The sequence below is a fragment of the Nicotiana tabacum genome, chromosome 10 (genome assembly GCF_000715075.1).
Source record: "Nicotiana tabacum cultivar K326 chromosome 10, ASM71507v2, whole genome shotgun sequence".
Taxonomy (NCBI): Eukaryota; Viridiplantae; Streptophyta; class Magnoliopsida; order Solanales; family Solanaceae; genus Nicotiana; species Nicotiana tabacum.
The window spans coordinates 68,326,084-68,398,172 of NC_134089.1; the positions used below are offsets into that span (position 1 = coordinate 68,326,084).

Consider the following 72,089-nt stretch of genomic DNA (forward strand, 5'->3'; position numbering starts at 1 on the left):
TCCTTCGAATCAGGCCCCAACCCTTCGAATCTTAAATCGAAGGTTGGCCTGAAAACCTGATCTAAACCAATCAGCACCTAGTTAACACCATAGCTTCCCCTAGTCATCCTGAGTATGGATTTGTTGTTTGTTTGGCTCGAATCAGTTCCGAGCTTCTCGAATCTTCTTTTGAAGATTCGGACCAAACAAGAACAAGCTCAGATTTGTTTTAAGCTGACACCAAATGACCCCTAGGCTACCCTCACCCTTGTGTCATGTTTGGTTCTTCTCGAATCTGACCAGAAATGGTTAAATCCCAAATCGAATTTTTAAGAACCCTAAAAATACCAAACTTTCGGATTCTGTTCAGATTAAGTAAAGATTGAGGTTCAATCGACCTTAGTCGAAGTATTTTCAGTGGAAAATACTTCGACTAAGATCTGTTTGATTTCAAACAAAAATCCAAATCCAAGCTGAGTTCGAGTCGAATTAAAATTGAAGATTCAAAGGTATTTTTTCTATTATTTTGTGTATTCTACGTGTGTTGTTGTTTGTCTTAATAGCTTGTTAATTTTTCATGATTTTATTTGATTAATTCTGTCACTTTTGTCTCATGCCCGTCTATATGGTCAAATATGAAACTGTTTCAATTGGTTATGATTATTCATAATGTAAGTAATCGACTCGATTAAGTTCGTCGATTAGTTATATTATGAATTCTCACTTATGATAATGCTAATAAAAAAAACAGTCTGCTTCTATTGTTTTAGACTAATTATTGACAGATGTTGTAAATAGTCAACTGATTAATACTCGTCAATTAAATCATGTTTGTTTGTGAATCAGTGAATTCAAATGTATGCTGTATATGTTGTTTTCTGAACAGGGCATTGTCAGTATATTGACAATGCTCCTGTGTATGTTTGATCTTAGTTCAATTATAAGTTCAGTTTGCATTATTATGCTGAACCCAGTGTAATATTGTCAAGTTTGAGTTCAAGTTTACAAATGATGATTAGATGTAATTGTGATAGAATGTTTACATTCTTAGGATTCAGTCCAGAACCTAAGAGAATTGGTATTAGCTGTGTTAAATCAGGTTGATAATTAAGTTTGAACAGATTTTTAAATCTGTTTTGTAAATTCTGTTATGATTTTTACATTTAAGACAGTAATAATAGTGATCACAGTAGGTATTTCTGGGTTAGAAACAGTAGGGTAATGTGATAATAGTAGTGGGCTGAAAGTGGAATGTAATGGCTATAATTTAAGTAATAAAGGGGAACAAGGGATAATGGGGCTGCTGAAAATCATGTTAGGATCACATAAAGTATTAAAAAGTAGTTTTTAATGGAAACTTTTTAATTTTTAAAGGGAAAAAGGGTCCAGCCACCATGACAAAGGTGCAACCAGCCCTGTATAAATACATGAGCTGGACAGCTTAAAAGGGGCAGACTTGAAGAGACCTTAGGGGATTCTCAAAAAAGGGAGTTTTAAGAGAAAAAGAGAGTGTGAAATTGGGGAAGCAAACAGATTTTTAGGGGCAGTTTTTAGACAGAGAGATAGAGCTTAAGGCAGATTTTAGGAAACTGAAAGAAAACTGAAATCTGATATTATTTCTTTTCAGTAAGTCTGTTCGGATTTGTTCAATAACATTGTTCAGTTAAAAATTCTGAAATTTCCTAAAGAGTGCTATCACTGTGCATCTGGGTTCTTTGGGTCTTATTATTGTTTAAATCTGTGGGAATACTGGTATTTTGCTGATTTAGTTACTGCTGCAACTGCTGAAACTTACTTCTTCTACCTCCATTTTCAGGTACATATCCTTTTAAATTCTATGTTGGAAAGAGATTCAGTATGACGGATAAAATGAAGATTGAATTGTAATACTATCTTTATTCATATGAGTTCTTTAATTAAAAACTCAGTTTTATTTTTTGGATCAAATAAGTAGTATATGTTAATAGAATGATTGTAAATTAAATATCTTTTATTGAAGACTGTATAAGTGTTGTAACAAGGTTAATTTTTCTAAATTTTCATTAAAGTATGGTTGTGATTAAGATTGTCAAGATAGGAAACAATGGCATAAAGTGGGCCATTATTTAAATTTTATGGTGTTGTTAGTTAAGTAAAGAGTAATGTAGAAATATCAAGAAAACTACACTACTAATTCTTATTGTTAAATAAGGTTTAGATGGTCTTGATGGTATATGTTTATAAAGATAATAGATGTGTGTATAAGCGTTGGTGAAAGGTGATATGATATATCTTGTTACGATATTAAAACATTATGAATGTTTACGAAATACAGTTAGGTTGTATGTAAGGTAATTTTATTGAAGCAACTTGTATAATAACTCCTTTCCTATAAACTCGATGCCTATTTGCCTTCATAAAACAAAGTGACCAAATAATTAGGCCTATTAGATTAAAAGCGAGTATATGAGAATGAGAAGAGATGAACAAGCATAAATTGCCACACTTTACATCAATGATAATTAGAAATAGAATTTGCATTAAGTAAATAATAAAAATTCTCGGAAAATATTTCCTTCCTTTATGAATCATTTATTTTCAGTTTCATATGCAATTTATTCTTTGGCATATATATATATGACATATTTGTTAAAAAAAATCATATTTTTACTATGTTCTCTGAATTTGAATAGTTGGAATGAATATAACTTATATTCGGAAATCATAATCGACGAACAACCTTTAATAGATTGCGAATTCTTTTCAAAGAATTTATAGGCCTCTAAATAGGAGTTTCTCATGATTTTCACATAAAAGAAATACATAAATATAAACAATTTGTGGAAAATCCCTTTAGGGATACGTTCGCGTACCCTGATTATATTTTTAAAAGTAAAAATTCGGATTATGCGTACGCGCAATTTCGAACAAATATTTAATAAAGGGATTTTTCCAAAGGCGTTAAATCAATTTCATAAAAAACCCAAGATGTACGGTTCACTATTCAAGAAAAACAAATATTCTTGACTCGACACAATTTTGAAAAATGATTGCTTAATAAATATATTATCAAAAGTTATTGTGTACACGTACGCGTGACACAAGTCCGCCATTTTTTTAAAAACACGAATATACGTACGCGTAATTCGATTCAAAGAAGGATCCTCAAACACAGTAAGTATAAGCGGTAGCAAAAATCATGTAACATCAATATGTTTAATAAAAATCAAGATAATTAAGCCAATAATAAAAACAGTTAAGCGACCGTGCTAGAACCACGGAATTCGGAAATGCCTAACACCTTCTTCCGGATTAACAGAATTCCTTACTCAGGATTTCTGGTTCGCAGAATAATAAACAGAGTCATATTCTCCTCGATTCAGGGATTGAAATTGGTGACTTGGGACGCCTTAAAATTCCCAGGTGGCGACTCTGAAATAACTAAATAAATCCCGTTTCGACTGTCCTTCAATTGGAGAAAACTCCCCACGCGCCCCGCGGGCGCGGCAAAAAGGAGGTGCGACAGTGGCCGTAAGGTCACACGACAGCGTTCTCGCCAGTTAAGTCATGGCTCTTTCTCAGAGCTTTCCCCCACTGAGTGGGATCACACTGGTTTGTTGTTGTTATTGGCCCAAAATAATAAGAGAGGGGCTTCAAACTATTCATGTATTAGAGGATATGTGGACTATGAACTTCTGCTCATCTCTCTTAACTTCAACCTGGTGTGGTGTTTTACTCCTTTTGCTTTACATGGAGTAAGGTGGTACTATCTTCTAACTTTTGCATCCCACACCGGTGTAATATCTCAAGAAGTGGCTTCCCAATAGTAGTGCTGGCGAGACCCATACTTGCCAAATTTTTCACCGAGCCACAATTTTCCCGGCCTGTTAGGAACTTTTGCTCTTTTACGGGCTACGACCTCTTCTTCATCTTTTTCTGCTTCGGAGGAGGTTCTCGAAGACTTTGTTTGGAAGATCGAAATAGGGTCCCCGAAGGAATAGTTCTCGCAGATATTACTTCCGAGGATGTACCTCCGAGAGTAGATTAGACTTTAGCTGTTATTTTTTGCTTCTTTGTTTCTGTGTAAGGACCCTTCGTGGGCTTTTGTAATCATCGTTTATTAATACAAAAATGCTTCTTCAATTTGTCTTTGATTTGTGCTGGATTTCCCTTTGTCTGCGTTTGTAAAAAATCTGAGCATGTGACTTTACCGATCGGTCCGAATACCGGGCCTGGGCATAGGAGTTTCCTTGGTTCTTGATTGGCTAATATGATATTCTCTGGAACCCTTTGCCGTTCCTCGGACCAAGTTCAGATTGGCTTGATAAATCTTAGGCCGCTGGAACTAGCGACTTCGAATTGAGTGAGAGTGAGGTCTCGAATTTTAGAACAAAACTTAGCCCTTTTAGGCCCCGTTGATAGTCCTCGAGGGACGGAGTTGCTTGATCACCTAAAAATAAAGACAGCCCTCGAGTTTTATCAAATAGTCTCCGAGTGAGAGTTTATCTGAACTCGGGCGAACTCAAAAACTTTCTTTGAAAAATGAAGACAGCCCTAAGGCGTCATAGATAGACACCAGATGAGGATACGCTTGGACTCAGATGGCCCTTGGCTAAAGTAGCCGAGAGAGCGTTTAAATTATTCTGAAGGTGAAAATAGCCCTGAGGCCTTTTTAACAATTCTCGAGAGAGAATCGGCTTGGGCTCAGGTAGCCCGAGAGCCAAGGGATCGGGTGAATGACCCGCGCTTGTAATAGCAAAGGTCCTCGAGATTGGGTACCATCTCAAGGCTTAGGCTTATATGGATAACTCCGTATAGCTCATATGTATAGTAATGGGGATCCTCGGGATCGGGCACCATCTCGGGGCCAGGTTGACCCCCCCTTCTAGAGCCTGTTCTGTAGTGTAGACATGTAATTTTTGATCCTACCCGAAATTTTACACATTTTAGTGTTTAAATATTTAGTTTAGGTCTAATATTGCTATTTAAATTAGTTTTGACTCTTTTGCTTTATTTTATCTAAAAGAGTGAAAACTACAAAAATATTTTCTTTTATTCTAGTTAATTAGTATTTTATCTAGTTACTTTTAATTTATCATACTTTCTATAAAACTAAAAATACTAAAATAGTCTTGATATTTTGTTCTTCAAAAGATAAAAAAAGCAAGGCTTCAAAAAAAAAATTCTTTACATAGTTTAGTTATTAGTAGTAGTTATTTAATAGTATTTTGATTTTTTAGTATAGCTAATTTGTTTTTTTTCTTTCTTTAATAATTTTTTTTAGATAATTAACATTTTTTGTCTAGCAAATTTTAAGTTTATCTTACTAGTGAAATTGAAAATTACCAAAAAATAGTCACATGTTTTTAAGTTTTATTATATTAGTAGTAGTTTTGTTGTAGTGCTATTTTAGCTTCTTTGAAATAAAAGTAGTTGGTTTAATCTTATTTCAACATTTTGGGGTAAGGAGGAACTAACGAAAATTCTTTTAAAATTGCTAAGATTCCATCATATCGTGGATAACAAACTTTCTTTCTATAATATTTTCATAGGACCACTCATGCCAATTTCGTGTGCACCACATTAGTAATGCATTTCATTTTTTATTCACATACAAATTAATTTTCTCTAGGCAGTAAGGAATTCACTGCACCACTATATTGAGATTTTATTTTTTATATTATGGAGACCACATATTTTCTAGACAGATCTTTACTTCTTTTTCAAGCACAACAGTCTATGGTCAGATATTATATAAATGGCTTATATACATCACTTAGAGAGAGGGGAGAGACGGAAAAAAATCCTTAGCGCCGCACGCCTTCAAGAGCTAGCAACGACCAACCTTTCTTCTTCATCTCCAAGACCATTTAGCTTCAGAATTCCTCTCTCTTCACCACAAAATCAACCCTAACTCCTCCATCCCAAGAGACAACCGCATACCCCATCTCCAACCGTCCACCTCCGGCCATCTCGCCGGAATTCGACACCAAAAAAAGACACACGCACACACAGGCACAGATAGAGCAAAGTGACGGAAGAACTCAGAGATGGCGGTACCACTACTGTTTTAGCCAAAAGTCCCTTCACCGACTCAATTTCGAGCTTGAGTTCCGTCGAAGTCGCCGGTGTAGTTTCACTATTGATAGGTGGTCCGTTCGTTGGTTCCGTTCTTAGTTCGAAGGTCCGATAGTTGTTCCTTGCTCATCTTCAGATTTGTTTAAGAATACACATTGTTCGACTTTCGGTCCAGTTATCGAAGGTGACCATTTGCTAATTTGAGGTCCGCTCTTATCCTTTTCCTATCTATTAACTCTTCTTTAGTTTCATGTACGTGATTACTTGGTGATACTATTTTGTTGATTAATTTAGTGAGTGTCCTGTCTGTTTGTTAGTGTCTATTATTGAAATATTCTGCTCAAACAAATCTTTTGGGTTCAGTTCCTTTATTTGATTGATTGTTCTACTTTTTTTGTTTTTGTTTTTTTGGTAATTACTTCTTAAGTAAATAAGATAAACAGGCAGTGGAGGTTTGAACTTAATTAAGGAGAGTTGAACATCTATTTGAGATTCAAATGATTACTTGGTTGGAGAAAAGAACTCAATTAAAGATATTAAAAGGGATATTAAAAAAATATACAAATGTTGGGCCTGAGATGAAATTGGGGAATTGGACTTAATTTTGCTTTTATTTGTATTTTTGCCTACATGGGTTTGGTAGTAATATGTTATAGACCAACCACGCTTGGATAGACAAACTTTAGGATTTTGTTTGTTTAATTTTAAGGTGAGAGGTCACCCCATTTAGTTAAATTTATCCGTGGTATGCCCCGTAGACTTTGTATAGATTTATCTGGGGTATGCCCCGTAGTATTTGTATTCGGAGATCAAAAATAGAATTTGTAGTATCTTTATTTTCATTTTTCTCTTTCTTTTATTTAGGTGGGGACGACCTCGGGCCTCTTTTGTGTTTATTTTTCTTTTTGTGATTTTACCTCAATTTGAATATTTTAGAAGCCAACTAGACTGAGTACGCAACCGTGACCTTCACGGGACTTTGGGAGTGCCTAACACCTTCTCCCCGAGTCAATTGAACCCCCTTTACCCAAATCTCTGATGCGGACTTAGTTTTGGAATCCAAAGTGTTTTAACATAAAAATTATTTTTAAAAAACGGTGACTTGGCACACCGAAATCAATGTCAGGTGGTGACTCTGAAATATCTTTTGAAACACAATTCTTTATCACTTTCATAATTGAAAACCCTTTTGAGCTTTACAAATCCTGTTTATTTATTTAAGAGGGTTAGTGAGGTTGTAAAAAAGGTCCCAATAATTTTGGTGACATGCTGACTGAAGTTAATGATACTGAAATTGGTGAAGGTCCCAGTAATTTTGATGTGCAACCCAGTGGCTAAGATGTCGAGCTTGGTAATTGGAAAGACACTCCTTTCTTGGCTAGCCAGGGAGGAGTTTTGGTAGTTTATTTTGTTGTCCAGGTTATTTTAGGGTTCTAATCCAGATATTGTCTTGTGGCTCAAACCCTTCTTCTTCTTATTTTGCCTAGTTCGTTTAGTTGTAGCAACTCGTCTAGTGCTATCTAGGTTTGTTCCAGGATTGTAACCCATGTCTATTTTGTTTGTTTTGTTCAAACATTTTTCACCATCTGTCTAATACAATCACTTGTTTTCTATGAGTTCTAGTTAGTTTTTGTTTAGGTGACTTTTTCTTTTATAGTTCTTTTCATCCAGATTCTAGTGACATGACATTCACACATAATTCTTAGCCTGGTCTTGAAAGTTAGTTTAATCATGAAGCAATGACACAGTTTTGAACATGATAAAAGAGGCATTTGAGGAAACAAGTAGAGATTCACGCATTGTGAGATGACCTGAAGCTTGAATTGAGTGAAACTGAGGCAGTAAGTCTGGAAAATCAAGAGATTGATAAGAGCATACAACAAGAAAATGCCTCTTAAGCAGTTTGAGGTAAATCAGTCAGTGCTCAAATGCATTCTTTCACATCAAGATAAGGTTGAGTCAAATCTGCTTCGAACTGGCAAGGGTCATTCACTGGGACAAAAGTATTGCCTATTGGCACTTTTTGTTTGCGTTGATGCCGTCAATAGATACTGTGTATGATTTCTTTGCTTATCTTCAATTGCATGTTTGTACTTGGCGTTTTTAAAGTTTGGTATGACGAAGGCATTTTATTCTGTTACCCAAACACTTTTATCTTTTGCTACCCCTTTTTGAGCCTTAATTTGCTTTGTTCCATACCCCTATTTTGGAATTAACCGTAGAGTTGGAAACTAGAAAAGAAAAAAGAAAAGAGAAAAAGAAGAAAAAAAAAGAGAAAAAAAAAGAAAAAGAAAAAAAACCAACTTTGTATTTGAACTATGTTCGACCTGATTCTTGACACCACAAGATACGTAGGTAACCTTACGGTTCGGTCACACCAAATAAAATATTTCATAATCCCCAAAGTCAAGATTGGGGCAGATTTTCTTAGAAATCCCATCAAAGCAAAAATCCAAAAGAAAAGCAAAAAAAAAAATTCACCAAACTCCAAGAAACTGGGGCAGAGGTTTTAATTTTGCCAAAAGACCTGATTCCAAAAGTTGTAATTTTGAACCCTTTCATCTTAAATTATTTTGAGCCTTCATGCCACCCTTTCTTTCTAACCTTGTCCAAAAGCCTACATTATGATCCAAAGAAAGACCTTCCGACCGATCTTTGAGGATGTCAAATCAAGTGTGTGGCGAAAGTATGATCTTCATACATCATGGGTAATACCTTTGTTCTCAGCACAAAGAGAGAAAATGATAAAATGAGAGAGTCTTATCGGTGAAAACCCTCAGGGGCACCGAAAGGCGATGGTGAGTTGAGAAAAGAGCAAAATGAGAGAGGCTTGATGGTGAAAACCCTTCGGGGCACTACAGGTCGACTGAGGATTGTGGATCAGATGGGACAATTGAAGCGCTGAAGCCCAGTTCCACAGCGAAGAGGTACAACAAGAGTTGAATATTAGACTTGCTTGAGAGATTAGGTCACTTAATCCAAAGGTGCATGTCATGGTCATTAGAGTTGGTATCCACATTTGATAAGTTTCTACTTTGTAATTTTCTTGTTAGGTATCATCTCTTTACCTTGTCATTTATTTTGTTCCTCTTATTTTGTTTGAGTCCTTCTTGAGTCTGTTTGGTCAGAACAAGTGAGAAATGACTTCAAAATTTGCTACCATCTTTCCAATTGCACAAAACAGATTTGGCTAGCACATCAAAGTGGCATAAGTCAGGAAAGAACAGTATGCGCACTGAGTTGGTAATGATCAACATGCTTTGGGATTCATGTGAAATGCAAAGGTTCGGTAAATGTCAATTCATGAGCAAAATGCAACAGATAGAGGATATTGGGATCGAATGGAGCGGAGGTGTTTTTTGTGATAAGGGTTGAAAGAAAATGGGTAGTCGATAACAGGCAAGGTCTTCCAAGTTGAAATCAAAGTTATCTTGGCAAGTGCAGAAGCAGCCGCCTTCAAGGTCAAGGCCACAAACTAACCACCGTGTTTTAAACTCACAAGTTTTCTTTGTCTGAAACAGGGATGAAGGCTATATTCATAACAAAGCTTGAATTTTACAGGTGCAATGCCCCAATTCTGCTTACGCATAGGCTATTGAGAAGATCACACATCACCCCTAGGAGAAGCACTTCCTAGTCTGGGCCTTTCAAGTTATGTTTTGTTTTAGGAGACGCACTTCCTAAATTGAGATTTTACCCTTAGGAGATGCACTTCCTAGTCTGGGTATTTCAAGTTATATTTTTATTTTAGGAGACACACTTCCTAATGCTGGTCATTTAAATTCATCCCTAGGAGACACACGTCCTAGTTGGAGTCATTGAAGTTTTACCCATTAGGAGACGCACTTCCTAGTAGGGGTCTTTCAGATTATACTTGTTAGGAGACGCACTTCCTAGCTTTGGTCATTTAAATTCATCCCTCGGAGACGCACTTCCTAGTTTGAGTTATTGAAGTTTCGCCCCTAGGAGACGCACTTCCTAGTTTGGGTCTTTTAGGTTATATTTTTGTTTTAGGAGACACACTTCCTCAATTGAGATTTTACCCCTAGGAGACATACTTCCTAGTTTTGGTTCATTTAAGTTCATTCCTAGGAGGCACACTTCCTAGTTTGAGTCATTGAAGTTCCACTCCTAGGAGACTCACTTTCTAGTCTGGGTCTTTTAAGTTATATTTTTATTTTAGGAGACACACTTCCTAAATTGAGATTTTACCCCTAGGAGACGCACTTCCTAAATTGAGATTTTACCCCTAGGAGACGAATTTCCAAGTTTTGGGTAATTTAATTTCATTCCTAGGAGACGCACTTCCTAGTTTGAGTCATTGAAGTTTTACCCCTAAGAGACGCACTTCCTAGTCCGGGTCTTTGGGGTTATATTTTTGTTTTAGGAAGCGCACTTCCAAAATTGAAGTTTAACCCCTAGGAGACGCACTTCCTAGTCTAGGTCTTTCAGTTTATATTTTGTTTTAGGAGACGCACTTCCTAAATTGAGATTTTACCCCTAGGAGACGCACTTCCTAGTTTTGGGTCATTTAAGTTCATTCCTAGGAGACGCACTTCCTAGTTTGAGTCATTCATGTTTTACCCCGAGGAGACGCACTTCCTAGTTTTGGTTCATTCAAGTTTCATCCCTAGGAGACGCACTTCTTAGATTTGGGTCATTTAAGTTCATTCCTAGGAGACGCACTTCCTAGTTTGATTCATTGAAGTTTCACCCCTAGGAGACGCACTTCCTAGTTTTGGGTCATTTAAGTTCATTCCTATGAGACACACTTCCTAATTTGAATCATTGAAGTTTTACCTCTAGGAGATGCACTTCCTAGTCTAGGGTTTTCAAGTTATATTTGTTTTAGGAGAAGGAGAATAGGGTCAGTTTTTACTTTAGTAAAGTTTAGTTTATATTTTTCCCCAAGCTCAATCTTAAATCTAGGAGACGCACTTCCTAGTCTGGGTCATTTAGAGTTTTTTAGCAGACGCATTTGCTAGTCGAAATTTTCTTGGTTTTACTTACAGGAGACGCACATCCTAGTCGAGTCTTCAGCTTACTCTCATCATTGCATCAATAGCATAAGTGGTTTACGATTTTGCTAACAACTCACAGATCTTCCTAGTGCAAACTAAGGCAGAAAATTTTGTTTATTTTGTTGTTTTGATCGCATGCGCCCACCTGGAGAACGAGAGAATTCATTTCAAGTTTCAAGAAAGTCGTAGGCGCCCACCTGGAGAACGAGGGAATCCATTTCAAGTTCTTTTCAGAGTCACTTCAAATTTCAAGTCAATAGCAGGCGCCCACCTCAAAAACAAGGGAAGTCATTTCAGAATTTAATTCAAGTTAGAAGTAGCAGAAGCTCGCGGCAAAAATGCGAATCAACAGTCCGAGATGACCAACAGAAGTAGTCTCAATCCAGAATAAAAGAAAGAAAAAAAGAGAGAAGTGAATCCAAAATGCAGAAACAGGTGAAAGATGTGAACTGCTCAAGACATGGTTGAAGTTATGAGCACTGCATGCCCGGTCTTGATCCAAAGAAGTCGTGGAGGAATGAATCAATACCTGTAGCTAGCAAGCATCAAGCTTCAAATCAAAAAGTCTACATGAAGAACCATTCAAGACTCAAGATCAAGCTTCAGTAGACTTGTAGATGGGGATCTTGTAACTCATAGCTGATAGGCTTGCTTAGTTCTTTTAGATTTTGATTTGATGTAATAACCGGACCGTAGATCGGAACTTCGACGGCACCTCAATCGGGTCTCTACCTCGGTACACTCCATCACTATTCCTACCTCTGGACTACACATGGCCTAATTCCTTTATAGCCAAGGATATGTAGGCAGCTCAGATACTAGGGCTCGGTCACATTTTCCCCTCTTTTAGTTTTTGGTCCCTCTAAATAAGGGTCGAGTCAAAAAACCTGTCTCGTCGTTCTTTGTCTAAAAACTCTTCGTGTTTCTAGTCAAAGAGGGGCAGCTGTAGACATGTAATTTTGACCCTCCTCGAAATTTTACACATTTTAGTGTTTAGATATTTAGTTTAGGTCTAATATTGCTATTTAAACTAGTTTTGACTCTTTTGCTTTACTTTATCTAAAAGAATGAAAATCACAAAAATATTTTCCTTTATTCTAGTTAATTAGTATTTTATCTAGTTACTTTTAATTTATCATACTTTCAATAAAACTAAAAATACTAAAATAGTTTTGACATTTTGTTCTTCAAAAGATAAAAAAGCAAGGCTTCAAAAAAAATATTCTTTACATAATTTAGTTATTAATAGTAGTTATTTAATAGTATTCTGATTTCTTTAGTATAGCTAATTTGTTTTTTTTCTTTCTTTAATACTTTTTTTAGATAATTATTATTTTTTGTCTAGCAAATTTTAAGTTTATCTTACTAGTGAAATTGAAAATTACCAAAAAATAGTCACATGTTTTTAAGTTTTATTATATTAGTAGTAGTTTTGTTGTAGTGCTATTTTAGCTTCTTTGAAATAAAAGTAGTTGGTTTAATCTTATTTCAACATTTTGGGGTAAGGAGGAACTAACAAAATTTCTTTTAAAATTGCTAAGATTCCATCTTATCATGGATAACAAACTTTCTTTCTAAAAATTTTTTATAAGATCACTCACGCCAATTTCCTGTACACCACATTAGTAATGCATTTCATTTTTTATTTACATACAAATTACTTTTCTCTAGGCAGTAAGGAATTCACTGCACCACCATATTGAGATTTCATTTTTTATATTGTGGGGACCACATATTTTCTAGACAGATCTTTACTTCTTTTCCAAGCACACACAGTCCATGGTAAGATATTATATAAATGGCCCATACACATCACTTAGAGAGAGGGGAGAGACGGAAAAAAAATCCCTAGCGCCGCACGCCTTCAAGAGCTAGCAACGACCAACCTTTCTTCTTCATCTCCAAGACCATTTAGCTGCAGAATTCCTCTCTCTTCACCACAAAATCAACCCTAACTCCTCTACCCCAAGAGACAACCGCATACCCCATCTCCAACCGCCCACCTTTGGCCATCTCGTCGGAATTCGACACCAAAAAAAGACACACGCACACACAGGCACGGATAGAGCAAAGTGACGGAAGAACTCAGAGATGGCGGTACCACTACTGTTTTAGCCAAAAGTCCCTTCACCGACTCAATTTCGAGCTTGAGTTCCGTCGAAGTCGCCGGTGTAGTTTCACTATTGATAGGTGGTCTGTTCGTTGGTTCCGTTCTTAGTTCGAAGGTCTGATAGCTGTTCCTTGCTCATTTTTAGATTTGTTTAATAATACACATTGTTCGACTTTCAGTCCAGTTATCGAAGGTGACCATTTGCTAATTTGAGGTCCACTCTTATCTTTTTCTTATCTATTTACTCTTCTTTAGTTTCATGTACGCGATTACTTGGTGATATTATTTTGTTGATTAATTTCGTGAGTGTCATGTTTGTTTGTTAGTGTCTATTATTGAAATATTCTGCTCAAACAAATCTTTGGGTTCAGTTCCTTTATTTGATTGATCGTTCTACTTTTTTTGTTTTTGTTTTTTTGGTAATTACTTCTTAAGTAAATAAGATAAACGGGCAGTGGAGGTTTGAACTTAATTAAGGAGAGTTGAACAACTGTTTGAGATTCAAATGATTGTTTGGCTGGAGAAAAGAACTCAATTAAAGATATTAAAAAGGATATTAAAAAGATACAAATGTTGGGCCTGAGACGAAATTGGGGAATGGACTTAATTTTGTTTTTATTTGTATTTTTGCCTACATGGGTTTGGTAGTAATATGTTATAGACCAACCACGCTTGGATAGACAAACTTTAGGATTTTGTTTGTTTAATTTTGAGAGGTCACCCCATTTAGTTAAATTTATCCGGGGTATGCCCTGTAGACTTTGTATAAATTTATCCGGGGTATGCCCCATAGTATTTGTATTCGGAGACCGAAAATAGAACTTGTAGTATCTTTATTTTCATTTTTCTATTTCTTTTATTTAGGTGGGGACGACCTCGGGCCTCTTTTGTGTTTATTTTTCTTTTTGTGATTTTACCTCAATTTGAATATTTTAAAAGCCAACTAGATTGAGTACGCAACCGTGAGCTTCACGGGACTTGGGGAGTGCCTAACACCTTCTCCCCGAGTCAAATGAACCCCCTTTACCCAAATCTCTAGTGCGAACTTAGTTTTGGAGTCCAAAGTATTTTAACAGAAAACTTATTTTTAAAAAATAGTGACCTGGCACACCGAAACCAATGTTAGGTGGCGACTCGGAAATATCTTTTGAAATACAATCCTTTGTCACTTTCATAATTGAAAACCTTTTGAGCTTTACAAATCCCTTTTATTTATTTAAGAGGGTAGTGAGGTTGTAAAACAGGGGGTGTGACATGTAATACCAAGGTCCTCGAGATCGGGCACCATCTCGAGGCTAAATTGGTGTCGAAAACTCCTTAGAGCTTTTATCCACTTTGACAAAGATCCTCGAGGTCGGACACCACCTCGAAACTTAGATTGATATTAATGGCTCCTTAGACCCTATAGTTATGGTAGCAGAGATCATCGAGATTGGGCATCATCTCGATGCTGGATCGATACGGGAATCTCTGACCCCTCGAACGTTGTTCGACAACTTTACTTGTATGGCATGACCATGAAGCTCCCGGGATGGCCCATTGGTACATTTTTCCGAAAGTGATAATGGCCTAGTCAGAAGTAATTAGCCTTTAGAGTAGGCGGACAGTCGCCGATTGATATATATATGAGTTTGCTTCCTCCCTTTTTGGAGATTCCGCTATTTTGAGTCGCTATCCCTTTTCATAGAGTTCTTCTTCCTTGCGTTAGCCTTTCCATCATTTTAATTCAAAGCTTTCACCTGAGTTTTCATCTTCCTTCTATTGTTTTATAATAGCCATGGTTGCTATGCCCGAATCCGTTCACCAAGAAGAGGAGGGTCCTGCCTCTTCTTCCCGCTCAATCGGTGGTACACCACCGACGTTTGGCGAGCCAACCTCAAGATGCTTTGTCTCTATGAGGGACTTTTCATTAGAGAGATATCCCAATGTCGGGGGTCATTGGGATCATGCATCAAGGTTCACTTCATCAATAGGAGAGGAACACCTCGAGGCAGTGAGAAGAGACTGTGGATGGGGAGAAAAGGTGGTACTGCAGGTACCTTCCCCAGAAGAGAACATCTTTCACGGCTCATACAGAGAGGTGTTTACACATATACACTTACCCCTTCATGTTGGGCCCTCTCGATAGAGTCGTGTTTGACTTCTGTCGACGATATTGGCCTACCCTGGCACAGGTTCACCCATTGTTCTGGAGGATAGTACTGATGATGAGGTTATTTGCGAAAGAAGCTAGGCTCGAGTTCACCTTTAGCCATCTCATCAGATTGTACTGACCCTTTCATTGTTGAGGCCTGATAGCTTTGCGATATTGATCCACCAGGCCCTTTGTTGTCGATGATGAAGAAGATGGGGACCGAGGGTGGATGGATCGATTTGTCTAAGTAAGGACTGTCGATGTTATCCTCGTGGAGTTCCTGCCGTTTCCTAAGAAATGGAATGTCACACGTAAGTGGTACACTTGTGTTTTTATAGTTTTTTCTCATAGTGGAGACGGATTCTGTAAATACACTTTCTTTTTCTTTTTTGCAGCAACCCCGTGGATGCCATACGAGGTCCCCGACCTGACGGATTTGGCTTGGAAGCTGGCGGCTCGCTCGACCTATGATAAGCGTAAGTGGCGAGATCTATGCAAGGGTAGATCAAAGGCAAAACATCATGGTACGTACTGTGTGGCTTGTTTTCTTTGAAAGGTACTTTTTTTATGTGTACTAACTCCATCACCGCAGGCGTCGGAGAATTTTTTGAGATGAGACCGTTCCCCCTCGGGGAGGAGGAAGAATCGTCGGCTTTAGGGTCGAGTAACGATAACAAACGAAATGAGTCCTTGAAGGACGAGGGTGCTCATAGCGAGGCAAGCCCTGCTCGGAGACTCAAAGAAGATATATCCGCTGAGCCTGCGGCATCTGAGGCTTCTAGCCTTGGAAAAGTGGTTCCTCCCATGCTGCCGTCTTCATTTCCTGTCGAAGGTACTTCGAGGGAATCGTCCTCCCCTCCTGTCGAAGGTACTTAGAAGGATGATCGAAATCAGGGGCCGCCTAAATCAAGCAGGGTCTCAAGCGACCATGTCCCTACCGAGATTGGTTCCACTGGGGCCGGTGAGACCAGGCCAGTAGATGCATGCTCAACTTTTGAGGAGGCTCAACGACTTTGTTTGCTGGTGAGCTTTGGCTGGTCTTTTAATTTTACATTTTTGTTTTCTCATTGAGCTTCTTTTTTCATAGGCCTTTGATAAGCTCAAGTCCGAGCTGCTCCGCTGTGAAGCCAGTTTGAGGAAAGCCTTGGATGGGGAGAAATCCCTCAGGCTTCTTTGTGATAAAAGGGGAGATGAGTTGGTATACCTGCGGTACAAGGCGAATCGGATCCTGAACTACGAAAGCCACCTTGAGAGACAGGTAACCTTTAGGGAATGCATGCTTCTTCTCCTATCTTCAGAGATTAATATTTTGATACTTTAGTTGCAGATCAAGACAGAGGATCTGGAATGCCAAGGGGCGAGGTTGGCCAGGCCAAGCGTGAGTGTAACGAGCTAAAGGCTTAGATAGATGCCCATATTGCGGCCAAGAAGAATACTTTGGCCAAGGTTTTTGCCCTTAAGGTACAGCTCCAGAACGCCCGTGAAAATAGCTCAGTTCAAACGAGCAGAATTGCAAGGCTCGAGTCTGACTTTTGGAGATGAAGGCCGAGGTCGTGGACACCCGGGCTGAAGCTGAATAGATTCGGGCTAAGGCAAACAAGAAAGTGGTCGTCTATTTAAAAGATGATGCTGATGCTCGAGCTAAGTTGAGAGGTGCTTTCGATAGAGAGAGTAGAAGTAATGAATATGCCCGGTGTAAATCTCGGAGGGAAACCCTCGAAGAGATTCACGCTAGGGGCTTCGATCTCTCGGAGGAGATAGCACAGGCCAATGAGGATGAATACAACGCCAAATTCCTCGTATCTGATGCCGAAGATAATGGAGAAGAGGTCGATTGGGCCGCAATCCCCGGGGGGAAAATAGACCAGGCTTTTTCTTTTTGATTCTTTGTATAGTGCTCTTAGAGAGCATTTGCAAATGTAGCCTTGCATTGTTTCATATGTGTATAAATAAAGTAACCTTTCGATTTTCGCCTTCCATGAATTTCCCTTTGCTTGAGTATGTTTTTCTTTGTTTTGAACTTATACGTTCGTCGATCATTGTCCAGGTGAACTGGACTTCGAGGTAAAACCCTAAGGTTTGCAAATCGGCCTTGAGGCTCGTTGGGCTGGCTTGTAGGCTCTTACGCATTTCCCCTTAGGCATTTTTAGTTAACTATTTCGGGCTCAGTTTTCGAGTCGGATTTTGACTCGAGCTCATTGACCCTTAAGTTTTTGAATTTTAAGCTGACTCTTAGGCTCTTATACGTACGGTCGGTACGACCTTTAATTTTAAGCTGGCGACAGTGGCTCTTACGCATTGGGTCGGCACGACCTTTAATTTTAAACTGGCGACAGTGGCTCTTACGTATTGGGTCAGTACGACCTCTAATATAGGCTGGTGACAGTGGTTCTTATGCGTTGGATCAGTATGACCTCTAATATAGGCTGGCAATAGTGGCTCTTACGCATTGGGTCAGTACGACCTCTAATGTAGGCTTTATTTTTTCCTCGCTAAAGACCTTTTGAAGTTTTGTGTTCGCCCGGCTCTTCGATGACTCGATAAGAACCTCGATTGTGAATCATTGTATAGCGATAAATGAGCACCTCGGGAGGTTTCGCATGATGGCTGAATTACCATTTTTGAAGCCTATTGTTTGGAGCTTATATGATCGAAGCTCTTTTGTTTATGCCAAGGGTAGCCTGATTAATTGATTCTTTTCGAAGTTTTTTCAAAGTAATTGAAGGCTTGTGATTTTGTAGCAATGGTCGGGTGTCCCCGAGTTGCGTGAGTTTGTCTGGAACCTTGTGAGCGGAGTCATTGTATTTGGCCAGAGCCTTTCAGTCCCCGAGTGAAGTAGTTTCAGCGTTTACATCGAGGGTATGCCTTTTTAGGGGTCTTACAAGTTCGAATGTATAGCCTTAACTTTAAGATCGGGATTTATGCCTTTTGTAAGGTCTTATAGATTTGGTTACTGGGTACAAGTATAATTCACGCCTTGCTTGAGGTCTTACAGATTTGGTTACTTAGTACAAGTATAATTCATGCCTTGCTTGAGCTCGAGGTTGCCCGCATGGGGTCTTATAGCCTCGGGTTTTCGACAAATCGATGGGGGTGACAGTCGGCGACAGTCCCCAAGTCATCGAAAGTTTCTTGGCTCCGGAGCCGTTCCTTGTAAACTTAGTATTGCCTCATTGAGGGCTTACGAGTTCGAAGTTTCGGACCCGGAGGTCATGTGGCCTCGAATTTTTGGCGTTAGTCCCCGAGTGTTCGGGAAATTTCTGGCTCTGGAGCCATTTCTTGTAAAAGTGGCATACTTCTTTGAAGCTCAAAAAGTTTTGATGGAGGGAAAATATTCTTCGATTACCTGGTACAAGTATATATGTTTTTGCCGTAAAGGGCTCAATTATTCTACGCGGACATGGTTCATTCGACTGTTTGGCCCGATACATCATTTTCCTATTGAGACCCTTTTTGGCTCATCTTGACTTCTTCGAGAAGGTGATCTTCTGGGGGGATGCCCCCCAGTGTTCGAGGTTGATCGGAGAGAAGCCTTGAATACTTGTTAAGTTCTCCTTAGGTAGCATATAGGTGTTGCCTCGTTAAAAACCTTATCGGTAAATCCCTTCTTGGGATAAAACCCGATCGAAGGAAAAGAGTGCAACGTATACTTTAAAACCTTAAGGTCTTCAAGTTGGACAACACTTCGACTGTTCTGATTGGACATTTGCACAAAGGTTAATGTAAGATGTAAATAAAAGGGATATGGTTATACCTCAGTGGTGATGGCGCTTTGAGCCTCGATATGCTTCAAAAGTTTGCTTCGAGGACACGGCATGGTCCTTTGCTTGTTTTACTCGGGTGTAGCCGAGAATGTGTCTCACTATTTCTACTTCACTGTTTGCTTATCCTTTGGCTCCTTCGATGTTGGGGGTGTTGACGCCGGTGCCACATCGTGTACCACGAACATTTCCCTCGCTGCATGTTATTCCCTATACATGGTTTTTATTTCGTCCTTCATTGGAAACTTCATCATTTGATGAAGGGTTAATGGTATTGCTCTCATACAGTGTATTTATGGCCTTCCGAGCAAGGCATTGTACCTTATGTCTCCTTCTATGACATGGAATTTGACATTTTGGGTCGTGCCGGCCACGTTGACTGGGAGGGTGATTTCCCCTTTCGTTGTTTCGCTTGCCATGTTGAATCCGTTAAGGACTCGAGAGGCGGGTACGATCTGATCGAGCAGTCCGAGCTGCTCCAACACCCTTGACCTGATAGTGTTGGCCGAGCTACCTAGATCCACAAGCACACGCTTAATTTGAAATGTATTCACAAGAAAAGAAATTACCAAGGCATCGTTATGAGGTTGAGACAGGGTCTCGATGTCCTCGTTGCTGAATGTGAGAGAATCTCCGGGTATGTAACCCTGAGTTCGCTTCTCCCTGGTGATGGATATTTTTGTTCTTTTGATAATGGGTTCCTACGGGATGTCGATTCCTCCAATGATCATGTGGATGACATGTTGCAGCTTATTTGTCTCATTCTTCATGTTCGCCTCTCTTTCCCGGAATTGATTTTTGGCTCGGTCGCTAAGGAACTCTCGGAGGTGCCCTTTGCTGAGTAGCTGGGCTACTTCTTCTCGGAGTTGTCTGTAATTTTCGGTCCTATGACCGTGTGTGCTGTGAAATTCGCACATTAAGTTGGGGTTCCTCTGCGACGGGTCTGATAGTACAGGTCTTGGCCACCTGGTGTCTTTGATTTTACCGATGGCAGATATGATGTCTGAAACGTCAACATTGAAGTTGTATTCCGACAGGCGGGGTGCCTCTATCGTTCCTGTGTGTCTGTCGAATCCGACTCTGCTCACGATTCCCCGAGGATTCTGACCTCGGTCTGTTCTTCGATCATTTCGGGGTATGTTATGCCTTGGGGAGTTTCTCCTATCTTCGGTGTTTGGTTGGTACCTTTCTTTGTTTGGCTTTGGCTCATTTGTCAGGAGTCTTCTTGTGTATACCGAGCCCGATGGGGCTCCCAGTTGGTCGTCCTCGACCCTGATCTTCGATTGATATCGGTTATGGACATCCGACCAAGTCACGCGGGGTATTCAACTAAATTCTGCTTCATCTGCTTCGATGCCACCGAGCTTCATTCGTTTAAGCCTTAGGTGAAGGCCTGTACTGCCCAGCCATCGGATACTGGTGGTAATTCCATTTGCTCCATTTGAAAGCGAGATACGAACTCCCGCAACATCTCGTTTTCTCTTTGTTTGATTTTGAAGACGTCGGATTTCCTTGTAGCCTTGATGGCACCGGCATGTGACTTTATAAAAGAATCTGCCAGCATGGCAAATAAATTTATTGAATTTGGGGATAGGTTGTGATACCAGATCATAGCCCCTTTTGAAAGTGTTTCCCTGAATTTCTTCAACAGGATGGATTCGATCTCGTCGTCCCTAAGGTCGTTTCCCTTCACGGCACAAGTGTAAGTAGTGACGTGCTCGTTAGGATCCGAGGTCCTGTTGTACTTCGGGATGTCGGGCATTCTGAATTTCTTCGGTATGGGCTTCGGAGCCGCACTTGACGGGAATGGCTTTTGTACGAACTTCTTCGAATAAACATCCTTCAGGATCGGGGGTGCGCCCGGGATCTGGTCGAACCTTGAATTGTAGGTCTCCACCTTTTTGTCATTAGCTTCTATCATCTTTTCGCCCGATTTAATCCTCTTTGTGAGGTCTTAGAGCATCTTCATAATAGCGGGGTCGGCCGCCGACCCATTGTTACTCGATATTTCCGGTACCTGCTCGGCTCGAGGAGCCGTCTCCGGTGCGCTTGTAACATCTCAAAAATAACGTGAAGGCTAACCTTGTGCTCGCCTCGCACTGGGATTTTCTGATCTTATTGTTGGTTTTATTGGCGTATACTCCTATTGGTGTGGTAGCTGATATCGACGTGTTGAGCGTTGAGCGGGATCACATCTACGGGAATTGGTTCTTCAGGGTTTCGTGGTGTTATACCAACACCTGGAACAACTACACCATTCTCTTCGTGGTCCTCCAGACCGTTGTTTTCATGTGCGTTTACTGAGTTAGATAATTTGACCTGAAATCAAAGATTCTTGGACAAGAAAAAGTGTGAAAGATAACTTGCGTTATATAGTAAACCAGCAAGAAAACAATCACTATTATTTTTAGTCCCACGGTGGGCGCCACACTGTTTACATTGAAAATAGTAATTAAAATTAGATTTGATTTTGTGGTTCTAAAAATACGTGATTTATTTTTATACTAGTTGTTAGGCAGTAGATACTAAGTATGAGACTAAAAAATGAGATAAGAACTTGAAAGAAATATGTTTAGGCAAACCGAGTGATTAAGAATCGGGGCCTCGAAACAGGTTATACGGGGCCTCGAGGTCGAGCTCGATACTAAGTTGTGGACAACCGATGAAGGACTAACAGTTTTGAGAGCTTTGATGAAGGCTCTCTATGATCAATAGTGGGCAGTAAATGAAGAACAATTAATGAAACACAATAAATGTAAGCAATAAATGTAAATAATATAATCAAGAGAGAATGTGTTTAAGTTAGAGAGCAGAGAATGTTCTTCTTCTTGTATTAGATGTTGTATATGTGTAAAAAAAATGATAAGGGTCCCCTTTATATATGAGGGGGAATCCCAACATAGTACAAATACATTTATTACAAAGGTATATGGCTGGTACAACTATTTAATGCTACGGTACGGGCTCATACTAGCCTAATAGACTTGGTCAGCCTAAATCACGTGTCCTGGAACTTCCCATTTTTACATCATAACCACTGATCTGCACTGTCCCGAGGTTAATTGTTGATAACCCCTCGGGTTGAACCTCGACCATTGTCTCGAGCCTTTGGAGACGTGCCTACGAAGCGTCATAATGACTATAAAATCGGACCCTCTGATTTTTACCGCATATAGTATCATTTATGATTCTTGCTTCTATTACCGCGTCAAGGTTAGTTACGATACTTATTGAGTACATAAGGTCGGTTATACTCATACTACACTTATGCACCTTGCGTGCAGATCTTGGAGCTTGAGATGATGTGGATGACGAGAGTCGGGAGTTGGCACCGAAGAAGTACATGCGTTTCGGATATGGCTACCATTTTTCCTTGGTAGCTTTAGATTTGAATTCTGTTTATGTACATTCCAAACAGATGTTGTAATTATTTTGTATCAGTTTTGTAAATTCTAAATCTTAGTGGCTCATGACTTGTACTACCAGTCATTGGGTTTTTGTATAGAGCTTCAGTTATTTTGCATATTGACTCATATTATTTTCATTTGAACTGAGTTTATTGTCATTTGGCTTACCTAGCGGGTTGAGTTAGGTGCCATCACGACTAGTTGGATTTTGGATCGTGACAACAAGAGACTATGCTTTTGAAATTTATGTTTAATTTACCTTCCATAAAGTTATAAGTATACATTTTTTATATGATAATACGAGTTAAAATATTTGGAGCCCATTTAACAGAATGATAAAGACTCGACCCAATTTCTTTGTTAGTATGGTCAGGAAATAAGCCAATGAAGCCCCCTTTTTGCCTTGACTTCTTGCCAAACTCTTTATGATAAAATTTGGTGGGCTAGTTACTTTTTGGGAATTTATCCTATATATACTATAATAGAAATTTATTTAGCTATTTTTTCTAGGTTTTATAGTTTTCAATAAGAATCTTGATTTTTCTTACAAATTACGTACATTCCTCTTAAAAGGCTCTTACACTATTATTAGTCCCTTTAATTGAGAGATTTGATTATATCCTTTCCTCTTTCTTTTTTTCTCTCCTCTTCTCTCTATCCTTCTTCTTCTATGCAGATATGCGCCTAATTTTTTCATTTTATTTGCCTGACACACTCATTCATAAATTGGTCCATTCGAAGACCAATAATACATATGATTCTCGATCATAAATACATACAATTAACATAAGCATAGTTCTTAAGCATTTTGATACATAGCGAGACTCGATGTCAATTCAACATTGAATTATCTTCTTGTCTGAAATTCTATGGCAACAATAGCAATCATGTTTCAAAAATAATAAACAATACTTATTTTTTGTGGTGATTCCCAAAAAAGGAATCTTATACAATTTTAAAGATCCATCGCAAAAAATCACAGGAAATTTGAGAATTTCTACCTATCACGTTTCTACTCTAAAAGGCCGATACAATTATGGTATAATATTATACTTGTATCAGGTATGTTTCATATATTGATGCATCAGATAGAATGATTCTGATACAATCCTAAAAGAATTTGACACAATTTTAATACAATTACGATACAACTCAAAACCAACTCTAAACTTAAATTGATACAATATTGTATTATACTTGTATTAGTATTGTATCATGTATTGTTTTAGGTACAAATTGTGATTCAATCGTGATACAATTTTGATTTTCATCTTTTTCAAGTTTCAATCTAAAACATCCACCTAGAACCAACTCCATCTAAACTGTGTGCAATTGCTGATAATAATCAATAAGTGCAGGCACAAATCCTTTATTGTTTTAGGTATTGATGTATCAGAAATAATTTATATACAAAGCTAATACAATTATGATATAATTATCATACAATCGTGATACAATTATGAGACGTCTTCCTCTTTGAGTTTCAGTCTGAAATTTCATCTAAATCCAACTCTAAACTTAACCAATATCCTTCAAAATTGAGATATAAACCCAACGAATATTTTCGATTGTTTGCAAAAACACCCAATCTAAATAAATCACAAATTGGTAAAACTAGAATATCGAATTCAAAGCTTCATTGTCAATGGCGAACCTTCTGCTGCTATAAATTTAGAGATAATGTTGATGGATTTGTCAATGGTTGAAGCTTTTTAATGGTTGTTGGTGGAATTGATTTAGAGAAATATATAATGCTACAATTTTAGAGAGTTAGTCACTTGATTTATGTGAAAAAGAGAGGTTTTGGTTGATTTGTGTGAAAGAGAATAATTTTGAAATCTTTTGAAATTGCGAAGAAAATCGTGCTTGTATGTGGGGAATTAAGGTAGCAGACGTGGAGAATAGGAAGGGGGAGGGTTACGGTTACAACTAATCCCTAAATTTAAGGAATCCTTCTTTTATTAGGGTTTATATAGTAAGTATGGATACGCAATATAATTTTAAGGAACCTGAAGAAAAATGGTAAATGAGTTATTACTAGGTAAAATCCCTTAGTTTTTGCACTGCTATTCAAATTTTAGGCGTCGTTTGAAATATAATATAATTAAAAACTATTTACTTTTTAATTTGAAAATAAAATATGAAAGACAAAATACTCTGCATAAGACCCTCAAAGAATTTATGATATTTGGAAGAAATATGAAGAAGAATATAAAGCAAAATGCTCATAATACATGAATGGATGATGTAGAGAAGATTTCTATTTTGTGGTCATCCACATTCTGATCTCTAGAATGGCAGCAGTGATGAACAAAATAAATAGAGTAACAGCAAAACCAACATTCCAAGCAGTCCCTGCATCTCCTAAATAGATTCCATAGAAAATATTTACTGCTGCCAAAAGTATCAGAACCCTTCCCAGTGTGTAATGGTACCAATTCCAATATTTTCTCATTTTCGATTCCTTGCCTGGTCGAGCCAAAAATGCAATAACCTAACCATATAAACAAATAGGCCAGTTTGATCTACTAGAGTCAAATATTTGCTAACAATAACTGAAACAGGGTAATTGTAAATTTAGTCATAAATAAAACAAACCTGCAAGCAACCAAGAACGAGAATGAAGATGCCAAGGGCTTTGTGTCTATCAACATCAACACTAAGACGATCTTCGAGAATAAAACCACAGATAATACCCGCAAATCCAAGGAGAAAGCCAAGTGATTGAATGGTGGTGTGAGAGTAAAACCATATTGGATCATATTGCCTCAAGTATCTTGCAACCATTGCCCCTATTGGTATCACAATACCCCAGCTAAACATGTTTACGAGTCCATGACTTCTCCTCAGATTTGCATAAGGGGTCTTTGATTCACTTTGACCTGTTGCACAACATCACAAAATTATCAAGACATCTCAACTAATGAATTTATTAAATTAACATGATATTAATGCGGATGTCCTGAATTCGAGACTCAGTCATCAGCATAAGTAATATATACATTATCCGACTGAAGATGTACATCATTTACGAAACATTCTATGATAACTAGATGAGATGTACATAATAAAATAAAATATCAGGCCTACTCCAAATTCTTTTTAGTTTTTTCTCACCCGGAGTTGAATTGGGAAAAGTCCACCAAAAGGAACAGTCGTTGCAGGTGACTTCTTTAGAATAATTGGCACGTTCATGGCAGCTTAAACTTTTCTTCTTCTTTTATACTAGCGAGATTTGTTCAAAGATTGGTTGTAAATAAAATAATACCTTCTCCAACCTGAACTAAACTTAAAACGTACATTGACATAAACAGGAGTACAACTCATTCTGACATTGGAGCTAGATTACAGTTGCAATTCAATGGATGTGAGTTGTAGAAACTAGGATTTGACTTTATTGGTTTTGGATTCAGGATAAGTTTTTTATACTCCCTCCGTTTCAATTTAGATGAGTTAGTTTAGCACAGAGTTTAAGAAAAGAAAAAAAAAGACTTTTAAAACTTGTTGTCTTAAAAGCTTTGTAGGGTCATGAAATTTGTGTGGTTATAAAAGCTTCTCATTAAGGGTAAAATGAAGAGTTTAAAGTTGAATTATTTTCAATTGTAGAAATGTGTCATTCTTGTTGGAACAAACTAATAAGTAAAGTGTGTCATCTAAATTGAAATAGAGGAATTACAAATTAAGTGGACTTGTAACACAAACATTATTGGTAGTTTGGGCTAAAATTAGTGAATTTGTAGTCTAATGTTTGTATATCTACATTATTTACGTGCAGGATTAGAACACCACTAAATATCTTCCCTTTCCTTCTTGCATCTCCCTCCCCTGCTATTCCCAAACCTTGTACTAATAGAGAAGTGGGAAAACTTTACTCTAACGGTAGTGGTCAGGTCAATTTGAACTAATTTAATTTGCTATTTTCACATACACACGTATAGTTTTACTTATCAAAATTTCAAGTGATCTAAGATTTTGTCTCTATCGAAATTTGCGCTCTATCTCCATAACTTTTACCCATTTCAGTACCACTAATCAAAATATTCTGTGTGTTCTAAGTCTATATTAATCAAAATATTCTATGTGGAAGGCATGTTGAAGATAGATTATAATCGTATTATTATACATATACTGTAGTAGTTAGTGGTAGTTGATAAAGTAGTTGGTCACCGGCGATAAAAAGCCAAAACGCTTTCATCACTTGCCGCGTAGACCCCTACCCACCCCCTTGGTATGGACTTTTTAATAAACACATAAATTAACTAATTACGAGCTACAGGATGTTTAATTTTCAAATTAATTTAGCTTCAAATTAAAATTATAGAAGCTCCATGATACAATAGTTTGTAAATTTTCTCCTATCACTTATCAGTAGAGTTAAAGACACGCGACGTGCGAAGAATAGTAAAGAAAAAATTAATCATGTTAAATTAAGAAAACTTATCGAAATTTAATTTTAATTTGAATTTCGAGAAGCTTCTGGAAAAGCAACAAACATTTTCTTACGTTTTACAAGGTTATTTTCGATAAGGAAAAGTTAAGCTATTTCTTCTAAGATCATAAAGACGTCCTTTTCATTCAATAGCCCTTCTCTTATAGTATGAGGTTTTTATTCAAAAAAATAAAATAAAGTTTCTTTAAATAAAACTTTTGTTTCAGAAAATTTAAAAATTCTAAAAAGAAAGTGTAACTACCCAACTTTATTTTCCAACAAAAATCGTCTAACCCAAAAAAGGCTTTCAAAATCGAAAATATGTATTGAGTTGACCCCCCCCCCCCCCCCCCACCCAAAAAAAAAAAAAAAGAAAGAAAATGTATGAAGAGTAACTAACCAGAGGTATAATCGAGGAAGGTGGAGGTATGTTCCCGATGTTGGGACAACTGGTAGTTGACGGGGGAAGGCAGCCGTCCATTAGGGCCAAGTGAGTAAATTAAGCGATTACTGGGCATTTCAGTATTCAATTGAAAAGCCATATAAATCCTTGAATTTTCAGCTATAATAGAGGATGTCACATTCACAAGTTGAAGATTTCCCTGATCGGGCACAACTTCCTCCGGCGATTGTCCGCCCAGAAAATATCTTTTCACGGTGGAAGATCCGTCGGTGCTCACCCACCCTACAATCGCACTGGACCCCACCATTTTCCCGTCTCGTGAAAATCCCATCCCTATGTATGAATTGGAATTGGGTGCTGATAGTACAAAGCTCCATACTTTTGTATCCGTTTGCATATACTAAATAAATAATCACGAAAAGTGTTACTCCTATCCTATATAAGAAGTAAATAAATAGAGAAAGGTGTTTGTTAAAAAGACTTACTCTTAGGATATAGTTTTGTGCAGCCCATACTGAAACACAATGAAAAGAAGAAGTATCAAAGAGAGGTTTGTTTTTGAGGTTAAGATTGGAATTACATGAATCTGTGACTTGACAATCTACTTGAGAACTCAATATTTGGACGAAGAAAAACAAGGCAAAAATATTAAAACATGTCTTCATCTCTAGCTTCTCTCTCTCTCTCTCTCTCTTTTTTTTTTGTGTGTGTGTGTGTGTGTGTGTGTGTGTTTTCTCTGTTTGATAGAAAAGCAATGATTTTTAGTTAATGTAGAGAGAGAGTGAGAGGATGAAGTAGTTGACCTAGTTGATTTGTTTATGGGGAGTGGGTAGTGGGAGTATTATAATATTCGGAAACTTAATTAATTCATTTGGTAATAACATTCGTATGAAGACTAACTTACCTCTGTTTTATTTTAAGAAAGAAAAATAGTGTGATGATTGATTGAGATTGTAAATTTCTGCGTCACTGTATTTGGCTGGCGTCTCTATTCTATGGCCTACCACTGATTACAATCTAACTTTTATTTAATATCTTTTACTACGTGTTATTAATCAATAGGTAATGTAAGTAGTAATTTTTAAATGTTGTACGTATGTTACACACCTGAAATTTAAAGACAAATTCATAATACCCAAAGGATATCAATAGGAAAAAATAATACAATCGGACCTGACATAATTTTATAACCGCATTTCTTTATAGAAGCCAAAATTTTCCTACTCCGTAATACTTTAACGAAAGACTAAAGGGAAATTGGCAAATAAAGAGCAATGGGTCATCCTGAAAGAAATCTTAGCTTCGTGGCTTTGTAACTTTTTTGTGGGCCCTTTCTTTAGTAACCTCTTTTTTCACATACACCCTTCCAAAAAAAATATACAAAAGAGATGACCTTCATTTTCTTGTGACTCTCGTCAGTCGTTTGAGTTGCTTCCGTTCATTGAGTTACCAGTTATACCAAAATGTTCCAAGGGAAAACAATGTAGAGGAATTAGTACTACTATTTAAAAAAATAATAATTCTACTGTTCTGTATCAGCCAATAATAGCAGTTAATCTTTCACCCAAAAATGGACTGTTCAACAACCTCATCAAAATTAGTTAATTGGATATTCGTCTCTCTTTAGCAAGGGCCAAATGTGAGTTCTATTTACTGCATTTATTTAATTGTATTCCCAACTATCTTTCCTTGTTTAGGTTCATTTTCTTTTCTTGGACGTCACAAATTCGTTTTTGACTTTACCCGTTACTGAAATTAGGGACCATCACAGGTAAAAACTTACCTGCACCGGGTATTTACACCAGACCAATAGATATATGACATGTGTATTGCATATGGACTTCAATCATTTAACCATGGTAAATTACATGCATTCTCATCTAATTAAATTAATTAACCATAGTGAGTTACTATAATTTGGTGTAAACACTTGGTGTGGTATTATTTACGGACTATCACATTCGTACCATCAAGAATACGAAATGAAAGAGACTTCAGCACCCTAATAGAACCGAAGAACCCAGTCGGACTTCATTTCGCAAAGTTTGTTTTACATCTGATAGATGCAATCAACTTTAATTGTTTTTAGTTACTTGTATTTCATTTTGATCGTTTCCAAAACCTGCAGGTTTAAGATCTGGCAAAAATATTACCAAGATTTTAATATGTTTTAGACGCTTTTATGTGATTAGAAATTATGGGAAAGAATTGACTAAACATGCTTATGTCTAAATACACTTATTTTGTAACAGTTGGAAAAACAAAAACGACTTCAACTATATGAGCTAAAACAAAGGGGAAACAGGGGGAAAAGGGTGGGCAAGTTTCATAGGCCAAAGGAGAAAAAGGCTTATGCAGCAAAATAATGTAGATATGTAGAACTGGTTTCAGCTCTCCACCACTTCTTTGTTTCTTGAATGTTTTTCTTGCTCCCCTCATAGGGTTGGTGGTACAAGGGTATTCTTTGGCTGGTCACTCCCACCTACAATTCACCCATATTTTACTTTGTAAAGCCATTGGGAAAACCACTGAGACCCTAAACTGCCTAAACTTCTTGTATAGGATCCTAATATTTCACTAAATTAATACATTGATTTCATGTACAAGAAAACTGATTTTCGTTGGTGAGAAGTTACTTCCGCGAAGAAATGCTGTGTTGGCCTGCTGAAGACACTGCTCCATTGCTTACAGAATGGTGATGATGATGATCTGCTCTTACCCTCCGATAGAAAAGTACATAAGCAGCAGCGGACTTCACATCTTCTTCATTAATTGGTGATATGTGGCTATCATCAAAGTTGTACCATCTATTTTCATCAAGAAGCTGGCATGACGGGAAAGACTAGCGTATTAGCATATGTACATTAGTTATTAGATATTGCAAAAGGAGAGCAAATTATACTTGAGATGCTGATGCAGTACTAGGAGGCCTGTTAATGTGGCAGGATAGATTTGTAATAATTGAACATGGAAAGGGATAAATGAGATGAAAGAAAGCCTTCAATAAGCCAATTTAACCAACTTTAACACTCAATAGGATTGTATCCACGAGGACAATTTTGAAGATTTGATTACTAATTGCTCTGTTATCATTCAAAACTTAAGACTAATACTCTATGTCATGCAACAAGAGAACGCTAGCTAAAACTTCAATGAACTCAAGACAGCATTAGAGGCAATTACTCACCTTGATATGTGCGGTGTAGTGCCCACTTCCCATCCCACCATAGTGATTTGTTAGCGCATACAGTTCATAGAGCTGACGTCGAGAGTTGTTCTTGTTAGCCACGTATTTTGTCAAGTCAAAATCATGAATAGGAAAATTTACAAAAGTTTCCAGCTTATGCTTCATGGACCGGCTGTAGGAAAACCTCTTCAGGTGGATAACAAGCACTTCAGGAAGCCTCCAAAGATCCAACTTCTTACTTGCTTGTCTTCGCTCTTTGCATGTAGGACAATACCTTTAACATATATCCGCAAAACTTGATATAAGCAATAACTTAAAAAGGCAAAAGCTAACAAAGCTATCATGAGGAATGGTATGCGCAGACATCAGGCATATAATGAGCAAATAGTTGTCCTCCTTTTCGTGTAAAATTCTGGCAATAAGAGCAATGAGAACAGGAGGAAACTAACCACATATCCTCGGGGACCAATGGCTCTTCACGTAAAAAGGCTTCCAAGCAACTGTACAATGAAAGAGGTTCAGTACGGGCTTTCTTTGTCGCAGGCCCATATTTTGTGACTTCAGGCAAATTCTCTATGTAACGAGTATCATAATTTTCCAAAAGCTTCTGAGACCAATCAACAAATACAAGTATCGACATTGACGATGAGGACAATTTCACTGATTTATCTTCTCCTACAGTTAGGTCAATGCACGCATTGTTCTCATCAACCAACTGCAGAGGTAGTTTCTCCAAGTTCGCCAGTTTTGAGCTAGACATATCCTTCTGTCTCGGATCATCGTTCGGTAGACTGGAGTCTATACAGCCTTCACTAGCAGTAGCAAGACGGGATGTGTTGGCTGCTGATGTCTTAGAGCGAGAAACACAGTTAAATCCTGGATTTTCTGATCTTAGCATCGGCGAGAGCATTCTGTGAACTATCAACTGTATATCCCCCCTTGTGATGACATCATCACAAGAGATAGGTGAAACAAGAGGTGTCCCATAAGGCTTCCACCCAACACTACTTTGAGAGATTCCAATTTCCCTACAAAGAAAGGCGCAGCATTAGAAGACAGAGGATTGCATATATGCTCTCTTACTAAAATAGCATTTTGAATACCAAGGAAACTTCAACAGTGCCTTGAAGAGATGTAATGAGATACTGAAGAAAACAGGAAATGCATATTAGACCTAAAAGTGCTGCAGACTACTTTTTTCCAAAAGCTTATGGCCCTAGACAAAGTTCAGAATACAACAATGGATTATCACTTTCAAAGATGATAACTCTGCAACTACCTGCTCCAAGGAAAGTAGTAGGTTAGCATTGTACCCACTTCTTATTTCTCTTAAATACCCTTAATAATACCTGCTAGCTCATTAAAATAGAGACTTTTTGGTCTTTTGAATAAATTCATCAATTCTTCTATGAAAATCCTGACTACTGTCTCCAATTAACTCTCTGTAGAAAAATTCTGGCAGGAATCATTAGTTCAATTTTCTATTCAATTTTCCATTATTAACTGAAGATATCTCTTCCATCATTGAGCACAAGAAATATCAAAATATAATAAATTCTTCAATTTTCCAATACGTGATTCCTCATTGTTTTGGATTTTTGCTAAACCCAGCAACACACAGTGTCAAGATTAGCAAGAACAAAGGCTTCGGTCGACTTCTGGATCAGAGTGGAGGAGGCTTTGAAAGAACATTGCTTTTCGCAAAGCTCATTAGACCATGAGAAGAAACTTCTGTCTTTTGATTCTTTTTCTTTTTCCAATTGGATTTCAATTTCGTTTTCTTTTCTTTTTTGTGAATTTCATTTGAGTTAAAGTTGCGGTGAACTTCAATATGGGTCTGCGAAAGGAAGAAGGGGAGAGGGAACAACGGGAAGGGGATCTGGTGGGGAGGGAGGGAGAAGTGAGGTTTAGTTCTTGAGATGGAAGACAAAAATAGTCATTTTACTAAGGTGTTACCATTGTATCATCAGGGGTATTTAAGAGAAATGAAAAAATGGGTACAATGCTAACTTACTATAGCCATGTGTGTGTGTGTGTGTGTGTGTGTGTATATGCAGATGAAGAATATTGGACAGCACTCGATCAAATAAATCAGGAGGCAACACATTAACTGCCTATATCTAGTGGTGCTAACAAGGTACACATTATGCATACCGTTCTTCCCTACGGTGTATCAGTTGAAGAAACTTCGAGTTCTTTGCTAATTTTGGAATCTTGTAGGCCGCAAGGTGATCATCATCTTTGATAGAAGACAAAGATATTAGAGGATCTTCCAGAAAACGATGAATCAAATGGCCGCGTATCTACGAGCAGGACACAAATCAGGTGAGACCCAATTAAACATCAAGTATTTCATGCTTGAAAGGTAACTTGAGTAATCAGAGGACTACCTCAGCAAGCAAAAGTTTCTCAGTGTGCTTTAAGGAACAAGAATTACCAAGTGCCTGAATCAAGTCCCTGCAACGTCCCTGCTTTGGCACTGTAACAGTGCAAGCAGCTGGAAGTGCACTTCCATCGCAAGTGAAAATTGTTACTGTCATACTTCGTGTTGTGGCAGATTGAAGCGGCAAAGAAAGATACATGAATGGATCAAATGTTACTGAGACTTTATTACAGACAGGACACACTAGAGTTGACTTGTATTGGCCCTGTAAAATGGAAAGGGCAGATAAATTCCATAGCCATGGATGTATAAAGAAAATAACGGTCTTATTTTGTTTGCTTTTGTTTCTTTCTCTTTCTTTTTGGTTTAGATAAGTAAATACAAGTAGCACTGAAGAAACTAACAGTTTTTACATGACAGACTCTAAAAGGGGAGAGAGTGGATATCTGTTGTTGAATGCTAATCAAATAGAAACTGTTTTGCTTGAGGCATGAGAATTGCCTTAATATTTCTGAAGAAAGTAAACCTGGGATAAGAGAAGTACAGTACAGAAGAAAAAATCTGAAGCTTAGGTCTGCAATTAGCATTAAACATGGAAGTGAACTTTATAGAAGCAGAAATATTTAGCAAATATAAGATCAAATAAATCATTTAAGAAGAACTTGATAGGGAGCCAATGCCCAATAGTTCAGCAGTCGGAGCAATCGTCAAGATAATCAAATTTCTGACTCATCAAAATAGACATTTGAGAAGGCTAGCTCACAAGCCAAGCGTATGCCCCATTATTTGTCATGTATTAACATTTTCTCACAATATATTACTCACTTGGCATACATCCACAATTATGGAATCATTTCGGGCAATGTGATTTGCCCAATACTCATCAGCAACTTCTTCATCAGGTCGGCCATCTGCATCTTTCGATTTTATGTAAGGCTTGTGTTTGACACGATTTAAGTCCTCGTGAAGTCCATCCAACAAAAATGCAAGGAGTTCCTGAAGAGAAGAATTTTGGGTATAAAGAAAATCCTATTCATAGCAGGTCAAAGCAGCAATAATTTCTGAGTATATACACCACCTGAGAGTCATGCTGGTTGTATCCACTAAACTGTGGGGCAAAGCGAGCCAGCTTTGCCTTAAAAGGACGAGGGGCAACTGGAGTTCGCCCTGGTGCCCATAACTTTCGAAGTAAATCGCCAAATGCTAAAGCCAGCTCACCCTGCACATTTAGATCAAAAGTCAAAAGACAATAACTTTTCCTATTTCTAAATTATTAATGAGAAATGTTTTTATTCCTCTCTTCCAATATAGTTGACTACTTTTTCAGTATACCAACCACCTCTAGGGACATTATCTCTAGACTTGCTAATACATTTTAGCCTAAAACAATCTGTGACTAGTAAATGGCACTGCTTTAGTAAACCTTTCAGCATCCAAATCAAATTTGAGAAACTACTTTTTAAATAGTTAATTTGCCTGAAACTTACAACCATCCCCAGAGGATTTTGCCGATTTATTTCCTGATAGTAATCTTCTCGAAAGTAGCGAGCAAACTCTGGAGTATGAACAAGACATTGTATGGCGCTGTTCATGAAGCAAGTATTCCCAAGGTTCATCAACCCTGTAAGACCACAAGTAGATCCCCTCGTACTAACACCAGTACTCGCATAGGTCTTTTCTGTTCCTGAAGAAGCTAGGTGCTGTGACTGCGACAACTCTGCAATGCCATTTCTAGTTGAACCCTTGCTCAGAGACAACCCTTCAGCATTTGAGAAGTTCAACTGAGATGGTTCCACAAGAGCCACCGTTCCGTTATCTGCTGCTCCATTTTCGTGAAAAGAATTCATACCACCAGCAGAGTTACTATTAACAACCTCAACCAAAATCTGCTTCAATGCAAATCGCATTGCAAAACAGGGGAAGAAAGTCTTAGAATGCTGAGGAAAGCTTAGAAACAACAAAGTGAAAGAACACCTTCACAAAAAACAGAAGCAATATTCACTTAACTAGCAGTATTTTTCTTATTATTTCCTTAAAGAGGTTGTTGGCAATCCATTCAACATTATAATTCATTGTCAACCGGCATACTGACCTTAATGACCTTTCCACTCCATGAACTTATCATTCATTTTTATACTCAAACAAAAGAAAAAGAAAATACATGTAATTTGAATTGTGTACTAGAAATTGCACTAAAGTAGTCTTTACACTCATCAGAGCTTTCTGCTATAAACTATAACAGCTAGATTCAGACGTATATGCAACTATAAACATTCATTCGGTCATGCTGGAAATTCATAGCAGAACTTTACTCAAAAACTAATGAATAAGGTCATATTTTCCAGGGTCCATTACTTTAGAGGCCAGAAACTAGGAAACTAGACCAAAGAGAAGCAATTACTTTGGTTCTGAATAGACCCAATTGTGGACGAATCCTAACTATCTTTCCAACTAGTCTCACAAAGTTGCATGACACAGCAAATGTGTCCCTTCTCAGCAGTCATAAGTTCATACATTAGCTCTTTTGCCTTCTTTTTTTTCCTTTAATCAAAATTTGATAGGTGATCGTACGACACGACAAGAAAGCTGAACCTTACATGACTGCCATAAAGAAATATTCATGAATTTATCACAAAAGAAAAAGAGAACTACCATAAATAGATTCTGGCGTTGCATCCATCATCTTACAAGTTCTTCACTATCATGCAAAAAGCTATACTTATCAAAGAAAATAGCAAAAACAAGCCATACAGGGATGTAAATGCAGAGGGCTCCATTCCACATCTCCAAGAAGAAGTAATAGAGAGGATAATAAAGACCAGTTTATTTCTAACTTTTTCAAGATAGAGCCAAATGCTAGAGAAATATTATTTGATACTCAAACAACATCGAACAAGTAAATGTATCATGTATGTATAGCATTACTGATGGATAAAATCAAAGAACATCAAAGTTAGACCAGACTTCTAGATCCTTAACTGGTTCCTCTGTGGCAGAGATAATAGTCTTAAAAGAATTAATTGCAGCATACAGAAACATACATCCTGATCCATTTGTATATTTGCATCATCAAGTGTCTTTTCCATGTCCATCAATGCATGCTTTTGATGGCTAAAGTAATCCCAAATGCAAACCTGAAAAGGATAGAAAGGGTTCAAACTACAGAAGTGAAAAAAGCATAGTTTCTTTCAGGAACCATAGAAGGCTCAAAAAGGTATATCAATAGATCCTCTTACTAGTTCTGGGTTGAGAGAGAAAATCTCACAAGCCTTCTTATGAAGTTCTCTAATTGTTTCCTGCTCAAACAACAACAAGAACGCCCTCTTAAAAAACATCATAAGCTTAGGGGCTTCATGAACAAATAAGGATACTTTTCATGTACACTTATTTCTCTTCAATTGATTTTCACTGCCTTATTGAAAGAGGGGGCGGAAAATTGGGTTGTGTGAAAAGACAGAAATAGTCTGATGATCTTACCTTTTTACTTATTCTTATGGTAGAGCATTCATCTTTTGGCATCAGATGTAACTGAAGACGCAGAGGATAAACTTCTACGGTCAACTCAGTCTGAGAGAGGCCAGAGTTGATCACCTTCCGTGGCAATATAGGACCTCCTTCATACCTATACCAAGAAATGGTTATTCTATTTCCTTAATAGTGCTTTAACAGAAAAATGACTATTAAATTTCATAATACTTGCTTAATCCTTACTTCCTCAATATGGCTTCTCCCAATGAACCTATAATGCTTACGCAAAGCTACTGAAAAATATCTCTTATCTAAACCACGAAGTAAAGAGAGAGAACATTAAGGACTTTATCAAAAAAGGAGATAGGATTAGAGTGTTCAATAAAATGGAAAATTGGGGGCTAGCAGAGGACACGTGCCTTTAGAATTAGCAATTGTGAAGGGGAAAGAGCATTCAACAGCACCATACAGGAGGGGGAAAAAGAGGTGGTCAAATCAAGTTTCATTATTTCTTTTCTCTATATCCTTTTTCTAACTTTATTTTATAATAGTGATTTTTTTCCTAATTTTAGTTATAAATGGTGAGGAGGACGTTAATCTAGGAGCTTATAATTGAAGAAAGGACCAAGTAGCAAGTTCTCAGGACACCTTCAGTTTTGATGAAAGTTTACCATCTCCTCCAAAATTTTGGCAGAGCTATATCAGAAGAAAGTCAAGCTAAGTTTTTCTTGCATGAACTATAGTAGTTTCAAAAGAAGGATACAAATTGCATATTTACATGTCATTTTTTTGTAACTTGTTGCAGTATGTAATTTACATAGGTATGCTTAGCATATTACTTCAATCCCAGCTTACCAATGAAACTCAAAGAATTTTATTCGTAACATAAAGGAGGAAACACTTGAACCAAGTCATTTGTGCACATTTCACATCACCTAGAATTACTGCAACCCCTCGCCTTACCCAGCCCAGCAACACTGAAGGGTCAAGTAAAAGCTACTCTTCAAGGTCCATCGTCTCCTATGAAAAGTTTTTTGCCTCCAGATCTTTTTACACAACCACCATAAATTTATAGGCTTTTATTCCATAAAATACTGCAGCAGTAGAAGATCTACCTTTATATAGTTCAGAGGTCCTGTAACTACCCAAATCATGATTTCTTGGGATTCTTTACCAATTGTTCTGAATCTTTCATCTTCTCTAACTTTCAAATTTTTGCGCTCCAACGAATTAAGTTTGTGAACGTACATAACTAACATACAGCAGATAAAACCATACTAAAAAGTATAAGCAAGAACACTTTCTAAGGAAACTCACCATTCATATAGTTGATTCCACACTTCCTGAGGAAGTAATATATAATCAGTGCCTTCTACAAGAGTATCATGCAGCTCAATCCCCACATCCGAATCCCCTGAGGCTGCTTGATATATCAAGTCAGAATTATTAATGCTGGAAGGCCTCTTCAAAGCACTACCGCCTAAGAACTGATGCTCAGAAGCAGATCCATCATTTACAGTACTTGCCTGGTTTTGGTTCACATATTCCAACCATTCTTGCCACCATCTGTAGAACCCCATACAAAAATAGATTATCATTTACCCAACCGTCTTACTCCGAAGAAGAATATTTACATACAAATGCATAGAGCATATCCTCTCAGAATTTTTAAGTGACAAACTGACATTGCCCGACTAATTCAAACAATAAATACATTGAAGGCTGAAACTCGTAGAAACAGTTTCCTAAAGGGCCCAAACCTCTCAAAGACAAACCAAGGGCGAAAATGAGAAGAACATACAGAGCACAATAACGGCTTCCAAAGAAGCAAATGACTCCTCAAAGTCTGCATTCTTCTCTAAATAGATCCTATTTCAGTATGTGAAAACTCTAGATCCCAATTTTATCCACTTATTGTTCCCACGAATTAAATGAGAAATTTGCACAAGTCTATCCTGAGTCCCCCAAGGAAAGAAAGTTGCATTTCCAGAAAAAAATTAGTGAGAAAATGCAGTATAATTAATTCAAAGGTGTCAAGTTTTGCCTTTGCAGTGTCCACCAGTCATAAGAACATGGCTGGCGGCCTTAATAGTCAATGTTTTTCACAGGCAGAGAGAGCAATACCTTTATCCCTTTATCTTTATATTTTTCCTCGTTTTGGGGTCGTTGGGGGCAAAAGCCTTTACAGAAATTGGGAACCCAGATACCTTAAAAATAGCAAGAGGAATTACAGAAGTGTGTTATTTGAAACCCTACTAGGCATTGAAAATTGCGCTTAAAACCTACTAGTATTTTGCCTTCCAGCACGAGGTAGAGTTGCTTCTTTGGTGACCTGTATGCAACGGGTTTCAATTTAGCATCGTCTGGACAAAAGAACACGGCTTATAGTTTAAAGACTCAATTTTTAACAATGGTGTCCAGGGTCAGGTTGAGCACACCTCCACTATTCCACCAAGTACCAGGTACCCCCAACAACATAGGTACCAGGTAAGTAACTCTACCCACAATTTAAAGACTCAATTTTTAACAGGCAGAGAGCAAAGACTTTCCTGTTTTTCTTCCCTTTTGAGGAACCCTAAAATTGACCGGGGGATAACACTCGGATACCCTAATGGCATTCAAAAATGATCTCTTAAAAGCTATTATTTGTCCAGAATGACCCCAAGAATACGGCAAATTATGGTGCAAGAGGCCAAAAATAACGGTGATTGATTAAACAGAAGTACAAAAAAACCCTAGAAAAAAATACATAAATTAGAGCAGCATGTATAATATTTTTTTTAAAAAAAAGGGTATAAGAAAGGGGGTAAGGTACCGTTGAGTGATTAAAAAGAAAGTATCGCCTTGTTTGGTTTGGGCTTCGGCAGCAATAGATATATCTCTGATAGTGAGCTTCTCTTCCTCCGGCGTCAGCTCCTTTTTCACCACCGTCATTCCCCCTACCTCCTCCTCCTCCTCCTCCTCTTTTCTGAGGAAACTAAATACTAACGAAAACAAATCAGAAGAACGTGAAAGGGAGAAGAGTTAGATTTCTCCGACGGAAAAATTGAAAGCAGAGAGAGGGACAGCCTAAACTAAATACTGTGCTCTTTGTTTTCTCTTCTCTTCTTCTTTTCTTTCTTTGGGCAGAGTGGCACTGTTGATAATAATAGTAGCAACACACAGGTTGAGGTTGAGAGGGACAGCCTAAACTAAGTTGAGCCAAGTGCAAGGTCTGCTCCTAAATATAGTACTATTTTCTCTCTTCACATTTTTAACAAGGTTCAAGTGAACCACCCTAGACCAAGGTTTATAGCTTAGTTGTGCCTATACAAGTTGCTGTATTTGACATGGGTTCAATTTCTTACTATTCGTATTACGATTAGGGGTGGCAAAATTAATCCAAACGCATTGACTCGTCCAATTCGTTTAAGTTTTAATAGGTTTGGACTAGAATAATTTTAAAATAGATTGTTTTGGACTAGACCAAATTAACCCATATAAAATAATCAGTCCAAATAGACTCATTATGATGCCCAATGTTGACCCATGGAAATGCTCAATCTTAGAGTTCTATCTTGACTCATATTTTGATGAATATTTTTTAATTTTCTATAGTTTGGTTGGTTTAAATATTTGAAAGATATTTTTTTTATGAATTTGTTTTGTCCAATTGGAGGAAAATATTTCCCGTATTAAGAGAAGAAAAAATATTTTCCAAAACTCTTTTTCAACTTTTCCCATCTCCACCAACCCCCACCATTCTAACCCCACACACCCAACCCTTACCCCTCCACCCAACCCCTACCCCCACCCCCATCCCCACCTCACCCCCAACTCTCACCCATTGCTGCTGCTGCTACTACTGCTACTCCTATTACTATTACTATTACTACTACTATTACCACTACCACTACTACTCCTATTACTATTACTATTACTACTACTATTACCACTACCACTACCACTATTACTACCACTACCACTATCACTATCACCACCACCACTACCACTACCACTACCACTACCACCACCACCACCACCACCACTACCACTACCACCACCACTACTACTACTACCACTACCAGTACCACTACCACTACCAACACCACTACCACTATAACTACCATTACCACTACCACTATTACTACTGCTACTACCACTACTGCTACTACCACCACTACTACCACTACCACTACCACCACCACCACCACTACCACTACCACTACCACCACCATCACCACCACCACTACCACTACCACCACCACTACCACCACCACTACCACTTTCTTTTCATGATGTTGAATGATTTATTAACTAATTGTTGTTGACAAAAATAATCATCAAACATGAAAAAAAAAATCTGATAATACATAAGAAATACATTATCACAAAAGAAAAATTAACAAATAAAATTTATATCAATAAAATAAAGAATGGATACTGAGCTATTCTTTAGGTATCACAAAAAAAATATATAAGATACTCCTTTTATTGAAATGAAAGAAAATACATATTCTACGATATTAAAAAAAATATTCTTTTTGTTGAAATAAACGAAAATACTTTTTCTACAACAGGAAAAGAAAATACTCATTTTGTGAAAAAGAAAATACTTTTTCTACATCATAAAAAGAAAGTACTCTTTTTGTTGAAATAAAAGAAAATACTTTTTCTACAACATGAAAAGAAATAATTTATTTTATGAAAAAAAATTCACATCATGAAAAGAAAGTACTTATTTTATTGAAATGAAAGAAAATACTTTTTCTACATCATAAAAAGAAAAAGAAATTTTGTTGAAATGAAAAAGAAAATACTCTATCTTCAACACTAAAGAAGATACTTTTTCTACAACAGGAAAAGAAAGTACTCATTTTGTGAAAAAGAAAATATTTTTTGTACATCATGAATAGAAAGTACTCTTTTTGTTGATACAAAAGAAAATATTTTTTCTACAACATGTAAAGAAAGTACTCATTTTGTGAAAAAGAATACTTTTTCTACATCATGAAAAGAAAGTATTTTTTTTTTGTTGAAATAAAAGAAAATATTTTTTCTACAACATGAAAAGAAAGAATTCATTTTATGAAAAAAAAATCTACATCATGAAAAGAAAGTACTTTTTTATTGAAATGAAAGAAAATACTTTTTTTACATCATAAAAAAATTGTATTTTGTTGAAATGAAAAAGAAAATACTCTATTTACAACACTAAAGAAAATACTTTTTCTACAATAAAAAAAGAAAGTACTCATTTTGTGAAAAAGAAAATATTTTTTGTACAACATGAATAGAAAGTACTCTTTTTGTTGAGACAAAAAAAAATATTTTTTTGTACATCATGAATAGAAAATACTCTTTTTGTTGAGACAAAAGAAAATATTTTTTCTACAACATGTAAAGAAAGTACTCATTTTATGAAAAAGAAAATACTCTATCCACATCATTAAAAGAAAGTACTCTATTTAGGGTGAGGTTGGAGGTTGGGGTGGGTGGGAGTTCTAATTTTACTTCTTTTTTATTGTTCTGATTTTTATTAGTATTATAAGATGAAAAACTATCAAATAAAATTTTTAATCCAAATTGAGGAAAGAAATCATTTGGCATGAATTGATATTTATTCCAAAACATAAGATAATTTTTAGATATGCTTGTGTAAAAGTTGAGAACATTGCAAAGATTTGGATCAATTTGGGTGGGTTGAGTTACAACCCATTGTTTAACCCATTTTGACCCAGCACATCTTAATCTAAGTGAGCTTTGGGCAAGGTTGGGCAATGATCCATTTAATGAGTCAACCCATCTTGACGAACCCAAATACAACCCAAATAGCTCATTTGCCACCCCTAATTACGAGCTCAAAGTCTATAGGTCGTAACTAATACTAAAAAATTACGATCTCAAATTCCATAGGTCGTAATTAATACCAAATAAATTACGAATCTCAAATTTTAATTTTACTACTTTTTTATTGTTCTGATTTTTATTAGTACTATAAGATGAAAAACTATCAAATAAAATTCTTAATCCAAATTGAGGAAAGAAATTATTTGGCATGAATTGATATTTATTCCAAAACATAAGATAATTTTTAGATATGCTTGTTTAAAAGTTGAGAACTGTAAGCACGTGATTTTTGCCCTATATGAGAATTACTCCCAAAAAATTCAAAATAAAATGATTTGCCTTGGTGTGAAATTTTGTGAGATATTGTGATATTTTTGATAATTATTTGTATTTGTCTGTGTTTGTTTATTTGTTAAATTAATAAAAAAATACAAAAATATGTCGCATTTGCATGTAGGATTTAATTCTATAATTTTTACTAATTAAATTTGTTTACAAAAAATGAAAATTACAAAAATAGGCATCTTTTGCATTTTTAGCATTTAATGTCCAAATATACAATTTTATGCTTAATTATTACTTAATTGTGCGTTAATTGTTATTGGGAGTTAATTTGCACTTTTATAACTTAATTTAATTCTTAATAATAGTTTAAGTATTTTTATAATTTAGTTTTAGAGAAATAAAAGAAGAAAAGAAAGCAAAAATATAAAGAAAGTCGGAATTATGCCTCTTCTTCAATTCAAGCCACATGCCCAAAAATTGGCCCAATCTTCCCTACGACTCAGTCCATAACCCAAAAGACCCAAACCCCTTTGTCTTACATTTTACAAAAAACTAAATAAAACAAAAAAAAAAGAAGAAACCCTAAAAACTAAGGAAAACCATCCGCCCCCCCTCCCCTTGGCTTCTTCTTCTCCATCTCCAACCAAGCATCCATGGCTGCCCTTTACCTTCTTCTTCGACGCACCCTCGTCGTCCAAACAGCTGCTACCCAAGCACTCCATCTTCTTCGTCCACCATTGTTGCTCTAGTTCGTCGTCATTTGGTCGAGCTTCATCTTCTCCGGCAAAATAGTCCGTCGTCACCACCAGTTGTTTCTGCTTGTACGTCGACCAGCCCGTTGTTTGTTCCTTCTGTTGTTCGAAGCCCCGTCGCCGCTGCTTCGTCATGACCAAAACCAGTCGCGACACCACTGCTGCTGCCCCGACGTTGCTGTCCCAGCTTCGTCGAGGCTCATCCATGGCTGTCGCCGGACTGCTGCTGCTCGACGTCCAGTTCCTCCGAGCTGCTGCTACTGTCGTCTGCTTCATCTCCCAGTTGCTCCTGCTGCCGTTCATCACTTCTCCTTCATCCAGCTACTCGGTTGAGTTTTGGTCAAGGTCGTCGAGCGTCGTTTTGAGTTCGTCAAGTTTACAAGGGAGGTGAGTTCGTCGTTGAGTCCGGATAGATTTATTCCCATTTGAGGTTTGTCGAAACAGTCCATACAATCGAATTCGTCGTTGATTCATCTCCGGTTAGTTGTTTTTGAGTTTTATTTTTCTCCATATTTTGTTTGATATTTTCCGGATCCAAAATCGTTAAATGATTTAATCCTTGTTTTGTTCGTTGTTCATCTTTGAAATAATTTTCTAGTGTGTTCATGTTGTTTGTTAAATTAATTTTCAGATTTCAAAATAGAAGTTTAATTAGTTGTTTTCATGTTTATTTCATGTTTGTATTATTGTTTAAGTAAGTATTTGTTAGTTTGATGTTTGTTAGATTCAAATTGAAATTTAATTAACTATTTTTTCAATTTGTTTCATGTGTTTATGTATTGTTAGAAGTTGTTAATATTGTTAAGTTTAAGCTTAAGTTCATAATTGTTTGTTCGTCGATCTTGTTATTTGTCTAAAAGAATTTAGTTGTGTTTAGAGAAATATGTTGGTTTAATCGTTTAAATCCATCATGTTTGTTGTTTAAAATAGATTTAATTCATGTTCATACTTTGTTTGATTGTTCTTGAATCCGAAATTTGTATAGCTTGATTTCTTGTTTACCATTTGTGATTATTTCTTGAATTTGTCTCATAAAGTTTAATATAGGAATTGTTGTTGTAATTTTGTTAGAGTAGTTGATTTTAAGTTCAATATTATTGAATTTAGAAATCTAAATATACTTGTTTGTTGTTGTTGTTGAATCCGAAAATAGGATTGTTTGTTGCTAAAATATTGTTCAATCAAATTTTAGTTGTTCTTTGTTGTTCAATTTGTGTTCATGTGATTTGTTGTTGAAATGTTGAAGAAATCATGTTCATGTGATTTGTTGTTGAAATGTTGAAGAAATCATGTTCATGAAATTTGTTGTTTGAACATTGTTAGAAATTAATCATATTGTCTATATTTTGGTTAAGTTTGATTAATTGATGTGTTATAGCTGATGGGTAGTTTGGTAATTTATAGTACTTTCGGGGGTAAAATAGTAATTTGCAATAGGATCGGAGGGGTAGTTTAAGAATTGTACATTTTATAATTGTTTATATGAAGCATGGGGGACAAAATAAAATGGGGTGGGTTGTGATATGATTATTTAATATAAAGGGGGGACAAGACAAAATTTAGTGGGGGGAATCTTGCATTATTTTATGTTAGGCATGTGGGACAAAATATAATGGGGTGATGTGATATGTTTATTTAATGTAATGGGGATGAGTGGGAAGATAATGGGTTTGGTAAAGAAAATGAGTTGATTTTAATTGATTAAAAGATTTATGGATTGGGGGATATATAGAGAGAGGTCTTGAAATCAGATTTTAAGGACAGACAGACAGAGATAGAGAGAAAAAAGAATACGAAAAAAATTTAAGAGAGAAAGCTCCGGAAAAAAAATACTAAGACTTTAGAAAAACAAAAAGAAAAACATTCTGGAAATTCAAAAGAAGAAGAATATACACCTGATATATAGTCCAAATATTCTGAGATACGGATTGAGAAATTAAGGGTTAAACACTAACTAGTCTTTCAAAAATCTGAAAAGTTTCCCTTTGCTTCTGTCCGTTGGTTGTTGTTGTTTCCGGATTTTGTCTTGATTTTAAAATCTGTCACTAAGTTTCTCGTCGCTGGTTGTTACTAGTTGCTGGGATTGCTGTTGTTGTATGCTACTGAATTTATGTTGATCTCTCACTTTTCTTTTGCTTCCAATATCAGGTACATAACTGACACGCTGATTGTTGTAAACTGAAACAGGAAGCATGAATACGAAAAATGAAGAATTGAAGTTCTAAATTTATTTTGAATTATATTCTTAATTTTATTTGTATATATAAATTATTTAGCTTACAAAAATCGGAATCATGTAGCTATTTAATGTATATATAGTGGAACATCCAAAGATAGCTTAACGGATGAACTATCTATATATTGCTTAAAAATAATTAAATGGTGTAGTAACTCCGTCTAAGTTAAAAATCAAACGAATAGACCATTTCGGAACTTGTAAGAAAATTGTTTAGTTAAATAATATTGGTTAATTCCAGCATATAATTGTTTTAGATTAAAATTAGATTGCCAAGTAAATAAATAAATGGTGTAGTAACTCCGTCTAAGTTAAAAATCAAACGAATAGACCGTTTCGGAACTTGTAAGAAAATTGTTTAGTTAAATAATATTGGTTAATTCCAGCATGTAATTGTTTTAGGATTAAAATTAGATTGCCAAGTTTTTTTTTAATTTGACAAACTGAGAACATGCCTAGTATAATATAATTAGGTAGTAATACGTGAGCCTGTGCCCGTACTGGCAATGGACTGCTTTGCTTGTATCATTTTTTCAGAATTTACGAATCATATTCGAAACTCAACTATAATAACTCAAACATGTAAATAAATTAAGACCTTTTCTCTTTCATTTTTGTAGAGACAATTTTAATAGAAAATGTAGGCACTTTAGGATTATCCTAATAAAAATAAATGAGATGAGCCTCGCCAAATAAAACACACAAATTGCGGGGCCCTCGATAAATGTGTAATTAAAATTACTTAGACTTCGGGATGAGCCGTTTAGCAAAATTCCACGGCCTTACCCAGAAATAATAATACGATAATTGCTTCAGGCGTGCATTTTAATAATCTTACCTTCTTAAATTCGGGTGCGCATTTATGTGACCCAAATCCAAATCTCAATGGAGTCGGAATGTATAACAACCATGGGCGCATTGATTGTGACGTGGTTCGAAATGCATTTTTACAATGTTGCAATTCCATAAAAAATAAATAATAATAAAAGCGGTTTTAAACTTAATGAAAGCACATAAGTAATAACATGTAATAAATCAGATATCTAGCCATTATAACAATTTAAGCGACCGTGCTAGAACCACGGGATTCGAGGGTGCCTAACACCTTCCCTCGGGTCAACAGAATTCCTTACTTAGAATTTCTGGTTCGTAGACTTCATTTGGAAAGTCGAATATTTTCCTCGATTTGGGATTCAAGATAAACTGGTGACTTGGGACACCAAAAGCCAAACCTTTCCCAAGTGGCGACTCTGAATTAAATAAATAATCTCATTTCGAATATTGTCACTTAAATTGGAAAAACTCCCTCGCGCATTCAACCCTTCGGGGCGGGCGCGCAAAAAGGAGGTGTGACAAGAACATTGCAAAGATTTGGATCAATTTGGGTAGGTTGAGTTACAACTTATTGTTTAGCGCATTTTGACCCAGCACATCTTAATCCAAGTGAGCTTTGGACATGGTTGGGCAATGATCCATTTAATGAGTCAACGCATCTTGACGAACCCAAATATAACCCAAATAGCTCATTTGCCACCCCTATTACGATCTCAAAGTTCATAGGTCGTAATTAATACTAAAAAATTACGATCTCAAATTCCATAGGTCGTAATTAATACTAAAATTTCATACTGAAAATTCACTTAATCTACTTTACATATCTATAATAAATCATAAGAGAATTGAAATAATTTTGTACAATCAAGTATATGCATAATGGCTTCAGGTGGTCGCGCACCATTATGCAATAGTATATACATTATGTAATAATATATACATAATTTTACATTTAACAAATTAGCAAATGATGGCCTTAGACCTCATCATAAGCAAATTTTAACTAGGGAATATCATCGAATAAATATTTATTAATATTTACAAACTCAAAATGTGTGAATAAAATTTCTATGATGTGCAAAATAATAAATACGAAAGAGTCATATGAAATCTATACACGAGATGATATAGTGGAGTTTATCAAAAGTATAAGGAGATGGGGAGATATAAGTCCCATATGGTATAATCATCACAATGTGTGCTTGTACCTATGAGAAAAAGTAAATACCAATTGGAATTGAGTATAAAAATATTTTGTAAATCTTATCGACCTTCATCCAAAAGGTGGAACAAGTCTTTGAGAAAGACATGCATACATTCATAAAATCATACTTTTTCTTATAGGTTTTGTCATTTCATAATTCAACACAGTTGCTTCATAATGTAAACAGTCCATATAATTCTCTTACCAGAAAAATATTTTAAATCCATTTTATCTTCCCTGGGTCACAAACATATAAATATCTTTTACCATGAATATTACCTAGACACTAACAAGTTTCTGTTATTACACATTAGTTTTAATGATGACAATAGTACAAATCTAACCAATTTTAATTGATTGCAATAATTCAGGAACGTGAAAGGAAAGTTATGCAACTAATGAAGATGTCAAAAGGAAAAGAGATCGCTTTGCAGCTGTCTTAAGCGATGTCTAAAGCAAATAAGGATGAGAAATCAGTTTGTAAATTAAGGAGAGTCTCTAGAGAAAAACATCAGAAGATTTTGATGAAAGTTAGAGTGATCAAAGATCAATCAAGATGTGTCGTAAATTACTCCGAGAAATCAGGAATGCAAGAAGGAAAAAAGATCATTGAATCTAGTCTTCCTTGTGAGCTGAATACAGAGGCAATCCTTGGGTCAAATCTCTTAGAATATCCTTTGCCCCAATCAATGGTCAAACTGCAACAGCTCCATCAACGAGAAGATCACAAGTTCTACCTATATGAAGAACTGAAAGACAAAAGGAAGAACCACGCAACTTGATATACATATTTCTATATCTTTCTAGTTTTTAATACAAACATTGTATTCTTGAGTTTACGAGTGTCGCAAAAGATAGGAAGAGTTAGAAAACAAACAAGAAGTTGTGTCAAGCATAAACAATCATTGTTGCTAAATATCGTTAGTGGTGAACGAACTAAAACCACAACTGTTGTAACGATTCATATATTGAAGATCTAAAAGAATCCTTGTGACCCAAGGGAACTGGATGTATGTAGCACAACGGTACTGAATCTATATAAAATTCATGTGTCTTTACTGCTTTCTTATTCCAGCACAATTTGCTTCTGCTAAATTTTAACCCTGGGAAGAAGATGAGTCGACTATTACTCTCTTTAGTCAACAGATTTTTAAATTGGTCACAATTTACCCCTTCCCTCTTGTGTTTCAACTGATATCAGAGAAAGTTTTCACGAGTACTACCTAACCACAAGTGAGAAAAAGATCATGGGATCAAAAAAAAGTCATTAGAGTACAATTTCAAGTGGGAACCTCTCAAGTAAGACTGCACTACTTTAATGGTCAGCACTTTTCACACTGGAAAGTGCAAATAGAAACCTACACAAAATCATATGACATTAAGATGTGGCGTATGATCGAAAAGGGAGATCTCCCAATCCCACCAAGGAAGGATAAAGACAGTAAGGTTATGGTACCATCCGACCCTCTCGATTTAGATGATTACACTGATGAACAAGCAGACATTGTTCAAGTGAATGCTAAGGCAAAAAATCTCATGTACAATACCATAAGTGGAGAAGAGTATAAAAAGTCACCAAGCTGTAAAACTGCAAAAGAAATGTGGTATAAACTGAAAGCCACACATGAAGGTACAAACAAAGTAAAAGAAACAAGGATAAATCTCTTGGTTCATGAACATGAACTGTTTCAAATAAAGGAGGGTGAATCCATTTAAGAAATGTTCTCAAGATTTAGCAAGATCATTGGAGATCTAAAATTATTCGGAACACCCTTGAAAACTGGAGAACAAGTCAGAAAAATTCTCAGAAGCTTACATACAGCATGACAGCCTAAAAATGTCAAGATCTTGATAAAATATTATACGATGAATTACGAGGATCTCATAGACTTTGAAAAGAATCATCTAAGCAGACGTGTACGAGAAAAGAAAAAGAAAAAGGTTGCTTTCAAGGTAACAACAGCCGAGTCTGAAAATGAAGAAGAAGAAGAAAAAGAAGGCGGAGAGCATGATGAAACTATATCAATGTTATATAGGGTAGTATCAAACATGATGAGAAAAACCAGAGAAGGAAGAAAAGGTAAACAATTTGCCAGAAAAGGAAGGCCACAAAATAAAAATGATGGAAGATGCTATGAATATGGAAAATTTGGCCATATACAAGCTGAATGTACGGAATTAGAAAGGAAATCAACAAAGGTTTTTAAAAGAAGAAATCATTCGGAGCTTGGAGTGACAAAGAAGGATATGAAAGTGAAGAAACGGCCAACACATGCTTCATGGCATTAGGAGAAAATAATGATGAAGAATTAGAGAATGAACTAGATGAAAAGCTAAGTCCTATGGCTATCGGAGAAATCAGCGAGGAACACCGCAAGAAAAGCAAAAAAGGAAAATGGTACCTTGATAGTGCTATCATGACCCAATTCTCCCTCCACAAGATGTCATGATGGTACCTAGTCTCTACGACTAGGTAAGCCTAACAATTGTGAAAATAATTGAAAATAAAGACAGAATCAACAACTCAATTTCAACAGTTAACTATATAACGGAAAAATACCGCTCGGCATGCACAAGCAAACCAACACTCGGGTATACACAATGTTCTCAAAACCTAGCAGTCACAAGTCACAAGCGTATAGGAGAAAACTAAGTATCTCTATACACTAGAGTCTAAGAAAGTACGGAAAAGTAAACGACATAAGAAGGAATAGAGAGAGATTCTGAGGTCTGCGAATGCGGGCAAATATACCTTGAAGTCTTCAAAATCTCACTACTCAATAATATTGAGGCTGATAGAAGGTACCTGGATCTGTACACAAAACATGTGCAGAAGAATAACATGAGTACACTACAACAGTACCTAGTAAGTGCCAAGCCTAACCTCGGTCGAGTAATGACAAGGTCAAGTCAGGGCCCTACTAGCATATAATAAATAAGGCAGAAGAATATAGCAATGTAATAAACGACTGGAAATTTAACAGAGAGAAAATTATAGAAAGATAACATCACATCACATAGGGATAAACAACAGGGGTGCTCCCGAGATACCGTCTCATAGTCCCAGAAGTAAATATGCAAGGAGATCTCCCAAGGTACCACCTCGTAGTCTTAAAAGTAAATGTGCAGGGGGATCTCCTAAGTACCGCCTCGTAGTCCTAGAAGTAAACACATTGCTCGAAACCGATGAATACAATAATTAACATCAGGAATTCTATAGTTAAGACTGAGACAAATCAAGAAAAAACAGGAAATCAACTAAGCATGTCGCACAGATTTCCAATAAGCATTTGAGACACGCAGGCATGCGATATTAGGCTAAACAGGATAACTACACATGATGGTATAACTCAATTAAGATAAAAATAGGTTACTACTCAGTAAAAAAAATCAAATTTTACAACAATTATCCCATGTACGCACTTGTCACCTCGTGTACACGACGCTCACATATCACAGAAGTATCACAATAGTACCAAATCCTAAGGGGATTTCCCCCAAACAAGGTTAGGCAAGCCACTTACTGTGGATGCTTATCTTAGCTTCCCTGATGTCATCCACATCCCCTAGATTGACGACTTTCGTGTCATTTGAGTTGGGCTTTTTTTTTTTTTTTTTCAAATTGGCTCAACTCTTTGTTAATTTCTTCGAAGGCTTCATCCTTATCGTATTCCGACTTATCATCACAATCTTGTACTATAAGTTCGAAATCAGGTTGATTTTTTTTTTTAGACTAGGCTGAAGATCCGTCGTGCATGCCGCCCCTCTTTGCCCGAAGACACGAAGGGTTTTCGTGCAAAGATAAAGTGAGCGATTTTTTCCCATTCGAGTACTCCGTTGAAGCATTTTCTGAAAAAGATTTGACCGAACCTTTGCTTCAAAGGTTTCCTACATATCCTGGGCTAAACAGGAATCAGGTCAATGTAGTTCGGGAAACTTTGGTAGCTGGGACTTCCGTTGGACTGCACTGTTACTGTTGTTGCATGCTATTACTACTGCTTACTGATCTCCTTGTTACACCGTGCTTAAAAGAAAACAAGAAGCTAAGCTATACTGCAATTTTTCTTGTTGCCTTGCTTTCTTGTTTGCTTGCATTTTTTCCGGTGATTTTCTTCTTTTTGACACATGCACTTGAGTTTGTGCTGTGACCTCTTGTTGCAACCTTCCGTTTCCCGGTGCCGGGGAATTTTATTGTTTCCTGCTGGGGATTCCTATTGTAACCCTCTGTTTTATTGTCCTCTGACTTGATCTTGAAATGTATGCCTCTGTTATCTGGGCGGGCTCCCAATTTTAATACTTGAAAATTAAAGACTTGAAATGTATGTCTCTGTTATCTGGGCGAGCTCCCAAGTTCAATGCTTGAAAATTAAAGACTGAAATGTATGCCTCTGTTCTATGGGCGAGCTCCCAACTTCAACAACAACTTTAAAAATGAATGCCATTCCTCTCTTCAGGCGGGCTCCTGACCTCAACAACAACTTTGAAAATAATCGTCATTCCTCTCTTCAGGGGGGCTCCTGATTTCAACAACTTTAAAAAAATAAAATCCTGTTCGAGGGCGGATGAACCCAAAATATCCTATTCGAGGGCGGATGAACCCAAAATATCCTATTCGAGGGCGGATGAACCCAAAATATCCTATTCGAGGGCGGATGATCCCAAAATATCCTATTCGAGGGCGGATGAACCCAAAATATCCTATTCAAGGGCGGATGAACCCAAAATATCCTATTCGAGGGCGGATGAACCCAAAATATCCTATTCGAGGGCGGATGAACCCAAAATATCCTATTCGAGGGCGGATGAACCCAAAATATCCTATTCGAGGGCGGATGAACCCAAAATATCCTATTCGAGGGCGGATTGAACCCAAAATATCCTATTCGAGGGCGGATGAACCCAAAATATCCTATTCGAGGGCGGATGAACCCAAAATATCCTATTCGAGGGCGGATGAACCCAAAATATCCTATTCGAGGGCGGATGAACCCAAAATATCCTATTCGAGGGCGGATGATCCCATTTTCAAAATCTTGGAATTGTCTTACCTCCGACTGTTTTTCTTCGAATCGTGTTGTCTTGCTATCTCTTAAAAATTGAATTGATTTCCCTCGAACCAAGCTCAATCAATCAGTAAGAATGACTTTTCCACAATTTTTCGACTCCGAATGGCCTAAATCTAGCCAAAAGCAATTACATACCATAGATATAACTATAAGAAACTAATCTTATTAATGAAATCAAGACTTTAACAAGAAATAGGAAAAATTGCCCTAAAAAGTCGTCCCAGGCCCACGTCTCGGAATCGGGTAAAAGTCATAAAATACGAACACACATTTACCCGCGAGTTCATTCGTACCAAAATTACTCAAATCCGATGTCAAAATCTCAATCAAAATCCAAATATTTGGTTGAAGAACTTTTCCACTTTTTGTTCAAATTTCTCAACCCAAATCTTAAATTAGAAGATGAATTTAATGATAGATTAGCAGGATATAACCAAAAACAAGTGCCAAATCATTACCCAATCGATGCCTATGAAAATCCTTCAAAATCTCGCCTAAATCCGAGCTCTCTATCTCAAGTTTTGATAAAAATGGCTAAACCTTTGTTTTGAAATGTTTATAACTTCCTAGTGATTCCTTCTTCGCCAACGCGAAAACATCCTCGCGTTCGTGAAGCATAAAAATACTGCAGTCCAAATTTCTTCATCGCGAATGCGATGGCCTAATCGCGAACACAGAGTTTACACAGCTTGACCCTACTCGAATGCGGGACCCTCATCACGAACACGTAGGCTAATTACTTGGGGACCCATCTTCCCTTTCCTCTACACGAACGCGAGGGCTCAATCGTGAACACATAGACCTAAGACCACAGTGCCTCGCGAACGCGAAGGCCAGTTTCTAGTAACACTCAAACTTTCTCTACGCGAACGTGGAAGAACCTTCGCGAACGCAAAGAAGGAAACCAGACACCAATAATTCCCGGAACTTCAGCTACAACACTAAGTCCAAATTGATCCGTTAACCATCCAAAACTCACTTGAGGCCCCCGAAACCTCAACCAAACATACCAACAAGTCCTAATACATCATACAAACTTATTCGAGCCCTCAAATCACATCAAACAACAATAAACACATGAATCACACTCCAATTGAAACTTAATGAACTTTGAAACTTCAAACTTCTACAACCGATGGTGAAAACTATCAAATCACATTTGATTGACCTTAAATTTTGCCATAAAGTCATAATTGACATTGCATACCTGCTTCAACTTCCAGAATCGGAATTCGACCCCTATATCAAAGAGTCCACTTCTGGTCAAACTTCCCAAAAATTCAAATTTCGCCATTTCAAGCCTAATTCGGCTACAAATCTCCAATTCAAAATCTGAACACGCTTCTAAGTCCAAAATTACCCAAAAGAGCTAACGGAATCGACGAAATTCCATTACGGAGTCGTCTTCATACAGTTCCAACTACGATCAAAATCCTAGAACTCAAGCTTCCGTTTTAGGGACTAAGTGTCCCAAATCACTCTGAAATCAAAAACAGAACCTCCCGGCAAGTCGCATAAGTAGAAAAAGATACGGGGAAGCAGTAAATAGGGGATCGAGGCTATTACTCTCAAAATAACTGGGCGGGTCGTTATAAGCACATGTTCCAAACATATAACATGTGACAAATAACTGTTTAAATTTGTCACAAATCTAGATGGCAAAATATTCACTTTTGGAGATAAATCCAAAAAAATGTTATTGGGTTAGGAAAAGTCCCTTCAAGTTCTACATGTGAAGTAGATGAAGTTTATCTTGTGGATGAACTATGATACAACTTGCTTAGTATCAGTCAACTATAAGATAGTGACTATGAGGTACGTTTCAAAAAAATCGGCTGGTCTATAATAGATGAATCAGGTAATTCCATTCTAACTGGAAATAGAGACAAGAATGTATATACTCTTAGCAAACTAGATAATCTTGATAATCATATCTGTTTGGCACCCATGATAGATGATCCATGGTTGTGGCATAGAAAATTAGGACACGCAAGCATGCATTCCATTGAAAAGCTTTCAAAACAAGATCTAGTCATTGGTATTCCCAAACTGAATTTTTCAAAAGATCATATTTATGCATGTCAACTTTACAAACAGACTAGATCTCTTTTTAAATCAAAATACATTACTTCAAAACTATTGCAATTGCTATACATGGATCTCTTTGGACCAACAAGAACATCTTGTATAAATGGTAAGAAATATGTATTTGTCATTTTTGATGATTATTCTCATTTCACCTGGGTTATTTTCTTGAGTTAAAAAGATGAGGCACTAAAGAATTTGAAGTCTTCTACAAAAAAGTGCAACGTGAAAATGTCTCTGCATTTCTTCAATAAAATGTTATCAGGGATGAGAATTGAAAGCAAGGATTTTGAAACCTTCTGTAGTGATTATGGAATCACACACAACTTCTCATCTCCAAGAACTCCTCAACAAAATGGGGTTGTATAAAGGAAGAACATGACACTACAAGACATGGCCAGAACGGTGATCGCAGAAAGCTCACTACCTTACTATTTCTGGGCAGAAGCAGTGAGCACAGCATGTCATATTAATAACAGATGCATGATCAGGCCAATCTTAAAGAAGAAGCCTTATGAGCTATGGAGAGGAATAAGGCCAAATGTGAGTTACTTTCATCCTTTTGGATGCAAATGCTATGTTCACAATAATGGTAAGGATAACCTTGGTAAGTTCGACCATAGAAGTGATGATGGTATGTTTCTTGGTTATTCTCCATCAAGTAGAGCTTATAATATTTTTAATAAACGTACTCTTGCAGTAGAAGAATTCATGTAGTCTTTATTGACACTAACCCTCATAGTGAGATTGTCAAGACAATAGATGAAGAAGATCTTACAGGTGTAACAAAAATGGTTCAAGTCCCTAAAAGTAAAGTTGAAAACTCGATCCCATATAAATCTCAGTCATAACAAAAAAGCTATAAAAACTTCATCCTAGATCTCCAAACAAATTCCTGAAAGAAACGAGTATGAAGTTGACAAAGTTCCAAATGAATGGAAAGGTAAAGCAGGCTATCCTCGTAAGTTCATCATAGGAAATCCTCAAGAAGGTATCACCACCCAAAGGTCTCAGAAGTTGAATTCTCACATGGCTCTAATGTTACAACTTGAGCCAAAGAAAGTTGATGAAGCACTCAAGGATGAAAATTGGGTTAGAGCTATGAAAGAAGAACTTGAACAGTTTGAAAGAAATAAAGTATGGATCCTGGTTCCAAAACCTTCTGATGTATCAATTGTAGGAACAAAATGGGTATCTAAATATAAGATGGATGAGTCTAGTCAAGTAGTTCACAACAAGGAAACACTAGTCGCTCAAGGTTACTCACAACAAGAGGGAATCGACTATGATGAAACCTTCGCTCTTGTGGAAAGGTTAGAATACATTCGAATATTACTTGCTTTTGCAACTCATTTTATCTGTGATCATGTTGCAAAAGGTGACATTGTGTTAGAATTTATCAATACTGAAAATCAGTTTAGCAGATATTTTACAAAATCATTGCTTGAAGAGAGATTATGTTTCCTTTGTGACAAAATTGGTATTTGTTTGATTCCCGTTTAATTTCTCTAAATTTGTCTATTTTAGAAAATTTTCCATAATTGGTCTCGGTGATTTTTGCCCTAAATATCTTTAAGTATTTGATTACTATGTACGTGCATTCATTACCTGAACGGCAGTAAGCTTGCAGAAGGAAACTTTTCAGTTGCCTTTCACACGCCTCTTCAGAATCGAGGCGTCCATTCACCCCTTTTTAACCTCTCATCTCTTGTTCATATCTACCACCATCTCTAAGAAAGTCATTCTCTCTCTCTGCTCACTCTTACTCATGACCAAAACCAAAATCTCTCTATCCTCCTCCATGCCTAGAAGAAGCCATCGCTTTAGGAAAAACTATCAAACTGATGATCTAGTGGATGTAGAGTCGTCAGAGAGTATAGATCATCAACTGTTTGAGGATGAATCCAGTGATTCTCAAAAAAAAATTCTCATCGCTAAAAAGAGGGCTGGAAAATGACCAATGGAGTCCATCCCCAAACAATCAACTCAAAAGAGAGGGAAAACAGAAAGCATAGAGTTTTGGCCCGAAGACAAGATGAACTTCTATGGTCCCGAAGAAAAAACAAATTTTGTCACTTTCAAAGGGAAGTCGATTGCTTATGGTTGCATTGTAAGTTTGAAATCCATGAAAAACTCTCAATGTGATGTTATCTCTATGCTTGAAACTCAAAAACTTGTCTCCTTATTTGCTACTATTGGTGACATTGTCTATGAAAAGCATGTGCTTATGTTTTATGAAAATTTATTTGCGAATGATAAAGATGACTTAGAATCCATTATTTTGGGAACTCGCATTATTCTTGACTCGTCAGCAAAGTTTGTTGGGTATAGTTTCTTTCTTCAACATTCTTGGCCTGATAATTTTGAAGTGTCGTTTGAGGAAGCAAAAGGTGTGTTGTATGTAAACCCCCCCGACATTGGTTCCAAAAATCTGAAATTTGATCATCGTGTACTAGCCACATTCTTTCTACCACCCTGCTACCCCGTACTGATTCACTTAGCACCCTGTCTCTTAGAGAAGTGTTTGTCCTGTATTGTCTTGTAAAAGGGAAGGCTATTAATTGGTTGGCTTGGATGCATCAGTACATGCTTGAAAGCATTAGGGATGTCTCATCTTCTGCTAACAGTTTGTCTTATGGTTTACTAATCTCTCACATCTTGCAAGTTATTAAAGTAGATTTGTCTCCCAACGCCCTTAAAACCATCTCCAGCACATATGACAAGACTGCCTTTGTCATGATGGGATACACCTTGGTTGAGAGGCCTGGTTCAAGAAAGACAAAGCACCAGAATCCACTCCTCAATAGGGCACTGGAGGGATTAAATCTAAAGCTAACAAATCCTCTTCCTCAGATAAGTTGCTGCTAATGTAGCAAAATATTGCAGGTATCAAGGAACTGCTAACCTCTATCCAGGAATAAGTAGACAAGATCAGGAAAGTAACAAAGAAAAGTATAGAATATATGGCTAGGTTAAGGATCACTCTCCAAGCCACAAAGAGGCAAGGGATCAGGGCTATGCAGGATGTCACTGAGAAGCTGACAAAGTCACCAAGGAGATTAATGCCTCCTATGATAGTTTCTGCACCAAAGTGATCAACACTTTGAAGTATTTCCTTGGAAGGAATTAAGAGTTTGGGCTATTTAAACAATCTTTTTCCTTTTTTTGTTGGTTGTTAAAACTTATCTTTTAGTTGTGTCTGGATGGGCATATAGTCGACTATGCCTGGTATAACTATTAGATGTATATATATATTTTTCCTGCTTAACTAGTATTATCATTAGCTATTATTCTCCTCTTGCTCTTTTTGATTGATGTCAAAGGGGGAGAAGAAAATGAGTACAAAGACAGGGGGAGCTAAAATACACTCGTAAAGGGAAGTATCCCCAAAATTAGCCAAACTCTTTTTGGATTATTATCATCATAAAAAAGAGGGAGATTATTAGGTTTAAAATTTTAATAATAATCAATAATAAAAAGATCCTAGGCTAATGTCATCTCACTTTGTGCAACACTGATGAATGAAAGGAAAGAAAATCATACAAGGAAATCAGAGGAAGCCAACAGCTATGTTCTTCGAACTCTGTATCAAATAAAAATAGAATCAATCAATAAAAGAATAAGGAAGGAAAGACAAACAATCAAACTTGCTAAAGATTCTCAAGCATGCAATAAAGGAAAGAGAGTCAATCAAGGACATAGAGCAAATCAAAAGGCAATCTGCAGAAGCTCTAATCAAGGTTAATTGGAGGAACCAAAATTTCAAAATGAGAATGAATCTGGCTACACCTCTCAAGCTAGATTCATGAAGCTACCCTTGGGTCTCACTCTTAAAAGTCTATGACTCACTTGGAAAGACCTCCAATCATTACTGCTTTGCAATCCCAGAAAAGAGAAATCAGAAGACTCATCGAGCATTATAAAAGAAGAACCAGAAGGACAAGGAAGCTTACACAACTTCACATCTGTTTCTACACCTTTCTAGTCTTTAGTACAAACATCGTATTCTTGAGTGTACAAGTGTCGCAAAAGATAGGAAGAGTTAGAAAACAAAACAAGAGTTGTCACTACTAGAAAAAAATATTATTGTTGTATATCGTTAGTGGTGAACGTACTAAAACCATCACTGTTGTAAAGACTTACTGAAGATATAATAGAACCCTTGTGACCCAAGGGAACTGGACGTAGGTACCACACCACAAAACTAGTATAAAAATTGATGTGCCACCTTTAGTTTTATGTCTGCGCGATTAATTCTGCTGTGATTAATCCCACTGTAAAGTTTAGCCGACTAATTCCTTTCTTAGTCAACTAAGTTTTAAAATTGGCTACAATTCACCCCCTCTTTTACTTTCAAAATCGAGCTCCACCACCTGAATTCCCTCTTAAGCGATCAGGAGTACACTCACACGCTTATGAAGCTCCACCTGCCACACCTATGGGATCGCATACCCTTCCTCGCAATCACGAAGCATAATCCCCTGACCCTCAGACCGTGATCGCATCCGACCTTATGCGAATGCGTAGCACACACAGAAAACACATTGCAATCACGGACCTCCTCCACACAGTCACAAAGAATAAAACTTCACCTGCCACCATCCTTTTTACATGATTGCGACATATGCCATGCGATCGCGAATAACACCACTGACACCAGAAACCAACAATCTCATCTTAGCTCCAAATGGTTTGAAACCACCCTGAAATGCATCTAAACCCCTCAGGACCCCATCCAATCATCATAAAAAGTTAATATACATTATTTAAACTTTTCCAAAGGCTAAAAATACTAATAACAACATCAAAACCAAGAATTACGTATCAAACCAAAAACGTCGAACTTTCTTGAGTTCAGATTTTTAACTTTTGACTAGAAGCACCAAAACAACCCTGGGCCACCCGAAGTCCGAACCAAACATACGTACAAGTCCAAAATTACTATATGACCTATTGGAACCTTCAAAATATGAATTGGGATTTGTTTAACAAAAAGTCAAACCTTAGTCAACTCCTCCAACTTTAAACCTCTAACTTAGAACTAAATGTTCTAAAATACTCCGGAACCCCTCGTGAGCCAAACTATTTATTATTACAGTTCATAATATATTAAATCAACCTAGGGGAAACACCAAATTAGGGAACGAAGCTTTAGAACTGAAAACAATCGGGCAGGTCATTACATTAATACAAGGTATACATAACCCTTCATTTGTAGTATCAACTATATGAACATTTTTTTCTGGTCTGATTCGTCAATCTTTTTGGTAAAAATTCTCATTTGATTCAACAAAGTTGCCATATTCTCAACTATCAAATTATTTAGATCAAGAGCCATCTGAGTGGACAACAAACGTGAGTATGGTATCCCTCATCATCAATCTTGAATTTTCAACCATTTTATCAAAAAGAATCTTGTACTCTGTGAATGATTTTCTCAAAAGCCACATGTTGAAGTATTAACATTAGCCTTCAGACTATCAGTCAACCCCATATAGAATCTTTATCCTAACATCTGATCTGGAATACAGTGGTGCAAATACTTCACTAATATTTCCTTGAACCTTTCCAAAGTTTCCTGCAAAGTCTCAGTTGGTTTATGCCCGAACTGCAATATCTCATCAATTTACTTTGTAGTCTTATTGGGCAAATAGAACTTGTTCAAAAAGTGCTTGACTAATTCCTCCCAGTTAGTTATAGAGTTGATAGGAAACAAATTTAATCAAGTCTATGCTTCTCTAGTCACTAAAAATGGAAAAATTGGTAGACGAATTATTTCCGGTGTCATATTTGGCTGCCTCTAAGTGACACAAATTGATAAAAAAGTTTTCAAATACTGTTGTGAATCTTCAATGTAAGACCTGGAGAATAGTCTCGTGCTCTGCAGCAAATGCAACATGTTATTTGTAATTTGAAGGTCTCCGTTTATACCTGAGGGACTGTAATTGTGGTTCCCAGATTGTCAACGGTGGGTTGTGCCCAGTTATGAAGAACAACTTCAGGAATAAGAGGTGCCACAACCCGATTGTTTATTATTCGGGTCATTATTGTTCATGTTATCACCCATGTCGATCTCACTTTCGAATTTCTCTTGGTCATCAAATGTTTTCTTATCTTTTTTTCGCCTAGTTCATTGCCTTGAATTCCTTCTCTAGATCTGAAAACCTTCAAATAGTTGACCAATTCTTGAGGAGATTCAAGGCGTACACCTGAGACACACAAGATTCTACATGTGAGAATCAATGGAAAAAGTTTTAGAACCAAGGAAAATTGATTTAAACTAAAGGTCCTAGCAACAATGTCAACTTGTAATTAATAACAACGTTAATTCCTGGCATCAATGCCAAAATTTGACTACACCCAACTATGTCTTATAAGAGGACTAATGGTCGTCGCAAATATGATTCAGTTTAACAGGCTGGAGTCGAATCCCATAGGGAGTTAACCTATCAACCATAGCTTAACCTATCATAAGAATTCAAGTAAATCTATATTTCGAAATATTTGAATAATGATTTTTGATTGTTTAACCTAATTAATTACAGATAAAGAAAAGGTAGTAAATTATCAACTAATTCAATAAGAGTTGTAGACAAGATTAAAAAGCCTAAACTTATGTTTTTCCCAATTGATGAAATCTTTTTGGCAACATTAATTAAAATCTCACCTAATCATTCTCTATTGATCATGAGAACTTTACTTACCATGTTTCTCCCTCGAGCATTTACGATAATTTACTAGATATATTCTCTCGAACTATTAGCTATAAATGTTTTACTGCTCATTATGACAACGCCAAAGCTTCATTACCTCTAATATTGCTTTTAAACCCACCGTATTAATCACTCATATACTTATAAAGTGACATTGTTCAATAAATATGTCACGACCCAAAATCCCACCTCAGGCCATGATGGCGTCGAGCCATACTTGCTAAGCAAGCCAACTCACAACCAATAGAATATAGTCTAAATTCCTTTAATTAATAGAGTCATATCATAACTAAATATATGAACGATTTCGAAATAATATAATATCTGATACAATCATAACATGGTCCGAACACGACCAAAATAGTACAACCCCCAAGAACTAGGTGACACATGCCAAGGTGTATGTATGTGCGAAGTATGCTACCATAGCTCAACCAGGCAATTACATCACGAAAGTAGCAATTATCATATTCAATTAGGAGATTAACATCTATGAAACCTCAAACATGGTTCAAATATCTTACAAAAGGGGCACAAATATACGATACATCACAGTGTGAAGCTTAGCAAACAATTTGAGGCATATCATAGCCTAAGCAGTACCCCGAGCTTGACTATACCCCGGTGCATGCACATGGGCTCAACCCCTCACATGTGAACCACCCATAGCACGTAGCTATCACAAATAACTCAGGCGACTAGTGCCTTATCCAAGTTTAGGTAAGATACTTACCTTAAGCAATCCAAAACAATACTCTAGAAATGCCATCCTACGCGACCTCCGAACATCTTGAATCTAGCTAAAAGCAACTCAAAACATAAATAATGCCATAGGAATCAAACTCAAATGATAAAGGTCAAATCTTTAGCCAAATATTCAAAGTCAACTAAAAGGTCAACCTGGGGTTGCACCTCAAAAACTGACAAAACTCACAAATTCTGACAATCCATTCGAATATGAATTCAACAATACTAGTTTCATCCAATTCTGACTTTGAATCGATGTCCAAAACCCAATTATTCACTTTAGATTTTTTTGATAAAACTCCCAATTTCTCTTTTAGATTCATTAATCAAATGTCAAAATCAAAGATATAATCATGAATAGTAATTCAAGCATAGTCAAGAATACTTAATCCAATCCAAGTGGAGAAAATTGCCTAAACAAAATCACCCAAATTCGAGCTCCCAATCTCAAAATATGATAAAATGAGCTTAAAGTCCGAAATTAATAACTTATATGCACTGCCCAGTAGTACCCTACTCGATCATGGTTTTACCTTCACGATCGCAATGCACGAAATGAAACGCTTCCCCAGGAATGCTTCGCGAACGTAGCCTGATGCTCTCGAATGTAGCCTGATGCACGCAAACGCGATGGAAAACTGGCCCTAAGCTCTGCGAATGCGGATGAACAGTTGCGGACGCGACCTCAACTGACCTTTGACCCCCAACACACCTCGATCATGATAACCTATACGCGAACGCGATGAACAACAATCCCAGCACTACCCAGACATGCTCTACCTATCGTGAACGGATTGCATAAACCTCCAGCCAGCTCCCAAACACTGCGCAATCGCAACCTTCTTCACACGATTGCAGTAAACACCCTCAGCACCAGAAAACAGGGAAAAACCAGCAATCAAACATGAGAGAAAATGATCCAAAACCACCCCGAAACTTATCCGAGCCCTTCGGGACCTTGTACGAACAAATCAACAAGGCTCAAAATATAACACAAATCTACTCGAGGCCTCAAATCTCACATAATAACACTAAAATCATGAATCACACTTCAAATCAAGCTTAATGAACTATTTTAAAATTTTAAATTCCAAACTTACACCGAACACGTCCAAATAACTCAGAATCACCTCAAATTTTGCACACAAGTTTCAAATAACATAACAAACCTATTACAACTTACGGAACAATAATTCAAACCCGATAATATCGAAGTTAACCCCCGGTCAAACCTATGAACTTTCCAAACCTTCAAATTGCCAACTTTTGCTAAATATAGTTGAAACCTTATAGAAACATCCAAATATGAATCAAGGCTTACTCCCAAGTTCAAAATCACCACCCGAACCTAACAAAACCATCGAAACTTCGATCCAGTCAAACTTGGTAAGTTCTTCCAACTTAAAGCTTATGACATGAGAATCATTCTTCTAAATAAATCCGGAATTGCTCGAAAATCAAACCGACCATACAAGCAAGGCATAATACATCATATGAAGTTACTCAAGACGTTAAACCATCGAACGGAATGCTAATGCTCAAAATAACTGGTTGGGTCATTACATACTTCCACGAGCCACTACGAATGTTCCACCTATGGTAGGTGCTGCTGTACAAGCTTTGGCCTGAGCTCCAGCCCTGCCCGATACCTACCTCTCATAGCTTTGGCTTGGGTTACTGGCTCCTGCTTGGCTACAGCTGATGCACGTGTTCTCGGCATCTGTGAGAAAAATAGAGGAATAAGATTTAGAATTTAGGATGAAACAAAGACTTATGATAGAGAATGAAAGAGAGTGACGTTTCCTAATTATCTCACAATCTCTCAAAGATAAGTATAGACGTCTCAATGCCGATAAACAAGACTCTATTAAACATGCTCATGACTCGTAGACCTATGCAACTTAGACTCTGATACTAGTCTATCATGATCCAAATTCCACCAATGGCAATGATGGCACCTAACTTGCCAGCTATGCAAACCAACAATCATAATCTCTAATAAATCACTAGCATGGATATTATAAGTCTAAACAAGATCAATGTCATAGATAAGTCTAGATCAAAATAAGAAGTACAAAACATCACAACAATCCCGAATTTAGTGTCACTTGGTATGTGAGTTTCTAAGAGTAGCAAAACACAAGGTCTAAAATAAGTACAGTACTATCTGAATCAAATAATAGTAAATAGATATGAATAAGGTGACTTCAAGGGCTTGCAGTCGAATTAGCAGCACTACCTTGTGTCTTTAAAATTAGTAACTAAGCATCTGGTTGTGCTTTACTAGTATCAACACTTGGATCTGCACCAAAATATGTAGAAGTGTAGTAGAAGTACAACCAACCCAATGTACTCAGTAAATATCAAGTCTTACCTAAAAAAAGTATCAAGTCTTACCTCGAAGAAGTATTGATGAGTCTCTAACCAACAAGATACCTACTTCTATAATTAGATAATCATTAATAAGTGTAAATAAAGAGAAGGAACAATCCAACAACAGTGAATATCAGTAATATGAATCACAATCCAAAGAAAATAAATTCCACACTTCTCAAATTTAATGATCAAAGCATAATCTATAGTCCGAGTTCACCTAAGATAAATAATATACAGGAAATAGCGTGTAAGGAAATGCTTCTACGTGAGTGTATGATATGTGTGCATGCTCAAACTCAACCTTTCCACATAATTAGTATATCAATTTACACACACACACTCAATAATGTACGGGTTGATGACATAATGCCCCTCACAAACAAAATTAGTATGTCTGACACTCACATGGCCCAAGTAATATGGGTGATCACCTGACTCCGGAGGGACGGATCCGTATCCAAGTCTCGATATCATAATAGCTCAATAATCAGAACCATTAATCTGCTCATATATCTCAATATCAAAGTGTCTCACCATACCATAATCACCTTAACCCAACGAAATGTACCACCATGTCAATAACTCCGCTCATATAATTGAATTCATATGCAGAGACGTATGCATATCATCTTCTTTCATGTTTATCTTGTGTGCTTCGAATTTGACTCAAATTTCAATTCAAACTACCTAAAATCTCCACTAAATCGTCCCAAAACTTAGATTCACATTTCTTAAGATATACCCAATCTATTCCAATAACACCCACTAGAAATAAATTCCAATTTCGAAAACTCAATTTTTTTAATACAAGCTTAAGCAAACTTCAATGGTTGTCCATGGAATTTTCAGCTTAATCCTTCGATCCAATCCAAAAAATAAAGGTTTAGTAGTGATTTCTAAATCGAATTAAGATGCTCGATTCTCTGAATTTCAACTATAAAGAATTAAAATATTGCAATATTGCTCAAGTCAAGTGTCTCAAAGTTTACACTACCTTTCTGTTTGAGCAAAATAGACATGTGTTACAATATGACATGTCACGACCCAAGACCGACCCGGTCGTGATGGCACTTATCGTGAAACTAGGCCAGCCGGCACAACTCCCGAATCAACCATTTTTTTCCAATAAAAGTTGTTTTTATACAATTTAAAAACAATAATTCTCATAATAAAATTTTAAAGAAAAGTGCGGAATAATTATACAAGCCCGACATCGGGGTGTCACTATTCATGAGCATCTACCAAGGTCCGAGTACAACAAAAGTCTAAAACTATACTAAAAAAAGTAATGAAAATGAGAGGAAGGAAAGCAGTGCTACGAACGTCGTGCAGGCACCTTGCTAACTCCGACGACTCCACCTCTGAGCAATCAACACCCACTACCGGGTTCCGAAATACCTAAATCTGCACACGAGGTGCAGAGAGTAATGTGAGTACTCCAACCCAGTAAGTAATAGGATTAAATAAATACTGAGCAGTAGGAAACGATGAATCCACATTTATGATAAACTCAATAAGCACAACATGCTTTCAAATCAGAATACGAGTCAATTGTCTCATTTAGAATCCATCTTTTGGTAAAAATCATTTGAAGCTGCTTTCCAACAGTTTCAATAGAGGTTCAATACAATTTATAATTAAAGAGATGAAAATCATAATCGGCCCCTCGGGCAAAACATAGTTCGTATACAGCCTCTCGGGCAAAAACAAGAATCATAAACACCTCATATCATAAAAATCTCAGTGGAAATAACAAAGCCAAATCAGTGATTCAATTTCGAACATCTCATAAAAACTCCAGCTTAAATGAAAGTTGTTTAAAAGCATTTGTTCAATATTTTCAATAGAGGATCAGTATAAAGAGGAGTGGAAACAACAATTTCCTAAAACAAGCCCCTCGGGCAAAGCATCACTCATATATGTATACAGCCCCTCGGACAAGCCTCTCAGTCACTCGAGACTCAACTCTCATCAATCAACGCTCATACTCAGCACTCACACTCAATAAGTACCATATAGTAACTGCTGCGGCGTGCAGCCTGATCTATATATCGCTACGGCATGCAACCCGATCCATATATCTAGTCGACTACGCTCACAGGGGGTGCACAAGCTCCAGAGGGGCTCCTACAACCCAAGCGCTATATCGCTGCAGTGTGCAGCATGATCCAACATATCACTACGACGTGCTGTCCGATCCATACACACACACACACACACACACATATATATATATATCCATAAATATATAATCCTCACAACCAGGCCCTCGGCCTCTCTCCGTCATTAACCTCACCATCAGACCCTCGGTCTATCTCAGTCAATACCCTCACAATCAGACCCTCGGTCTATCTTAGTCATCAGCATCACAATCACTCGGGCCATCAGTAAAACAAGGAACTCAGCCCAAACAGTTTTCACATTTTAAGAATTTAAGTGATAAAACCATGTTTAAACAATAAACAGGTAAATCATGACTGATGATATGATTTCAAAACAAATAGAGTGAGGAAGGATAGTAAAAATACCCCTAAGGGTTTCAATAGGTCGGCACAAGGCCCCAAACATGGCATATAACACAAAATATAATATCATTCTCTAAAATATGGAATATCATAAGATTTCAAATCAAATACGCGACTTACCAGTCGTACGGGACGGACCAAGTCACAATCTCCAACGGTGCACGACTCCATGCTCGTCATCTACCGTATGCATCACCTCAAGTAGCACAACGATGTGAAATCCGGGGTTTCAAACCCTCGGGACAACATTTACAATCATTACTTACCTCGATCCGGTCCAAACTCTAGCCCGCGATGCCTTTTCCCTCACGAATCGACCTCCAGATGCTCCAAATCTAGCCACAATCAGTACATAACCATTAGAATATGCTAAGGGAACAAAGCCCACTCGAAAATATCCAATTTACATCAAAAATCCTGAAATTGCTCAAACCCGACCCCCAGGCCCATGTCTCGGAATCCGACAAAATTAACATTAATGGAATCCTCATCCTCTCACGAGTCTATACATACCAAGAACATCAAAATCGGGCCTCAATTGCCCCCTCAAATTCCCCATTTACACTCTCCAAATTCAAGCCCTAATTCCCCAATTTTAGGCTTTAATTTCCACATATTTCATTATTAAACAAGTAAGAATCAACATAGGATCGAGTATAGAGTTCAAAAATCTTACCTCCAAGTGTTACCCTTTGATTCCCTCTTCAATCTTTCTCAAAAGCTCCAAAAATCGTTCAACAATGGAGAAAATAGACCAAAGCTCACGAAACTCACTTTTAACATTCTGCCCCAGGTAAAATTACCTTCTTCATGAACACGACCGGTCTCTCGCGTTCGCGTAGACCAAATTCACTGCCTCCCCATTTTATCTTCGCGAGCGCGGACAATTTCCATGCGAACTCGATGCTTCGCCTTACCAGGCTTTCGCGAACGCGGTCCAACTCTCGCGAACGCATAGCACATGGGCCTGGGGTGCCCAACGACCTTACTCCTCTTAGCAAATCCGACCCCAGTCTCGCGTCCGCGATGCACATGAAACCTCCACCTTTGCGTTCACATCCCTTTCCTCGCGAACACGTAGAACAAAAATATCAACATATAAACACACCCTTCACGAACGCGAGTCCCTGGCCGCGAACGAGAAAAACAATTTGTCTGCAACACTAAACCAACAAAAACTGCCAAGTCCAAAGTCCAAAATTGATCCGTTTAACCATCCGAAACTCACCCGAGGCCCTCGAGACCTCAACAAAACATGACAACACATCCCATAACCTCATTCAAACTTGTTCCAACCTTCGAAATGCTCAATACAACATTAAAACACCAAAATCACATCGGATTCAAGCCTAAGAATTTCAAGAACTTCCAAATTCCGCTTTTGATAAAAAACCCAGCCAAACCACATCCGAATGACTTGAAATTTTGCAAACACGTCACAAATGACACAACGGAGCTACTACAACTTTCGAAATTCCATTCCGACCTCTATATCAAAATTTTAGCTATCAACCGGAAGACATCAAAATCTCAATTTTGCCAATTCAAGCCTAAACCTTCCACAGACTTCCAAAATGTATTTCCGATCACACTCCTAAGTCCCAAATCACCTAACGGAGCTAACTAAATCATAAAAACTCCGATCCGAGATCATATACAAACAAGTCTAATCTTGGTCAAACCTTTCAAATTTCAAGCTTCAGACTGAGAACTGTTCTTCCAAATTCATTCCGATTACCCTGAAAACTAAAACCAACATTTTACATAAGTCATAATACATCACACGGGACAAGCTATGCCTGAGATCAAAGTCTCACATTTATACTCCGAATAGGCCCGAACAAGCTGTAATAATCCATACATGCAACCTCAGGTGCAATTACATGACATACCACATAACTCAAATACTTGTAGCGATAACTTCTAATCACATCAGCTGCTCACAACAACAGAATATTGATAGAGAACCTCTTATCAACTAAAGTCTCATTCCAATGCTTTCATATACTACCATTGATAAATGAAACACGCAGTAAGCCATAACCATTTCCCAAATCAACCATTCATGAAGCCACTTCTCATTTGGCAAAGACCATAACAAATTTCTGAGTCGAACCTCGATATTATCCTTCCAACATGCTGAAATCGAACATGTTTGTATTCATTAAAGATCCCAACAATCTCATCTAATCCAACACAACTACTCTGGTGACATGACACATCAATACAGACTAAAGCCACGACTTGTGCAATCCGAACACCGATAAGCAACAATCCGAATATACCTAAATCATGAAAATGACTCAAATGAAAGAGCTGTACTGCAAGCTCACCAGTACCACCACACACAATACTGAGAACCCGTCATACATCATAAAAATAGAACACACGAATCTAACCCGCAAGATCATACCTCTACATAGCTCCGCTCCAATGCGCGACCTCATCCAAACACTGGTCCACGTGAAAAGCCGCCTCAATGCAAAATACACACCCATATAGGTCTATCGATGAACCACACATCAACTCTAATCACACACAACGGATAAATAATCCTCCAAACGTTCACAATGACTGAATCATAGCACACACTATCATTTGACTAACTTACCCATATCTTTGCCGTCCACAACCATGAGCTAACTTGTATATGAGAACTTTTAGTCTCCAAGTCCATAAAGTACACGAATTACCATATCTGATCCCAATTCCGCCGCTCGCATATATAACACACCTCTAGTACTCAATCATCTCATGAGAGGTACACCTATAATTCTTCTAAGCCACCAAGCAACTCGAATATCATCCGTCAATCAGACAAGATAGTGCCACAATACCAATAAAGCATCCGTAACTCAAACACATCGCCCTTTTCTGAAATGTTATACCTTTATCAAGCCACACTAATCAGGGATCTCATTTATCTAGTCACCCGAAGCTGCCCATGATATCTAAGAATTTGTGACCTTCCTTTCAAATTTGAACCGTGTCCTGACAAATGCAAATCTCAATCCTATACCACATACTGCATAAACCGTACCACCCTAGGAAAACCATGAGAACTTCATATCCCTTCCAGGCCACAAGAAGCTATGTACTCAATTAGACAAGAACTTTCCATCTAGAAGAAAATCACTATACCTCCCACGCTCCTCATGCCAGTAGAAAACGTACACCTCCAAACCATGGCAGAAAGCCATCAAGGACTCTCCGAATTTTATTTGCACAAAACTAAACCGTCAGGATTGAATCCTTCTAACTCAACCAAGCTATGTAGGCCACTAAAACTCAAGAGCATTGTCACGAAACAGCTGTATAAACTCATTACCTCATAAGCATCTAAAGAACTAATCATATCCTTACACGCCGATCTGTCCTACTGCCAAACTATCCCATCTATCCGAGTTTCCTTCTAATCTACCGTCAACTTGAAACTTCTTCTTGCTACAATACCATAATTCCTCAACCCAGACTCACCACACGAGACCCAAGCATAAACCCACACCGTCTAAGACTCATAAGCCACTGAATACTCTCTTAAATATTCCCAAAAGCACCATATTCAAAATACTTTACTTTGAAGAGACTTCTTGCGAATCTTCTGTTGCCTTTACCATCCTGATACTGATACATAGAATCCCATAATTGATATACAAATACCACAAATCTTGACATCTTCCAATGAAAACTCAGTTTCTAGCCACACATACAACTTGAAAATACCAAATTGTTACATGTAAAATCTTGAACATATTATGATAGATATTAAATGCTCTTGCCTGATGTTTTGATGATATAACAATCTTATGGCTAAGAACCAAATAGGGAACCTAACCTACTTGGGTTACTACAAGCGTTAACAGATTTCAGCTAAAGATGAATTGCTATAACTTCAGGAAGTAGGAACCAAACAAGGACCTGATGCTTTTGTGGTTTCCTCATAGCAGTACAAAGTCATTTGTACATAGCTAGAAATGAAGTGACCGACGACATTGTTTCTGCCACACTGCACCACACTATCAGCCCACTCACTCTCTAACCAAACAAAGTACTCACATCATTTCAAGTCATGTGATCAAGATGTACCAAATGTGATTTATACAAAAACATCACTGGAAGGTTTCTATTTCTTATTCAAGCCTCTTGCAAAAACAGAAAAATCATCCTCTCAAGCTTGAAGAACAGGGTTGAACGCCACTACGGACCAGTTCCTCAAAGATTGATGTTTGCTATCCTAGTTGAGTTGTAACCTTGTTATTGTACTTACCATATCTCCTAAATCGCTTATCTAGAAGCATACTGATTAGGAATCCTCTTGTAAATCCGTAAGCTCGTTGAGTTTATGCTGTGACTAGATTTAGTCATAAGGAAAAGTCTTTGTAATCGTAGGATTACAAAGTGGCTTGTAGTGATTGCATCACAAGTTAAAAAAAAGCCTTTGTAACTAGGATAGTCACAAAGTGGCTTATGGTAAAGGTATCACAAGTTAGTTGAGTAAATTCTTTACTAATAGGAAGCATTGTAAAGTGGCTTGTAATAGGTAAGATTACAAATTAGTGAAGTTAAAAACCTACAAGGCAGGTCGTGGTTTTTTGATCCCCTTGACTAGGATTTTTCCACGTAAAAATCCTATGCCTCATTTACTTACTACTTTACTAAGTTCTCTCAGCAGAATCTTGTAGAGGACCAGGTACTCTACGATTTGGTGGATCCATACAATATAACAATTGGTATCATAGCAGGTTCCTCATATCAGGCTAACACCTAGGAAGGATCCTCATGGCGGCTCCACTAAATTTTGAAGAAGGTCAATCCATATACCACCCACCCAAGTTTGATGGAAAATGCTATTGGTGGTGGAAAGCTAGAATGCATGATTTCATCATGGCTGAGGATTGTGAGCTTTGGGATGTCATCTGCAATGGTCCGTTTGTTCCAATCAAGGTACTAAATGAATTTCCATTTTCAATAAAAAAACAACAAAGAATACACTGAAGTAGATAAGAAAGCGGTGGAGAAGAACTTTCGTGCCAAGAAAATTCTGCTATATGGTTTGGGACCTAAAGAGTACGACAGAATCTCTACATGCGACACTGCC

At 37.2% G+C, this 72,089-nt stretch overlaps 3 protein-coding genes and 1 long non-coding RNA gene across 8 annotated transcripts; 2 read left to right on the forward strand and 2 right to left on the reverse strand.

Annotated features, from left to right (window-relative positions):
* Nucleotides 1–5,743: 5,743 nt before the first annotated feature.
* LOC107778419 (uncharacterized) lies at nucleotides 5,744–17,278 on the forward strand. 4 transcript variants are annotated; one of them, XR_012695544.1, is made up of 6 exons: nucleotides 5,744–6,241; nucleotides 15,488–15,612; nucleotides 15,697–15,825; nucleotides 15,894–16,324; nucleotides 16,389–16,559; nucleotides 16,623–17,278. It is a non-coding gene; the product is annotated as an uncharacterized LOC107778419 (long non-coding RNA). The 4 variants fall into 4 exon arrangements; XR_012695542.1 differs by lacking the exon at nucleotides 5,744–6,241 and adding an exon at nucleotides 12,881–13,282; XR_012695543.1 differs by lacking the exon at nucleotides 5,744–6,241 and adding an exon at nucleotides 12,881–13,282 and having other exon boundaries at nucleotides 16,629–17,278.
* A 7,353-nt stretch (nucleotides 17,279–24,631) lies between these two features.
* LOC107778420 (cytochrome b561 and DOMON domain-containing protein At3g07570-like) lies at nucleotides 24,632–28,109 on the reverse strand. The gene is made up of 4 exons (XM_075222961.1): nucleotides 27,787–28,109; nucleotides 27,299–27,701; nucleotides 25,068–25,351; nucleotides 24,632–24,963 (listed from the first exon to the last, which is right to left on the reverse strand). The coding sequence occupies exons 1-4, from the start codon at nucleotides 27,964–27,966 to the stop codon at nucleotides 24,730–24,732; spliced, it is 1,101 nt and encodes a 366-aa protein (XP_075079062.1). The 5' UTR covers nucleotides 27,967–28,109; the 3' UTR covers nucleotides 24,632–24,729.
* Nucleotides 28,110–29,632: 1,523 nt separating this feature from the next.
* LOC107778421 (ubiquitin carboxyl-terminal hydrolase 5) lies at nucleotides 29,633–39,599 on the reverse strand. 2 transcript variants are annotated; one of them, XM_075222958.1, is made up of 14 exons: nucleotides 39,155–39,537; nucleotides 37,866–37,905; nucleotides 37,657–37,759; nucleotides 36,349–36,493; nucleotides 36,108–36,167; nucleotides 35,913–36,005; nucleotides 34,359–34,757; nucleotides 33,950–34,090; nucleotides 33,697–33,867; nucleotides 32,879–33,136; nucleotides 32,643–32,791; nucleotides 30,938–31,516; nucleotides 30,489–30,762; nucleotides 29,633–30,125 (listed from the first exon to the last, which is right to left on the reverse strand). In XM_075222958.1, the coding sequence occupies exons 2-14, from the start codon at nucleotides 37,903–37,905 to the stop codon at nucleotides 29,934–29,936; spliced, it is 2,604 nt and encodes an 867-aa protein (XP_075079059.1). In that variant the 5' UTR covers nucleotides 39,155–39,537; the 3' UTR covers nucleotides 29,633–29,933. The 2 variants fall into 2 exon arrangements, with proteins under 2 accessions (XP_075079059.1, XP_016454159.2); XM_016598673.2 differs by having other exon boundaries at nucleotides 37,657–37,905; nucleotides 39,155–39,599.
* A 9,263-nt stretch (nucleotides 39,600–48,862) lies between these two features.
* Nucleotides 48,863–49,195, forward strand: LOC142165157 (uncharacterized). The gene has a single exon (XM_075223773.1). The coding sequence runs from the start codon at nucleotides 48,863–48,865 to the stop codon at nucleotides 49,193–49,195; it is 333 nt and encodes a 110-aa protein (XP_075079874.1).
* The last annotated feature ends 22,894 nt before the right edge of the window (nucleotides 49,196–72,089 follow it).

Bases quoted from the DNA above. Each gene is read 5' to 3' on its own strand.
- LOC107778421 (XM_016598673.2), bottom strand. From the start codon at position 39,273: ATGACGGTGGTGAAAAAGGAGCTGACGCCGGAGGAAGAGAAGCTCACT. The intron at 32,792-32,878 runs GTAGTCCTCTGA...TCCTGCTCGTAG, and splicing joins AGAAACTTTTGCTTGCTGAG to ATACGCGGCCATTTGATTCA. The intron at 31,517-32,642 runs GTATGCATAATG...CTTTCTTTGTAG, and splicing joins ATACACCGTAGGGAAGAACG to GGAAATTGGAATCTCTCAAA.
- LOC142165157 (XM_075223773.1), top strand. From the start codon at position 48,863: ATGTGGCGTATGATCGAAAAGGGAGATCTCCCAATCCCACCAAGGAAG.
- LOC107778420 (XM_075222961.1), bottom strand. From the start codon at position 27,966: ATGAAGACATGTTTTAATATTTTTGCCTTGTTTTTCTTCGTCCAAATA. The intron at 25,352-27,298 runs GTTAGTTACTCT...GTTGTGCAACAG, and splicing joins CTTCCTCGATTATACCTCTG to GTCAAAGTGAATCAAAGACC. The intron at 24,964-25,067 runs GTTTGTTTTATT...TTATATGGTTAG, and splicing joins TCGTTCTTGGTTGCTTGCAG to GTTATTGCATTTTTGGCTCG.